This window comes from Phoca vitulina, unplaced genomic scaffold (genome assembly GCF_004348235.1).
Source record: "Phoca vitulina isolate PV1807 unplaced genomic scaffold, GSC_HSeal_1.0 scaffold27, whole genome shotgun sequence".
NCBI lineage: Eukaryota > Metazoa > Chordata > Mammalia > Carnivora > Phocidae > Phoca > Phoca vitulina.
Window position 1 is genome coordinate 25,214,139 of NW_022589730.1, and position 72,089 is coordinate 25,286,227.

A 72,089-nucleotide genomic window follows, 5' to 3' on the forward strand; every position below is an offset into this window, starting at 1 on the left:
CTAGAAGGCACTTCCCATGTGATACTGAATTTCTGCATCAATGCCCTCCATCTTTGTTTCTCTAGCTAAGAATAGAAGTTGGGGTTCCCCGACTGGGCCAGGGCAGGAAGAGAGGCTATTCTCCAAGCCCCAAAGAACCACTTCTGTTGCCCCGTGTCCCCATGACCTTCTGTGGCGTTTGGAGAAAGGCGGCTATGTGAGTGTCCCCATAATGGAGCCTTGAGGGCTGCCGGCTTTTGAAAACCCTCACCTCTCCATTCTCTCCCTGGGGAAGCCAGGGGATAATTGGGTATTATGTGCAGCCTCTAAGACACAGGGCCCTTTCACCATGGTTGTCCCCTGGGAGTGGCCGTATTTGTGTCCACTGCAATTTTCCCTGGGCAGGTTAAAGGAGCAATCAGGCCCAGTGCTGCCTTTTCCTGAGCTGGGAATCGTGCCTGGGTTTGGGGACTGTGGTAACATTCACAGCGATGCAAAGCTGGTAACTGTGGAGGCCGTGACAATGACCACAGAGTGTAATCTTAGCACGACGCTACTTTCTTCTTCCTTTGGGGGAGGCTATGCACAGAGCTAATGCGGCTGCCCGTTGGCATTACCCTCTCCTCTTGTGAAGTGGAGCGAACTTGACTGTGGCTTCCCCCCGTCAGCTACCTGGCTCCTCTCCTCCTTCCTCCAGACTTCCAGCTGCCTTGGTCTTTCACTCATCCCTCCTTTCTCAGAAGCTACGCTGGGGAAGAGTGTGGTCACCAGCATTTATAGCCACGGATAGAAGAAAGAGTTCTGAGAACGGATCAGGGGGCCGCGATTCTTACGCTGGCTTGGCTACCATCTGGCTTTGTGACCTTGGGCAAGTTACGTGCCCCCTCTCTGGTTCTGCCTCCTCGTGAATAAGGCCATGGGGCGAGCGCAGGGAGGGTCTAGATCCATGGTTCTCACCCTTGGTTATACACTGGGGCCATCTAGGGCTGCTTTTTTAAAATATCGGTGGCCAGGAGCCACCCCACATCAGTGTATTTTGGGGGCAGAGCCAAGGCATCCATGTATTTCAAAAGCTCCCGGGGCGGGGGGCGGGTCCCTAAAGTAAGGCCAGGCTGGAGAACCTCCGATTTGATGACTTCTAAGATTGTGATTATAAATGATTCTTATAGATCCCTGGATTAGCCTGATGAGTAATATTGGCATTTTATGTCTTATTCCTACTGGTGGAGTTAAATACTGATCTCCTTTGTATGCATAGAGAAAGGTAGTATCATTTTTGTGATATCCAAAAAGCGTGATGTTGCCAGAGTGGTTCTTTCAGCGTGGCTCTGACAACCATCTGCCTCAAAATTCCCAGTCGGCATCACGGGCGAGGAGAAAGGCATTCAGCATGTTCCCCAAGAGTCAGGGTTCTCCAGACATAGAAGTATGAAACCTAACCACAGGCACAGGGAGCCCTCGTACAGACATCTTCAGTCACCTGGTATTAATTAGCAGGTGATTCTCATACCATTTGACAAGAAAGAGAGCAGCTAGGTGTTGCTGGTGAATGTGGGGTGGTGGTGAATGTGGGTGAGGTTCAGGGTGTAATTCATTGTCCTGGGTCAGCTGGCCAGCTCTAAGCAGCTGGAAGGAAGGTCCTCATACCTCAAAACTGCAAAATCTAGAAGTTCATGGAAGGGGTATTAGGATGGCACCAAAGACACCTTCTGCTTATTTGTTTCTATAATGTCTGGCTCTGGGTCTAGGCTCCTATCAAGTAACCTCTGATTTGTTTTCTTGTTGTTTCTGAATTCAATAGACACCTAGGGAACTTGTACCCCAGCCTTGCATGATGAGTTATGAGGGGCATGCCGATAGGTACCCTGAGGTCTAAGTCACACGGTTTGACTCTCAGACTCCTATCGTCTCTGGTCCTTTGATTGTTTTCTGTGGATTTCTCTCTTTCCCCAGTGGGATTATCAGCTCTGTGAGGGCATGAATCTTATCTATTGCTTTGCATGTCCTGATCAGTGCCAAGTCCGGGAGTGGGCACACGGTGATGTTGGTTACATGCTTCTTTGTTTGACTTCACTATAGCTCCCAAATGGGAGTCCATGTTCTGGGCAGGATCATCTGAAGCTCCTAAGATGAACATTCATCCATTCTGAAAATATGTATTGAGTCCCTAATATGTATTGTGCACTTGCTATGGACTGAATGTCTGTGTCCCCCACCCCCCAGCCTCCCTGAATTCATATACTGAAGCCCTAACCTTTAACGTAATGTTATGTGGAGATGGGTCCTTTAAATAGGGTTAGATGAGGTCATGAGTGTGGGTCGCTCATGATGGGATTGGTGCCCTAGTAGGAAGAGATGCCAGAGAGCTAGCACCTTCTCTCTCTCTCTCTCTCTATCCTCCCCACCACCTCCCCGCAGCAAGTTCACGTAGAGGAGCTCATGTGAACACACAAACCAAGAGAAGAGGTCTCAGAATGAAACCTACTTTGCCGGCACCTTGGTCTTGGACTTCCAGCCCCCGGAACTGTAGGAATGTAGCTTTCTGTCGTTCAAGCCCTCAGCCTGTGGTATTTCTTTTGCTAAGGCAGCCAGAGCTGACGAAGAAGCCACCCTACAACCTTCAGAGAAAGGGATGGACTCTTGGTTGCTTCCTTCAGCCGAGCAGTCAGATAACCCAGTCTTCTCAGGCTCCGGGATTGTAGCGTGTAGTCCTTTGCTTCTTCTTGAAGCCTACTGTTGCTCCGGGTAGAAGAGGCAGGCCCTCAGTAAACATTTCTGAATGACTGGTGGAATAAATTTAAGTGTTTACCGAGAGCTTATTACTAAATCCTCAGTCTTGTGCCATGCGCCGTGAGACAGATAGGAACAAGAGCAGATGAGGTCCTTAGGGAATTTGACACCTCATGGGGGTTCCGGCAGGCCCTCCCAAGCACCGGAGGGGTCGCCGAGGCCTGGCTGCCCCCTACTCAAGCCATTGCTGTAGCGACTGGTTCTAAAGGGCTCTGACCAGCCTCCTATGGCACCAACTTAGCCGTGGGTCGCCTCAGTCACCTACCCACACCCAGTACCAGCCCTGGATCCAGGCAAGCGGGACCCACGCCTCTGACCCAAGCTTCAGGGTTTGCCTATCCCTGCTCACTCTTTCCATGAAGCTTTTGTAGTACTCCTAAACCTGGACTACAGCCCCGTGGGCCTGGGGTTTGATTTCTCCCCTGGTACATACGTGTACACACACACACACACAACACGCCCATCACACTCACATCTACACACACTGACACATAAATACACACACACACACTCACACACAGATAAACATACATACACATAAATACACACATCTACACACACATCTACACACATACAAGACAGTCATGTACACACACTCGCAAACACATCCTCATAATACTAATGCGCACACACTCACACATAAATACACACTCACACATAAATACACACATGTACACACTGCCACATGTACTCACATACGCACCCACATACACACATCCACACATTCACATCTATACACACCCACTCACACATTAAACACACACTCACACACTCATACACACTCACACATAAACGCGCTCACACACACATACACACACACCATGCAAGAGGTCAACTAACTATCCCAAGGCTCCAGGACTCAAGCCTATGGGCCCATCTCTGGCTGGTTCCAACCAGTCTTCTGGGATGACCCTTCCTATCTCCTCCAAAGGCTTTCCAGACCCTTGCTCTCCATGCCAATGGGCCCTTCTGATGAATGTGGTGACGTCATGCCCTCCCAGCTGAGGCCGAAGCCTTGCTGGATGAGGGATGGACATTCCTCGTGGAGGCTGTTCCACTCTCTTCAGTCTCCCCACAAGTTTCCCACCTTCCTCCCTTTGATGGCAGGGAATGGAGGGTCGACAAAGAGATTACCCTTTGGGATGCAGAGATTAGGGCCCTGGGAGTTCAGGGAGGGCATCGTTGGAAGACACGCTGTTCTATTTACATTATAAAAGTTAGAAGGACACATTGAACATGCATGTCCAGGAAATGAATTTACATTGACCTTTTCCTGTATACCCTGAGTAAGATGTAAATTTGTGGTCATCTCGATGAGGCACTTCAACAACCTTCGAGAGAGTCACTGTAAAGCCCGTATTCACGGGTGGCTCCATGTGTGAGGCATCATTATGAATAATGACGGAATCCGCATTAAATATATGGTATTAGGCCACAGCAGAGGCAAGAAGGTCTATATTGTTTCAATGCAAACAGGTTCCAAGAAGTCATGACATTATGAGTAATAACAGTGTTGCTACCTTTTCCCTACAATTATGATTAGGACTGAACAAGAAGAGACAGTTCATGGTCCTGAATAGGAAGGGCTGGTGCCTGGACACTACAAAAAATCTTCACACTTATGGATAGGACAATAAACAAACATGTAAGTACCCATTCTCTGCCCATTATTCTAAATTCTCATTAACAAATCACTATTTCTCTTAGGCCGGTAAAATTTGTAATAGATTTTTAAATCAAATTGTTTATATAGTTGGAGCCCTACAAAAAATATGTCCAAGGCATTGTATATCCTTAGGACAGCCCTGCTCATACCTCTCATTTCTTTTTTTTTTTTTAAAGACTTTATTTATTTATTTATTGAGAGAGAGAGCACTTGCACCCACGAGCTGGAGGGAAAGGGAGAGAGAATCTGAAGCAGACTCCATGCTGAGTGCAGAGCCTGATGGAGGGCTCGATCCCATGACTACGAGATGGGGACTTGAGCCGAAACCAAGAGGATGCTCAACCGACTGAGCCACCCAGGCGCCCCCATACGTCTCATTTCTTGTTCTAAGATTGCTCGGACATAGCCACATGGGGCTCATGGGAGTCCACTCAGTCATGCGTGCAGTGCATGCCCAGCTGGGAAGCGCAGGCAAGTTAGCGTCTACTCGATGGGACAGAAATGACCAATGGTAGCTGGGAACCAGTAAATAAATGCTTTCCTCTTTCTTTACCCAGAGAGATGATCCCAGACACGTTGCATGTGGCTTCCGAAATGCACTCGTGAGGCCAGGCAACTAATCACCCACAAAAGTGAGCAAATCCATAATGCAGCTTTATGTTGACTCTCTCTTGCTCTGCTTTTCTCCCTGGTCCCTCACTTTTACTTCCCGGGACCCCATTCTCTAATAAGATACTTGTATATAAGCCCTCTCTCAGGCTCTGCTTTCTGGGAATCCAGACTGAAACAGGCAGACTGAAATTTATGCACACAAACAAATAGAACAGAAGATAAAGAAGCATATCACAAGTGCTTAACTGTTTGTTTTAAACTGAATAACAATGATTTTCAACTTGGAGGTAGTAAATCAAACTCATCCAGGGCACCGTGGTGAAACACACTTTGCCCTCCCCCCACATGTGACTCAAGCCTCATAGGGACCAGGGACGTATCCTTGCTATGCGAGTGTGTGAGACAACACTTTCTGGGGCAGATTTCCAGTAGAACAGGGGTATTTTCCTTTTTTCTTTTTTTTTTTAAGATTCATTTATTTATTTTAGCAAGAGCACAAGTGGGGGGAGGGGTAGATGGAGAGAGAGAGAGAGAGAGTCAGGACCCTGAGACCATGACCTGAGCCGAAATCAAGAGTCCGCTGCTTAACCGAATGAGCCACCCAGGCGCCCCAGAATGAGGAGCATTTTTCTGATGTGGGGGAGTCAATTTTATGAAAGTGTGCCAGGAAAAAATTTAGGGACCACTACTATGTAATATGGGATTTTAGAAAACATAGAGATTTGTCATAATAATAACCACACATTGGGAGGTAAAAAATAAAGGTTTTATACAAGAGATAGTGTTTATATCAGTGCTCTAGAGCTGCCGTAGCAAAGGATCACAGACGAAATGGCTTAAACAACCGAAATTTATTTCCTTGCCGTTCTGGAGACTGGAAGTCCAAGGCCAAGGTGTCAGCAGGGTTGGTTTCTTCTGAGGCCTCTCCCTTTGGCTTGGAGATGGTCATCTTCTTCCTATGTCTTCCCTCTGTGGGTGTCTATGTCCTCATCTCCTTCCAAGGACACCAGTCAGATGGAGAGGATCCACCCCAATGGCCTCATTTTAGCTTAATCACCTCCTTAATGGCTCTTTCTCCAAATACAGTCACATTCCAAGGTCCTGGAGGGTTAGGACTTCAGCATATGAATGGGGCAGGGGAGAGGGGGACACATTACAGCCATAACAGGGTTTGAAAGGCCTTGAAAGGTGAGCTGCACTGTGGTGTTTTCAGGTGTCCTCCAGGAGAATAAACTTCTTTTTCTTTCTTCTTTGGTGAAAAAAGTGCAGAGAATCACCCTGATCGACCTTAGGAGAATGAGTCACTTCTGAGACAAGCAAAGTGCCCCGTGTCCCCAGTTAGATCTTTGTGTTGTGACCCATCTGGACCCCTTTTGAGGTATTCATACACTATTTCTCAAGTGTGGATAAACCATACTTTTACACGTAAGAATCCAGAGGAGAAGTTAGCGGTTGAGTGGCATGGTCCCCTGAAGACAATCCAGTGTGCCAGGGGATGTCATCACAACCTGACTCTACAAAGTTGAATTGCACTGTGGTCCTAGAATATGTAAAAGGAAGAAAGAATGATGGGTTGGAGGGCGCTCAAGACCAGGCCAGGAGAAGTATCTGGAATAGAAGATCCAGCCTGACATTTACCACTCCACCCAGGGTCGTGAGCTGAGCTGCCTCTTAGTAATCCCCTGGGAGCTCTGGGGTAGGCGGCTAGGGCTTGAGCACTGTTCTCTGGGCACCTGTTGGGGCATGCTGATATACCTAGGGCTACAGGGAAGAGGGAAGCCAGCACCCTGCTGCCAGGGCCAACACGGCCACATGTCCACATTCTCCCACCTTAACAGCAATGATTGCATCCTCACTGTGGCATATGCCCTCTGGCCCTCCTGCCCCCCCTCCTCCCTCCCCCTTGTCCCAGTCAACTTCCTCATTGTAGCCAAAGCCTGACACGTGACAGGACCAACATGCAGGAAGAATGGGGACATTTTCATCTGCGAGGGAGATGTTGTGCTTCTGCTATAAAGAAGCCCTGCCTCCCATCAGACCCAGCTCTGACAGCCTTTTGTCTGCCGCTTACACTTCTGCCAGCTTTTGCTGCGTCCTGCTGGGCCTGGTGAACAAATCTGGGCCCACTTTACTATTTCTGACCAATAGAGAACGAGCTGATTGCCAGCAAGGAGGGTGATGGCTCCTTGTCAATGGTGGGAGTGACAGAGGCAGAAAATTCTCCAGCTGGGCAGTTTGGACTGATGCACAGCATCACACTGGACGAGCGGCAGCTGCTCCAGATGGCCAGCCTGGAGTCCGTCTCCGTTGCCAGCTTCTGTTTATGTCCCACGGTCAGTACTATCCCCATCAGGGGCAGGCCGAGTGCTCAGGCTCTCCTGGAAACACTGCAGAAGGCTTCTTAATGGAGGTGGCATTTTAAGAAATGTTTCACGTAAAATGGAGATCAAATGAGACAACTTTATGGTGGGAAGTGTTGCAGGCCAAAGGGAATTAAATGATATAATGTCTATTGACAGCCTCTGAGTGTGTCAGTTAGGGACCCAATATTCTAGAAAGTAAGAATGCGTTTATAACAACAGGCCATCGGAAATGAAGACTCACCCAGAAAATCTAGATTGTGTAGAACTCTAGGAACTCCTAGAAATCACTATTTGGTTAAAATGTCGAGTGCCATGTGATTTCTTTACACGAAGTTCAAGGACAGGCAAAAGTAATTGAGGTGAGAAAAGTCAGAAATAGTGGTTACCTATGGGAGGGTTTGACCAGGAGGGGGTGGGAAGAAACCTTCAGAAACCCAACATCTTGGGCTCCTGGGTGGCTCAGTTGGTTAAGCAACTGCCTTCAGCTCAGGTCGTGATCCTGGAGTCCCAGGATCGAGTCCCACATCAGGCTCCCTGCTCAGCGGGGAGTCTGCTTCTCCCTCTGACCCTCTTCCCTTTCGTGCTCTCTGTCTCTCATTCTCTCTCTCTCAAATAAATAAATAAAATCTTTAAAAAAAAAAAAAAGAAACCCAATATCTTGATTTGGGTGGTAGTTACATATGCAAAAATTCTTTGATATATATATATTCTTGTATATATGTGTATATATATATATAATATGTATATATATGTACACACACACTTAAGGCTAGTGCCCTCATGTATGTGCACCTCATGTATGTGTGATAAACCTCAATACAAAAGTTAAAAATTTTTTCCAGGGCCTACTGGAATGCCGGGTCCTGTTCTAGGCGCTCAGGATACACGTGCTTGTAACAGACAGGTAACCAGGCAATTATAACATGGTGTACTAAGAGCGGTTGCTTATCCATATCCATTTTCTCCTTCAGGAGTAACAGAATCCTGAGGTTTAGCTGGAAACACCGCTATCTGGGATAGAAGTTACACTGCCCTGGCTTCTTTACCCATGTGCGGGCCCCAGATTGGCTTCTGGCCAATGTGACAGGAGCGGTGATGTGTGTGGGGTACCCGGGAAGACTGTTAAAGGGAAGGGGGCCCTTCTGGTACCTTGGCCCGTTCTGGTGTCTGCAGTGTGGACCCGAAGCCTGCATTTCCAGCTGCCATTTTGGACAGGTGGTGACCTCCAGGGTGAAAATCACGCAGGGAGGATGTTGGAGTAGAAAGAGGAGGAAAGGAATGCGTGATTTTGTGGAGTTGCCGTGCCAGCACAAGACGCCTGCCCTCAGACAGTTTTCTCTGTGAGTAAACTTGTGTGTGTTTAAGTCACTGTGTCTCAGGTCTCTGTGACTCACAACCCACCTAATCACAAGTTAAGATCAAGGTAAACCCAGGGTGCCATGGGAGAAATGGAAGGCTCTAGATGAGCAGGGACAGCAGGCTGTCATCGGAGACAATGTCTTGGACAAGGTGCCACTTGAGCAGAGTCTTGAAGGACGCGAAAACTTAGCTGAGAGGTATAATCAATCTTTGAAAATGCTTCCACGGGAGCCCCATCCGGGGAGGGAAACCTATCCAGGGTTGTTCAAATCCAGTTAAAGAGACATTCTCCTGCCTTCAAGGAGCTGGTACTCTGCTCTGCCTCTTGGAAAACTGGCAACTAGCGCTGTCTCATTTTTAGTGGTTATTTGGATATTTTCTGATACAACGAATAAGTGAAACTTTATTTTTTATTTGATTTGGAATATACCCCCAACTACAATGAAAGCTCTATTTTATGCTTGAAGGTCATTTCTCTCTCTTTTTTTTTTTGTAAACTCAAAACTTTATGGTGAAAGACATGCGAGACCTCTACTCTAGAAATTTTAAACCATTGCTGAGCTATATTAAAGGAAACCTAAATAAATGCATTGAGCTGCTCGTTGTTAAGACATCCATTTCCCTCAAATTGAGACCTTTCTTCATCTACTAATGTGACCATCTCATGCTATAATTTTCCTCTAAGTGGTACTATAGGCGCACTCCACAAATTGATAGGTTTTGTTTTCATTTTCATCCCACTTCTTTTTTTTTAAGATTTATTTATTTATTTTATATATAGAGAGAGAGCAGGAGGGGCAGAGGGAGAGGGTGAGAGAGGGACAATCCCACGTAGACTCTGCGCTGAGCATGGAGTCTGACATGGGGCTCGATCTCACGACCCTGAGATCATAACCTGAGCTGAAACCAAGAGTCAGATGCTTAACCAACTGAGCCACCCAGGTGCTCCTTCAATCACTCAAATTCTTTCCTAATTCTCATGTGATTTCTTTGACTCCTCGGTTACTTGAACATGGGGTGTGCAATATATAGATACTTGGGGCTTGTCCAGATATCTTTCTGTTGTCTATTTCCGATATAATCCCTTTATGGTCTAAGATCATACTTTCTGTGATTTTAATTCTTTTAAATTAGTTGAAGTTTGTTTTATGGAATATCTTGGTAAATATTCCACGTGTACTTTGTAAAGAATGTGCATTTGGATGTCATTGTTTGGAGTGCTCTAGAAACTCAATTAGGTCAAGATGGTTGATAGTGTTACACAGGTCCACTAAATCTTTACTGATTCTCTTCTTATGTGTTCTATTGATTAGCAACACCGTGTGCTAAGGGATGGGGCTGGGGTGCCAGAAAGACTTTTCTGTGTCTTTTCTCTACCCTCCGTTTTCCCGTGCGCCCACTCCACAGAGGAGCCTCTTCCTTCCCATTGTCTTGCCTCTCCCCCACTGCAGACTGCTGTTGCTTGTTCCGTGGTGCTTGCCAGCCTGGTGGTGGGTGTGGGAGGGTGGGACTGGGGTTCTCTGTTGTCTGGACTCAGCCCCAGCCTTGGGCAGGCACTGGTCTCGGTGTTGTGCAAGTGGGGCTTTCCCAGTAATCTTAACCTTCCCCCAATAACAGGGGACCCTAATGGTTAGGCCCAGGACTGCATCTTGTCCCTCCTCTGGGAGTGGAGACTTTGGTCTTTTCCTTTCCTCCAGTTGGGGTGTGTCTTCACTTATTCTCTAGAGGCCACAGGTCTGCTGCCCTTCCCCCAGTGGCTTAATGCCTGTCCTTGAGAGAAAGATAGGAGTGTGGTCTCATGCCCTTCCTAAAGCCATGTCCACTCCTATCTTCCAGCCCTCAGCCATGGAGGAAGGTTTTCTCTGGTCTCCTACCTTGCCCCAAATCTTTCCCGAGTGCCTGGTGGAGGTTTACAGAGAAGAGCTTCTGAGCGGTGTGGTAGCTTCCTGACGTCTGCAGCTCCAGGGGGAACCTGTGGTCTTGTGCTAGCCACACGTGGCCTTTGTGATTCTTCCACCATTTTAGCTGGATGCTCCTTCTTGACTTGTACGGTGGCCCGGGCTTCCTCCGGCGCTCTGTGCAGGTGAGCCAGTGCCCATGTCCTGTCTAGCCTCGGAGGAGCCTGTCTTGCCCTAGATTTCATGTTAATTATGTGGTATTGTGACATGGGTTTTTTTTTCGATGGGTTTAAGAAAAGTCATGATTTTGTAGATTTTCTGTGATTTTGTTTTTTTTCTTCCTTGTTGTTAAGGCAGAGGAGACACTCTTTTAGTTTTCTACATTCTAGGTGGAAGCCAGAAGTCAAAATATATTTTTAGATGATTCACTTCTATCCGATAGAATCACTTTGGGTTCTTTTCAAAAACCGTATTTATCCTTCATGGATGAAAACTTATTACCATCAAAATGATTCTCAAAATGTGCCTCAAGATCTGTGGGACATTCCCAAAGCACAATTCCAAACATGTGTTCAGTAATGAGCACCAGGTGATAACTGCATCGTTTCCCAAGATGAGTACTCCCAGCGAGGACACTCCTTTGAATGTTTCAGTTCTTCTTCTTCCTTTTTTTTTTTTTTAATTTATTCATTTAAGTAGTCTCTACACCCAGCGTGGGGCTCGAACTCACTACCCAGAGATCAAGGGTCACAAGCTCTTCTCAGTGAGCCAGCCAGGTGCCCTGAATGTTCCAGTTCCAATGGTTCTTTACAGCCTCATTACTGCCTGGTTATAGGAAACCTGAAACATCTCATCCCCTCGATCTCAGGAAAATTAATTAACTTCTCCAAACCTCAGTTTCCTCGTCTGTAAAAATGGGGATAATAATTGTTTCCATATCACAGGATTATAGTGAGTGTATAAAGAACTGAGCACAGTCTAATAAGACGTGCTGAGCAAATGTTACATTTATTGTTACGTGATGCTAAAAATAAGTATTTATCGTTTTACTTAAGAGAGAACAACCATACATTATGTTGTGCTCATAAAATCATTAATAACACCCCCTTTCCAAAGCGTCCTGGTTTGGACAATAAATTGAGTATCACCCTCCCGAGATCACACAGCTGGTGAGTTGGGATAGGATTTGAGCACGGGTCACTCTGAGTCAGGACTGTGGGAACCACAAGGTTAAAAGCGAGAAGACTCTCTAGGGCAGAAGCCAGGAATTCTCTTTTTTCTCCAGCCTTCTGCACAGGCTCCATTCCAGGATGTTCCCCAGACCAGGAATAAAGCATCCAGTATACTCCGCGTGCAGAAGGCCTCCCTCTCTCCTTATCGACTTCCTGTCTTACCCTGTGTTGTTTGGGTTTATTTCTCGTTCCTTGCGCTTTCTAATCTGCATAGCCCTTATTTTGATCCTTTTACAATATTCTCATTCTAGGATTTCACAGTTGGCATTTAAGGGCAATTTTGCTTCAGTTCAAAGAAGCTCCCTTGAACTTTATAACATTAACAACAACAACAACAAAAAAACCCAGTTAAGATCTGCATTTTAGCCTAGAAACTTCAGATCAATGTAGGGGCTCCAGGAAACCAGGTAGGGGTTCCTCTGCGGGAGTGACAAAAGGCGGGTGGTTGACCTCTCTGGTGTGGCTTTCTCAGTGTCCTCTCCCCTTTGTCTTGGGAACAGAGTGGGGATCTTACCCTGCAAAGGCACATCCCTCCTCCGTCAGGAATGGAGCTGTGACTCAGACCTGGTCCATCAGTGACTGTAGGACCTAGCCGAGGGCCTGGGGACACCACCTGAGCCAGTAGAATTCATTCCAGGGCTTTCCTTGAGGTGTTGGGATCGAGATGTTCTCTTTCATCCGGGGTGGTTAAGTGGCCCGTGGGGGTGGGGGGTGGGAGGGCAGGGAGTGGAAGCTTGGAGCTGTTGGTGTCCTCTTTGCTGCTTCATGGAGATTTGGAAGCCAGATGCCACCACAGAGGAAATGAGAGCCGAAGGGGGAGAGAGATTCCTGATGAGGTATGGTCCTGCCCCCTTGTCACTGGAAGAGTCCAGATTACTACAAGTCATTCTCTAGCAACCTTAGTGACAGTAGAGTAATGACAGGCATAACAATGTCTGATGGGCATCGTCAAAATAGATCTACTAGTAACACCACCTGCTGTTTATCGAATGCCTCTTGTGATAGACTGATTGCTCTGTTAATAACCTCCCTGCGTCTTGCCCTCTGAATGTGCCTTTTGCAGCACCTGCTTGCAATCTTTCCCCACTTCTTGAATCTGAGCTGGCTTATGACTTACTTTGTACAGAAGTAGGGGGCAGAAGGGACAGGGTGCCAGTTCCAAGCCTAAGTCACTGCCGTGGGAAAAAGCTGGACAATGAGAGACCACAGCCAGTCAACTCACGTGGGCAGAGCCACTAGCCACCACGCCACTGACCACAGATGCATGAGGGAGCCCGACAGAGACCCCGAAGAACCACACAACTGAGCCTCGCCTAAATGACAGGCCTGCAGAATTGTGGGCTAAATAAATGGTGGTTGTCTTAAGCTACTAACTTTTGGGGTGATCTGTTTCCTAGCAGATCTGTTTCCTGGCTTTGGAGACAGACAACTCTGATTTTGAGTCATGGCTGGATAGCCTCCCAGCTGTGTGACCTTGGGCAAGGTTTTTAACTGCCTTTGTTCAGATTTCTCATCTGTAAAATGGGTACAATAATAGTTACGGAATTTTGTTAAAGTAAATGGGATAATGCTTATGATGTATTTAGCACAGTGCCTCTGGTGCATGATAAATCCTTAAACTCATGATCTATCCTAGGAGCTAGCAGCTGTTATGCCCATTTTCCAGATGAGGAGGCAGAGGCTCAGAAGGCTAACCTGATGATAATAGTGACCAAATATGGAGGGTCCACTGTGGCCTGAGATGGCCGTAAGCTACATCTTCCAGAATTAGAGCCACAGGATCTGTAGGTGCAGCACAGCCCAGGTGATCCCAGGTGAACAGACAGTCTGGTTGGGGTCAGGGTGGGGAGAAGAGCCCACATTCTCACCTCCTGGAGAGGGCATGATGACTGGGCCTTCAGAGCTTCCAGTGTTCTCTCAGGGAGGAGCTAAGCATGAGAACCGGAGAGCAGGAGAAGGTCAAGAAGATTCCAGGGAGGTGCCACTTCATCTTCATCTCAGCTTTTAGGGAATGCTGACAGGGAAGGGGCTGTGACAGGTGCAATTCCCCAGTCACTTTTGCATTCTGCTTCCCACAATTGGGTCATCTGCTGCTGAGCCCCACGGGACACCTTGTCTAGACTCTCTCCCTGCCCCAGTCCAGACAAAGCCAGAAAATGAATCATAGAATAAATAGGCCTTGGACTCTATGTTCTTCCAAAAGCCAGAACAATTCCATCCCAATTCTGACCACCAAAATTATACTTACAATCATGTACTTATATGGGACTTCTACCTCCTATCCCATTTCCCCTTCCCTCCCCCTTCTCTCTCTGCACGCATTCCATCTCATTACACGTGCACACACATGTCCACATGTGCACACTGGCACGATCTTCTACCAGAGTAGTATTTAGATTTAGGGTTTTCATCATATATTTTATTTTTCTCTATATTATTTCTCACCGCCTGACATATTTTTTATTTGTTTATTATCTATCTTCTCGCACTATTATATAAGCTCCAAGAGGGATGTTTTGTTCCTGATATAGCCTCAGTGCCTAGAACAGTGCCCAACACAGGGTGGGTACTAAAAAAATACTTGTTGCATGAGTGAATGAATGAGTGAATGAATGAATGAATGAAGTAGGTGGGGTGTTTGAGCGGGATTCACAGTTTTGGGGAGGAGTGGCTGATGAGTGGAGAGTTAACAACATCTTGTGCTTTCAAAGCACCTTTAACTTTTCAAATCACTCTATGGATGGTAATCTCACGGGATGCTCACAACCTCTTAGGAAGCACTCAGACTGTGAAGTTGTTCCCACATGACAGATGAAGAAATTGAGACCCAGGCAGGCCGAGTGTCTAAGATTCTAGAATCGGTTAGTGGAAAGTGAAGACTAATTTCCATGTTCTCCTGGAGTGGAGATGAAGAGCCAGAGCATACAGATGGGAAGTGAAGGTGAAAACAGAAGCAGTTGATAAACGTACCACCATTTTTATTTTGTTGGTCATTTTTGTCCTGATCCCTCTCTTGCAGGCAAATACCAAGCCCCAAACTAACTTGCTCACAAACCAAAGGTGGACCCTGTTGTCCAAAATGGGTTTTTTTTGCACAAGACTTAAGAAGAGATTGTCTTCTGTCTGTGCTGTCATACAAATCAAGGTGATGTGTTTTGCTTTCTAATAAACTCTTGGAATAATGACAACACCAGATTTCTATTTAATTTTTCATATTTGAACAACTTTGAATGAAGTTTATTGACTTGAGCTATTTTTAGAAACACTATGAAGAATGTTCTTTCTGCCTTTCCTTGCCTTTGATGTTAAACCAAACTTCTTCCCTCCTCTACTTTTTTCATTAAGGATTAGTTTCAATCTCCACCTAAGTATTTATGGGAGCCTCAGCAGGGAGTGGGGAGTGGTGTTCTGACAATGTGGGGCCAGAGCATGGAGCTGACTGGGGCCTCTGCAAACTGGTCATGCGCCTAAGAACTTTTTAAAGAAAGCATACAGACCGACATACCGTGTTTCCTTCGGTTGACAATGTGCTGACACCTGTGGGTTCTTTAGGAACTGGGATATGGGAACTTTCTCTGTTTCCTTAGTGACATCCCACATCTATCTCTTTGATCCAAGGCTTAACTGTCTACCTGGAGAGCAGTGAGGTTTATCATGATGCTCGGATTATTTCGATTCAATTCAGTTCCTGTTGATGACCAAAACGTGAAGGAGCACTCTAATTTGGCCAAGGAATAAGTTAATTAGAACAGTTAAATAACAAAACAATGTGGTCTGTACCCCCCTTGCCCTCAGTAATAATTCTCAATGCTTAAAGTCCTGCCTGACTTATGTATGTTAGGGGTTTGATGAATTTTTGTGGAATGAATGAATGAAGGAAGGTGCTCAAGGCCAAGGGGCAGTACCCCATTTCAGGCCTTCTTAATGTGTCCCTGGGCCACCGCAATATTTTCCCAATGGCATCCCAACCTCTTACCCTCTCCCACCCCCATCTAGTCTCCGCCTTACTGCCGCTGTGATCTTTATGAATTGAAAGTGTGTTTGTGTCATGCCCAAGCCTAAAACAAGCCTTATAGCAAGTGTAAAATACTTTAGCATTCCTCCATGGCTCTTTAGTGCCATCAGGATAAAGTTTATTATGTCATTCACTTATTCACTGAACTGGAGGCCTCCCAAGGCTGTTTTATGAATTGTGCTTGAATATCTCTAGTGACGGGGATCTTACTATGCACTCATCACATATTTAGGCAATTCTGTGGATGAAAGAGCCAAGACTGGACACTAGAACTCCTGTGTATTAGAGTTCTCCAGAGAAACAGAACCAACAGGTACATAGATAGATAGATAGATAGATAGATAGATAGATAATATTTATTAAAGGAACTGGTCATGCAATATGGAGGCCAAGAAGTCCTACAATCTCCTGTAAGCCAGAGAGCCAGGAAAGTCAGTGGTATAACTCAGTCTGAGTATAAAGGCCAAAAACTGGAAGCACCACTGTCCACAGGCAGGAGGAGATGAATGTCTCCGCTCAGGCAGAGAAAACAAATTCCCTCTTCCGCTGCCTTTTTGTTCTATTCTGGCCCTCAGTGTATTGGATGATGCCCACTCATATGGAGGAGGGCCATCTGCTTTTTACTCAGTTCACCAACTCAAATGCAAATCTCTTCCAGAAACACCCTCACAGGCACACCCAGAAATAATGTTTCACCAGCTCTCTAGGCATCCCTGAGCCCAGTCAAGTCAACAACAAAATTAATTGCCATGTCCTGGATCTCTTTCCAGTACTATACCCATTCTATCAGGCTGCTGCTCAGTTCTTTTGAGGAACGCTAAGTTGCTGAAGAGTGAAAGGAACCTACTTCCCTGGGGAAAGAGGCTGGGAAAACTCAGGAGGAGGAGAGGGAAAATCTTCAGGCTCAGAATGGGAGCCCCTTGTAATCTCTGATTCAGCTGGGGCATGGTTTTCCTAAAGGAGGAGAGAGACAAGGGGAGGGAGGAAAAAGAAATTAGAACAGAAACCCCATGTAAATAATTCCTTTACTAATAGTGCTTTAGCATGTAAGGAAGGACATGGTCCTAGTACTGTCTTAGCAAACTGTTTTGGGTGGTACTTCTGAACTAGGCTGAGAGAGAAACCGCAAAGTCTGAGGTTCTCAGGAGGGAATATTGCAACTTTTTCTCCTATGGTTATTGGGGAAAAATCATCAAATGGACATTCATTGGGTGTCCAATGAACCCAGACTCTGTGCTAATTTAAATAAACATTCTCTCAGTGCATCTGCCTTAATTTTCACAATAACCATGTGATGTGGGGACAATGATACCCTCTTCATAGATGGAGAAACTGAGACTGAATCTAAGTACTTTCTTTGCTTAAGCTTTCACAGTAAGTGCTTGGAGAAGGAATAAGTCCAGACCCCAAGACTCAATGGAAGTTAAAGAGCTTTTCCTATTCAGAGCCTCATTTGTATGGATGCCTGCAGAAAACACAGACTTGGGCTCCCATGGTCTTTGTTATGGCATTCCTGGAGTCAACATGGGGTCTGGAGAACTGCTGGAAAGTCAAAAAATGGAGAGTCAACTTCTTAGAGAGGGGCTGGCTTTCAGAAGTAGCCATTATAATGGTGTAGAAACATGGGCTGAAAGGAAAATGCTTGTGAACTTAACAGCACTGGGGAGCTATGGAGAGGAGGAGGAGGAGGGAGGTTGCCAGAACCCTGAGGAGGAAACCTCTTACATTTTCTAGAGTGGGAGGATAGGGAAGGTCCTCAGGCACACCCCTCCATCATGGCCAGGGCTGGCTGGGGACATGGCTTTGTTTCCTGGTGGCTGAAGAGAGCCAGACCTTTGTTAACCTCGGAAGGAGGAGAAATCTGTTCTTGCCATGTATACTTTCATTTATTTACTTGCTTGTTCATTTAACAACTGTTTACTAAACATCTATTACGTGATATGTACTTGTCTATCCTCTTTAGCGCAGGGTAACTAGATGCTTTCCTTTATCATCCCAAAGCTGGTAGCACCCATTCTTTTCTGGGTCTCTGGACTCATACAGTAGAAGTTGGTTATCTCTTGGTGTAACAAGCTAGCCTAAAACTTAGTGACTTAAAACAAATGTTTATTGTTATCACCTCATGATCTTGTGAGTTGACTATGCTTAGCTGGGTCATTCTCATTTAAAGTCTCTTAGGAATTTGCAGTCAAATGGCAGCTGGGCGTGGAGTCATCTGAAGGCTTGAATGAGCTACCATCCAAGATGGCTCGCTTGCATGGCTAGCAGTAGATGCTGTGGGCTGGGAGCTCACATGAGGCTGTTGACTGTAGAGTCCACATGTGCCCTTTGTTTGTCTTGGACTTCTTACAGTATAGTGGTGGCAGGCTTCCCAGGGGAAGCATCCCAAGAGCAAGAATTAAAAGAATTCCAGGCGGAAGCTGAAAGTCTTCTTCTGACTTTGCTCAGAAGTCCCAGAATATCAGGTCTGCTGTAATCTCTTGTCAAGGATCACTAAAGATAGCCCATTTTCAAGGGGAGCGGACTAGACTCTGCCTCTTCCTGGGAGGCACAATATGATAGTAAAGGGAGGGCAGCATTGTCTGGGGCCATCATCCAAGACTAACTACCACAGTTTGCATTCAGGCTCCAACAATTCAGTCCTTGCCATATGTGTCGGTACTTTCCCTCCTTCTAATGACTCAAAAGTTTTATCCCATTCCAGCATTAGCTCCATTTCTTTTCTAAATCAGGCCCAGGTATAAATGAAGCTCCTCTGTTGTTATCAGAGCCTAAGTGACCTGGAGGAAGGGAGATACCTAACTCTGGCCTATTCCGGCCATCCTGTCTCACCTAAAGGGGGAGGAAAAAAAACCTGAGAGATGCTTGTGAAGCTCATAGTCCAGAGGCACAGACTCACTAAAAGATTGAAACCTAATTATAGGACTAGAGAATGCTTTCCTACCCCCCACCCCCACCACACCTCACCACAATGTTACTAAAGGCCTATTTATAGCAGTTCCTTTTATCCGGTACATCATGTCTGGCTATTAAGAAAAAATTGCAAGGCATACTAAAAAGCAAAAAACACAATTTGAAGAGACAGAGCAAGTATCAGAACAAGATATGACAGGGATGTTGGAATGCAAAACAGCTATGATGAATGTGCTAAGGTCGCTAATGGATCAAGTAGATAGCATGCAAGAACGATGGACAATGCAAGCAGAGAGATGGAGATCCTGAGAAAACCAAAAGAAACACCAGAGGTCAAAAACACTGTAATAGATGGGGCACCTGGCTGGTTCACTCAGAAGAGCATGTGACTCTTGATCTCAGCATTGTGAGTTCAAGCCCCACGTTGGGTATAGAGATTACTTAAGTAAATAAATAAACTTAAAAAAAAACCCCACTGTAATAGAAATGAAGAATACTTGATGAGCTTATTAATAGACTGGACATGACTGAGGAAAGAATCTTTGAGCATGAGGATATGTCAATAGAATTCCCAAAACTGAAAAGCAAAGAATACAAAGACAAAAAAAAAAAAAAAAGAACAGGATATCCAAGGGTTGTGGGACAATTGCAAAAGCATAAACATTCATGGGAATACCACAAGGAGAAGAAAGAGAGAAAGGAAGAGAAGAAATATTTGAAACAATAATGACTGGGAATTTTCCCAAGTTAATGTCAGATACCAAACCACAGATCCAGGAAACTCAGGGAACACCAAGCGGAGTAAATGCCATGAAACCACATCTAGGCATATCACTGTCAAACTACAGAAAGTCAAAGAAAAAATCCTGGAAGAAGTCAAAGGAAAAAAAAAAAACACCTTAATGACAATTACATCTGACCTCTCAGAAACAATGCAAATAAGAAGAGAAAGGAGTGAAATATTTAAAGTGGTGAGAGAAAAAAACCCACCAATCTAGAATTCTGTACCTTGCAAAATTTTTTTTCAAAAGTGAAGGATAAATACACTTTCTCATACAAACAAAAGTTGAGGGGATTTGTTGCCAATAGACCCTCCTTGCAAGAAATGTTAAAAGAAGTTCTTTAGAGAGAAGGAAAGTGATACAGGTTAGAAACTTGGATCTGCAAAAGAAAGGAAGAGCAAAGAAGGAATAGGGAAGGTAAAATAAAAACCAATTTTTCAGGCACCTGGGTGGCTCAGTTGGTTAAGCGTCTGCCTTTGGCTCAGGTTATGATCCCAGGGTCCTGGGATGGAGCCCAGCATCGGGCTCCCTGCTCAAAGGGGAGCCTGCTTCTCCCTCTTCTTTTGCCTGCCGCCCCTCATGCTTGTGGGCATGCATGCGTGCTCCCTCTTTCTCTCTCTCTGTCAAATAAATAAATAAAATTAAAGAAAAACTTTAATTTTTCTTATTCTTTTTTTTTTTTTTTTTTTAAAAATTTTATTTATTTATTTGACAGAGAGAGACACAGCGAGAGAGGGAACACAAGCAGGGGGAGTGGGAGAGGGAGAAGCAGGCTTCCCGCGGAGCAGGGAGCCCGATGCGGGGCTCGATCCCAGGACCCTGGGATCAGGACCTGAGCCGAAGGCAGACGCTTAACGACTGAGCCACCCAGGCGCCCCTAATTTTTCTTATTCTTAATTGACCTAACACATAACGGTTTGCTCAAAATAATAACAGTAGTAATGTATGTGATTATGTATGCTTTGTGTGTGTGTGTATATATGTATATATAAATATACAAAAGTGAATATATACAAATAAGTGTACACATGTGTGTATATATATATACACACTCACTTTTGTATACTTATTTGTAAGTGAAATGAATGACAGCAATAATACTAGGGATGAGAGGGAGGAATTAGAATTATTTTGTTATTATAAGGTAGATTTGAATTAGTCGTAAGTCGTGCTTTGAATTTGAAAGTAGATTTGAATTAGTTATAAATGTATATTGCAAACTCTAGGGCAACTACTAAAAAAAGTAAACACAAAAGCATAACTGATATGTTAAGAAATGATAGGAAATGAAATCATACAAATGGTCAATTCACACGTGAAAAAAATGAATTTAGACACAGACCTTATACCTGTCACAAAAATTAATTAAAAAGGATTCATAGACTGGAATGTAAAATGCAAAACTATACAATCTCTTGAAGAGAACACAGGAGAAAAGCTAGATGACCTTGGATTTGGCAATGATTCTTTAGATACAACACCAAATACAATCCATTACAAAAAGAACTGATAAACTGGACTTCATTGATATCAAAAACTTCTGCTCTGCAAAAGAGAGTGTCAAGAGAATGAGCATATAAGCCACAGACTGGGAGAAAGTATTTGCAAAAGACACGTGTGATCAAGGACTCTGATCCAAACTATACAAAGAACTCTTAAAACCACAATAAAAAAAACAACCTGATTGCAAAATGGGCCGAAGATCTTAACAGACACCTCACCAAAAAAGATACACAGATGGTAAACAAGCACATGAAAAGATGCTCCACATCATATGTCATCAGGGAAACGCAAATGAAAAAAATGAGTTCCCGCTACACACCTATGAGAACGGCCCAAATCCAGAACACTGAGAACACCAGATGCTGGCAAGGATGTGCAGCAAGGGAGACTCTCCTTTATTGCTGGTGAGGATGAAAAATGCTACAGTCACTATGGAAAACAGTCTGGCAGTTTCTTACAAAACTAAACCCACTCTTACCATACGATCCGGCCATCTTACTTCTTTCTGTTTACCCAAAGGAGTTGAAAAGTTATGTCTACACAAAACCTGTGCGACGGTGTTTATAGCAGCTTTATTCATAACTGCCCAAACTTGGAAGCAGCCAAGGTGTCCTCCAGTAGGTGACTGGATAAGTAATCTGTGGCACATCCACACGATGGAACGTTACTCAGTGCTGAAAAGAAGAGAGCTGTCAAGCCATGGAAAGATACAAGAAATCTTAAATGCACATTCCTGTGTAAGAGAACCCAATCCGAAAGGCTACAGACCATAGGATGCCAACTCTGCGACAGCTGGGAAAAGCAAAATTATAGGCATTAAAACAGGAAAAATCCCGGTGGTTGCCCAGAGTCGGGGGCAGGGGATGAATGCACGGAGCACAGAGGAATTTTAGGGCAGGGAAACTATTCTGTAGGATACTAGAAGGGTGGATACATGTCACAATACATTTGTTAAAACCCATAGCATGTACCTAGAGTGAACCCTCCTGTAAGGGATGGACTTGGGTGTTAATGACGTGTCCATGTAGGTTCATTATTATGACAAAGGTCCCACGCTGATGGGGGTGTTATCGCAGGGGAGGCTGTGCATATTGGGGGCAGGGATCCATGGGAACTCTCTGTACCTTCCACTCCATTTTGCTGTGAACCTAACACTGCTCTAAAAAATAAAGTCTTTAAAGAGAGAGAGAAATTTTTGTTTTTAAGTTTCTTTTTAGTTCATTTTTCTCTTTTCTCTCTCCGCAGATACCTTGTCAAAAGCTGGCACTTGCAACCCGCACTCAACAAACCTTCTTAGTCGAACCCAGCAGTGCATGAAGTATTTTTCTATGTAATATCACCGAAGGTCCCAGCGTCGCCGACTTCCCATTCCTGCCCGAGCGGTGGAAGAGCTCCTTCTCTGTGCTCTGCCCCCCTGTCTGTCAAGCCTTCACCCACAGATTCCTCTGAGCCTTTCCGGCTTCTGCCTCTTCCCTTGTCCCAAAGCCAATGTCAATTTGAGATTAAACTTTTAGATTAAAAAAAGAACACAGCAGCAGCCCACTTCCGGCACCAAGGTCTACTTATTTAACCACGGCAGCATAACAAACCTCTCCCCAAACGTGGTGGCTGAAGCAACTTCCTCTCGTGTCTCCTGACTCCCCTGGCCGACTGGCTCAGCTGGATGGTTCTCACTCGGGATTTCTCCTGTGCTTGCATTCTGATGGTGCCTGGGGCTGAAGGCTTCACGGGGCTGGAGGTTCAAGATGACTGACTCACATGGTGGCCAGTTGGCTTTGAGCTCAGCGGGGCTGGTGAGTAGACGGCCCACATGGCTTCTTATGGCTTGGGCTTCTGGGGCACAACAGCTGCTTTCTGAGGGGGAGGGTTCCAAAAGTGAGTGTCCCAAGAGACCGAGGCTTCTGAGAATCTGGCCTTGGCTGTCCCAGAATATCAATCCCACCTCACTCTATTGGCCAAGCAGGTTGCTAAAGTCGTCCTCCCGATTTAAGATCAGGAAAATTAGACTCCACCTTTTGATCTGAGGTAGAACATGTATGGATTAGAGGGCTGGAATTATTTGGGATCATCTTTGGAAATTAACCAATACAGATTTTTTTCTTCCTTCCTCCCCACTCCCCTCAGGGAAGCTCCAGTTTTCCCCAAGTCCTGGCTGTGTGCAAATTCACACTAAGGTGTTAATGGCTGGCTACTAGATTAATGTGCCCTGCTGGTGTATCAGTCAGGATGGACTAGATTGTACTATCATTACAAACCACACCAAAATCTTGGGGGCTAATACCACAAAGCTCTCCCTTCCTTCCTTCCTTCCTTCCTTCCTTCCTTCCTTCCTTCCTTCCTTCCTTCCTTCCTTTCTTTCTTTCTTTCTTTCTTTCTTTCCTTCTTAGAGAGGGAGAGAGGGCAGGGGGAGGGGCAGAGGGAGAGAGAGAGAGAATCTTAAGCAGACTCCATGCCCAGCGTGGAGCCCAGTACAGGGCTCAAACTCACAACCCTGCAATCATGACCTGAGCCTAAGTCAAGAGTTGGATACAGAACCAACTGAGCCACCCAGACGCCCTGCCACAGAGGTATTTCTCATGTGTCCACGGAGGCTGACATCTTTCCCCTGGGGACCTAGGCAGCTAGACTTGACCCTGTCTGGAGCAGTGCTGGTCACTGTGGTGGGTGGAAGGAGAGAGCGTCCAGGACTGCGCACGGCTGGCTGGGCTTCCCCCTGGAACAGACGCACAGCACGCCCACTCACATTTCATTGTCCACGGTGAGTCACAACTCCATGGGGTGTACCATCCTACCACAGGTCTGGGTGGGAATATATGGAGAACAGCCCTAAGACTCTGCTGCGCAGTCTTTGTATTTTAACAGAGGCCAATCCCTTAAACCAAATAAATCCATCTCTAAAGAGGAGATTTCAGGCAGCAATAAATAGCTGGGTAAGGGGAGCAATCTTGAGGCTCTCTGTAGATCCCCTCAGATCCCGCCTTACAGCATCCTCTGCTGGCCCTCCAAGAACCACCCCTCGAGGGCAATGCGCCCTCATCCTCCTGAGTGGAGGTGGGCAGATGCTCGTCTGTCCACACCCAGATGGGGTGTTTGCATGTAAGGTGAGAGACTCTGTCGCTCCTCGGTTTCCTTTGAAGCAAATCCTGAAATAGCTCAGAGCAGCTCAGCCTTGCCTAAGTGAAGGGTGGCTGCCCAGTCCTCGGTGCTGTCCACAGACCTGTGTAGGGGTCCCATGTAGTTAAGGACGTGGGACCCACCCTGTGAGCTAGTCTTCTCTCCCTCTCAGGGAGGACGCCAGGTCTTCTATTTTGTCCCGAGTCAAAGAGACCTAGATTTGAAATCAGCTTCTGCCACTGTTTAGCTGGGTAACGCTGGCTTCTTAATTTTTCGGAGCCTGGTCTCCTCACCTGTAAAATGGGGATGGCAACACCTACCTTACAGGGTTGCCGTGAGGATGAGATGATCCAAATGACCACGTCACACAATGAGCTGTGTGAACTTAGGTAAGTTACTTAACCTCTCTGTGCTTCTGGACTTACCTCCTGGGTTGTCTCATGAAGCTTTAGTGAGTGAATGTTTGTAAAGAGCACACAGCAGGGCCTTGGACACCCCGAGTACCCCTTACGTGTCGGCTATCACTACCACGGCGTGTGAACTGGCTGACACGCAGAAGGCCTCCAGTACGTGTGACTCCTCTGCTCTCCTCCGTCGAGCCCACAGCTTTGGCGAAAGGAGTCTGTTTTCTCTGAAAACCAGAGTTCCAGGCAGCCCACTTAACTAGTTTTGAGTAGTTGGAAGTGGCCTTGTTTCACCTTCAGGCACCAGAAAAATAAAGTGACAGAGACACCTAGTGGGAGCTGGTGGCAAAGGCTCAAGCAAGCTGGGGCCTAGTGGGGGGCGGCCGGCCGTGGGCCCTGCCCCACCGTGGGGACCACAGGGCGCGGGGGCCAGGCCGGTGCAGCCTTCAGCAGTTGGAAGGCCTGCCTCCCGCCCTGTGGCTGGCCTTGTCCCTGGGGTTCAGCTCCCCCGAACAACAGCGCCCTCTGTCGGCCACCAAGTGAGCTCCCTCTGTTGGCCCCAGTCTGGGGCGGGGGGGGGGGGGGGGGGGGGGAGGTGAGGGACCCCGGGAGGAAAGACTTCGGGGAGCTGGCAGAAAACAGACCGACTCAGCACCTTTCCACTGTGAGATCTTGAACGAGCCGTTTTTAAAAAATTTTATTTATTTATTGTAGAGAAAGAGAGAGAGAGGGAGAACGAGCAGGGGAGTGGCAGAAGGAGAAGCCGACATCCCCGCGGAGCAGGGAGCCTGATGCGGGGCTCGATCCCAGGACTCTCAGATGATGGCCTGAGCCGAAGGCAGACGCTTAACGACTGAGCCACCCAGGCGCCCCTTGAATGAGTCATTTAGCCTCTCCGAGCTCCAGGTTCCTGGCTTGCAAAATGGAGTTGGTAACGGCCTCTGTCAGGGTGATTTCAAACAATGGCTGTGGAAAGTCAAGCACCATGTTGGCACACAGCACGAGAAAGGGTTAGGTATTGTTCTTGCTGTCATTTTTTGGTAGATGAGGGTACATGAAGTAATTCGCCAATAAATCTACACAACATTGGAGCAGTTGGAAGCCACCATAGCTTGGAGCAGCCCAGAGAAGCTCTTTGGAGAGCCGTAATGGTTAGGGAGGCTTCGTGGGGGAGACAGAATCCCTTAGGAGCCTTTGGTGGCAGGAACAAGACCACCCCCCCTGAAACAACTCGGAGGCTTCATTGGCTCAAATAACTCAGAAAGACTTGATCCAGCAGCTTGATGATTTCACCAAGGACCAGGCTCTTTTTGTAAAAAAAAAAAATTATGGTGATATAAAACATACTAAAAGATCAAGAAAACAACATTTATCTTAGGAAATGAAATAATAAATATAGTTGAAGTTTCCTAGCCCTTTCCAATGATATTTCCCTTCACACTCTACCCCGCAAAGGGAACGAAGATCCTAAATTTAGTGTTTATCCTTCCCATGCATGCATTTTCATGATTACTATATACGTATGTATTCCTAAACAACATATGGTAGAATTGCATAGTTTAAAACTTTATATAAATATATCATCGAGTGCGTATCCTTCTGAGACTTGTGTTTTTTCACACGTAATGTTAGCTTTTTGAGATGTTCCTGCTGATATGTGTAGAACTACTGTATTTTCACGGCTGTATAATATTCCATCCCATGAATATACCGCAATGTATCCCTCCATTCTCCTCTTTAGAATTTCTTGTTATTATAAACAAAACATGCATGAATGTGTTTGAGATCTAGATGTAGCTATATGGTTTGTCTTTTTATCTTCATTTGATGTCTTTGTATACACAGGAGTTAAAAAAAAATTTTTTTTAGGTGGTTGGATGAACAAATATTTTTGTTTATGATTTATGTTTTCCAACTTTTGACCTTCTCTACCCCAAATTCGTAAAGATATTTGATATTTTATAAGTGAAAAGATGTAGGTCTTTAATTCAACTGGAATAGATTTCATGTATGATGTGAAGCTGGAATTCACTTTTATTTTTTTCATACCAATAAGGAATAAACTCAGCACCCTATATAGACTGGGTCAGCTTCCCTACAAGTTTATAATGCCATCTAGGTTGAAAAACAGGTTCTGTGCATGTCAGGATCTTTTATCTTCTATTCTTTTCCATTGTTTGGCTTTTTCTGTTATTGCATCAATACCACAGTGTTTTAATTAATTTACACTATATTTTGATAGCTTCTAGATCATACCTTATTCACCTTCAACATTGTCTCAGTTATTATTGCCTCTTTGCTCTTTTTAATGAATTCCTTAGAAATTTCAGTTTGTTGAGTTCCATGAAAAACTGTACTGAAATTTGAAGGGAATTACATTGAATTTATAGAACTGACACATCTGAGATATTCTACTCATGAAAATGGTATTTCTCTCCACTCATGCAAGTCTTCTTTAAAAATATTAAAACATTTTTATAACCTGCTCCCTAAAGTTGTTGCATGTCTCTTGTTAGTTTTATTCAGTTTTTTTCAAAAAGATAAATCATGTCTCTTTCTAATACTACATTTTAAAAAACATTTTGTTGCTAGCACATAAGAAAGCAATTGGTTTTGCATATTGGTGTTATATCAACAAAATTTCTTTTTTTTAAAAAAGATTTTATTTATTTATTTGAGAGAGAGAGACAGTGAGAGAGGGAACACAAGCAGGGGGAGTGGGAGAGGGAGAAGCAGGCTTCCCGCTGAGCAGGGAGCCCGATGTGGGGCTCGATCCCAGCACCCTGGGATCATGACCTGAGCCAAAGGCAGACGCTTAACGACTGAGCCACCCAGGTGTCCCTATATCAACAAAATTTCTGAGCTCTCAGTAATTCAATAATTAGTTTGTATATTCTATTGTTTGTTTGGGTTTTTTAAAGTGGGCTGCACACTGGGCCAATTTGGGTCTCAAGCTCATGACCCTGAGATCAAGACTGAGCTGAGATCAAGAGTCGAACGCTCAACTGACTAAGCCACCCAGGCACCCCTATTCTACTGGGTTTTCTATATCATTTGCAAATAATTATAGTTTTGTTTCTTCCCTTCCAGTACTTATACCTGTAGTCATTTGTTTTTTCTTTTTCGAGTGAATAAAAGTGGTACTAGTAGGATCCTTGTCTTGTTCCTGCTCCTGAAGGGAACCCTTCTAATGGTTTGCAATAAAAAATCTTTGGTGTAGCTTTTTGCTGGATACTTTTAAAAAAATCATGTTAAGGGAGTTTTCTTTTATACTGATCTTGTTATGAAATTTAAAATTTTTTTCTTGGTCAGAGGTCTGGATATGGCTTAGCTCGGTCCTCTGCTTAGGGTTTTTATAAGGCAGCAATTAAGGTGTCAGCAGGACCAGGCTCACCGAGTGAAGCATCCACTGCCCCGCTTGCGTGGTTGTGAGCGGCATTCAGTGCCTTGAACTATAGTTTGGCAGTTGGATTCTTCCAAGTCAGCAAGGAGAGAGAGAGTCTGCCAGCAAGATGGAGTCTTACGTAATGTAAGTGATCATAGGAATAACATCCCATCACTTTTGCCATCTTTAATTGGTTAGAACCAAGTTACGGATAGCACCCACACTCAAGGACGGGGAACCACACAAAGGTGTAAATACGAGGGACCTCTTCAGAGTATGTTTGCCATAGAGTCGCCAATGGTTCACGTTCCCCTCGTAGACAAAATATATTTACTCCTCACCAACGTCCTTCAGAGTCTTGTCCCAGTATAGCATAAGCTCCAAGTCCAAAATGTCATTATCCTAATCAGATCCATATGTGAATAAGGCTGGATGAAGGTCCTGGGGTGTAGTTTGGTAAGTACTTCTTTTGTGGACGTGTGAAACTGAAGAGACAAATTGCCTGCCCTCAACACACCCAGTATACACGGGTAGGACAGGCAAAGGGTAGTAACTATTGACATATTTATTCAAAAAGAACAAAAATGGAAGGTACAAAGGAATTACTAGTCTATAGTAGGTCTGAAATCCAGGTGCTTCATGATATGTGGTGATGTTATGACTCTGACAGACACTGGAATGTGTGCTTATGTATTCTTGTGTTTTCTAGACTATTCTAAGAAGGAGTGGGGTTTATGTAATGCATTTTTATTTTATTATATTTTTTAAAGATTTATTTATCTAGTTTAGAGAGAGAGTGTGTGTGTGCACATGAGTGGGGGGAGGAGTAGAGAGGGAGAATCTCTCAAGCAGACCCCTGCTGAGTGCAGAGCCTGACTCAGGGCCTGATCCCACAACCCATGAGATCATGACCTGAGTCAAAATCACGCGTCAGTCGCTTAACCGACTGAGCCACCCAGGCACCCCAGATAATGCATTTTTATCTATTAACTCTGTTCTCAGGAGTCGACTACTTTTATACCTACCTTTGGTTATACCTGCTATAATCCTGTGGTTTCATTATTGTATAATAAATTCTCATTTTGAAGCCTCAAAATTTTCTTCACATCTTACAGAAACACAAGAAGTAGGTAGCCTTTGTTGTTTTGCAATATGTTTAAACTTTTCTAGATTTTTTAAATGTTACACAACACAGTTCTTTATTTTATAAGTTAATTATATTTTCTTCTAAAATCAAAGACAATGTGCTTACAATATATTTTTCTATATTTGAGAATGGATCATTGGCTTAAAAACAGGGATTAGAAGACTTCCCTTTTTCTCTTTCTTTCTTTCTTTCTTTCTTTCAAAAACTTCCTTTTTTAATTCACAGCTGCACTGTCTACCTTGAAAGAAGCTGAAAAAGATGAAACTGATATCAGAGAATCCTCGGACTCATGGAAAAGGAATATACTCTGAAAAAAAACCAGATGAAGTTGTAAATAAAAAATGAAACTAGGAAAACTATTGTTCCTTGACTTTTGTCGATATTAATAATTTACTGTGTCTTATGCAACAGAACGTTTTGAATGCTGTTACAGCATCAGGTAAGTTGGGGCACGATTTCGAGACTTACCCGTCAGAGTTTAAGGAAGAAGGAACGGACTAATTTAAACGTAGACATGATAAGTTTCGAAAGGCCAAAATGTGTTTGTTACAGCTTTTCAAACTAGGGTTGAAAGAACCACTGAAGCATCTTGCAGGGTCAGTCATCACGTGGCGCTGGATGAAGAAACAGTAGATGAAAGGCTAATAAGCACTGAATTATTTATTTGGACAAGACAAAAACGTCCCCATATTGTTTCATTTTATACAGAGAGTAGAACATTTCAAATATATTAGTTTTTCTCTTTTTCAACAGAATTCATTTCAGTTTGGTGCCAGGAACTGTTCCTCATTCTAGGACTCACACTTGTGTAGCACGTATGCACCTAGGACAGCCCACGGAGCGCTGTTGAGCTCTGCAGAGTCACTCATTTTTATGGTGACCCCCCCAACGTGCTGCAAAACCCTCTGCCTCTTTTCTTCTTTCCAAGCCCATTCTGGCCCTGTTTGTACAAGCCTCTTTCGGCAGCTTCACTATTATCTCCTTGAGTCAGAAATCTGCTGTCTCCATCATCTTTTTTATGATCTTTGATTACTCTGGGAACTACTGGAATGACTTGTCCTTGGACTTTTTTTTTTTTTTTTTTTTAAGATTTTATTTATTTATTTGAGAGAGAGAATGAGACAGAGAGAGAGAGAGCATGAGAGGGGGGAGGATCAGAGGGAGAAGCAGACTCCCTGCTGAGCAGGGAGTCCGATGCGGGACTCGATCCCGGGACTCCAGGATCATGACCTGAGCCGAAGGCAGTCGCTTAACCAACTGAGCCACCCAGGCGCCCCATCCTTGGACTTTAAAAACAACAGTTTCACCAGCTCAAATGGGTTTTCCTGGAAATGTGTCAGGTTCTTTCTCCTGGGGCCACATCCAATATTAACTCACCTGAAACAGACTTGGTGCAGGCGGCTTATTTGGGGGAAGACCCCAGGGGTGGGAAGGAGGGATTTGGGATAGTGCGACAGGGAGGGAAAAAGGACCAAAGGAGGATGTGCCATCAAGATGTGGGCAATGCGGACTTGCTCCGCCAGGATCTCTGCCAGGGGACAGAGGGCTGAAGGACAAGGAGGCTGGCGTCTTCCTTTGCTTGAGGGTCGCCCCTGGGGGCGTCAGCTTCCCTGCACTTCTGGGCTGCGCTTACCTGTGAGCTGAGAGGTACTGGAAAGAGCCCCGGGGCAGAAAGCAGGAAGAGGCCAGGTGCCCTGTGGAGGAGGCCCTGCGGGGTGGGCTGGGTCTGGGCTCGCAGGGATCTGTCCTTTGTCCCTCGGACTGAAACCGGAGGTGGCCAAGGGCACAGGAAGCAAGCACTAAGGGCACTTGCTTGGCTCTGGTGTTGCTTGTTTCTGGTTAATCTTTCTGAAGGTAACTTAGGGTGGAGCTGGGCTGATTTGCCTTTTCCCTCAGGTTTAAAGCAGCTGCTTTCTCCAGGCCTGGGTTCTCCAGGAGGTTCAGCTGGGAGTGAGTAGGGGGTCTGGGAAGAGATGGGCTAGGGCATTTTTCCCACCTCAAGGCTCAGCTCAGCCCTGTCTCTGCAGCCACTTCTTGGTTGCTGAGCCACCAGTCTGGTGCCAGGAGATTTTCTGTTCCAGCCCCCACCCCCCTTCCCAGCAGGCTGCGCTTTCCAGCAAGCTCTCTGTTCCACCTGCTGCGTGCCCGTGTTTTCTGAGACCGGCTTCCTCTAGGCCCCTCCCGCCACCCAAGCTTTCTCTTTCACTTAGAGTGTTCCTGCCCTGCTCAGTTTGGTTTCTGTTTCCAGTAATTCCCCTCAAAGCCACGCTCCTTCCTGCTGGAATGAATTGTTTGCTGGCCTTTTCTGAGATTCACAAGGGCTTACACGCCCCGCCCCGCCCAGACCCTCACTTACTGTTGCTGTCCCCTCCAAGCGCCAGCCCGTGGGACGTCTCTTCCCCACACGGGATGCATGCAGATCTGCTGGCCCAGTTTCTGCTCAGGATGGCGTCTTCCTCTTGTGGGGGTGAGCATTTTGGGGGGAGGGAGCGGATTTTCATTTTTGTGGCCACCTCCTGTTGTGGCTGGTTTGATGAGTTTGTCCATATCCCAGAGTTTGATAATCTCCTGTCTCCTAGTTTGGTCAAAGAGGTTATATGTAGGCTTTTTGTTATTTGTTTGGTTCTGTTTAGGGAAAAGGAGAATAGTGGATTCCCTCAGGAGTTCACATTTTCTTAATTTATGGAAATTTCATGACTGTCGTAGAATCGATGAAGGGCCTCCATGAAGCCCCAAGTTCCCTGGAACAGTTTGGAAACCACGGATCTCTCTAAACTCCTCACTTTACAGATGAGGAAATGGAACCCAAAGGAAGGAAAGGGACCTACGCCAAAGCACACACAGAGTGGAAGATCTGAGGGGGAGCTCTCCTATCTTGGCACCTAGAATAGTACCTTTTTCTAGCACAAGGACCTGTCCTCTGGACCTTAACCAGAATGTGCTTACCAGTTGTTTAAGGAAGTGCTTCCCAAGTGCTTTCAAGATGCTCTTTGAAAAGTAGGTTATAGTGTTCAAGTCATTTTGGAAACACCAGCCTCTAATTCTCTCCAGCTGACTCTCATAGCATGTTAGTGTACTTAAGGCTCTGAGAAGTCCCTCAGTATAGAAAACTGCTTATCTTTGCTTAATCCAGGTTTTCCTAATTTTTAAAATCTACTGTTCCTAGATCTACTTACATTCTGCTCTGAAGCCCAGAAAAGGCTTCTCTCAAGGAATGAATCTCTACGGAGGGATGGGGAGTAGGGTGGAGAGGACTCAGGCATTATCCCAGCAGGTGCAAGACTTCAGGTGTCCTCACTGTAGCACTTCCTTCGCCGAGGAGGAGGTTGGCCAGCCTCTCTGGTCAGTGCAGGGATGAGGCATGAAGGAGACGGAAGAGGGGAAAGCAGCATGACGGAGGCGGATGGTGCAGACTTCAGACTGCCCAGTGGAATTCCGTGCCCTTTGTACTTCCTGGGGGCGGAGGAACCTGCGGTAGCCCGGCTGTGGCCCGTGGTCTGGAACCAGGAGAGACTTGCTTGCTTGTTCTCTCATCGTTTTGCCTCCTTCCTCTCATCTGAGTCCACTTCCAAATCCTGTGGTTTTCCCCGTTGATATGTTTGCTCCTCTCCACTCCTGCCGACCCCTCTCTTCACCTCCCTCATCTGCCTCTGGGCAGAGTTCCCCTGACACAGACTCTGCCCTTGGGCTGCACACACATCAACCTGGTCTTCCTTCCTTGTGTGCGTGCGCGTGCGCATGTGTGGGTGTGAGTGTGACTACCCAGATCTTTCACAGGAGGACTTCCAGTACTTCTACTTCCAGTACTTCATCTTCCCCCCCCTAACGTCTGGGAGTTGACAGACCCGATTACGCTCACAACCACCAGGGGGCGCAGCGATTCCGGAAGTTGAAAGAACACACTCCTGTGCGTGGCCGGCTCACACCGTCTTGGAAACAGGCAACATTTGAATCTAAGAAGTGCAGAGCGGAATATGGTAGCTTCGGTCACCGTTTGTGACCACTTCATCTCCTTTGTTCCAAATGCAGTCAAAGTCTGCTCTAACAAAACTCAGGGTCACATGATTTCGGTTATGCCTGGGCCTCATTCCAGCCCTTCAACTATGTGCAGGCAAATAGCATTTGGGAAAGGTTTTCAGAAATGGGCATTCTGGTGGGGTCTCCTTTATAATGACAAGATGGCCATTTGGCCACAGCACAAAGCAGGGTTGAGGAAAACGGGGTATGGGCTAGGGCTGTTCTGGGCGGGGCTCCTAAACATGGGGCTCTGCCCCTGGCTCCGATGTTATTTACCATGTGAATCCGTGACTTAGTAATAAAGAGAGTGGGTGTTCATGGAGCACCTACTATGCCAGCAAATTTGCCTGGCACGTGATAAATATTATCTCTCATCCTCGTGATAAACTTGCAAGACAGGTATTCTCATTTGACAGATATAAAAGTTGATGCACAGTGATGGTGAATGATGTGCCCAGAGTTACACAGCCTGCCAGGGGTGGAGCTACGAATCCATCTCCAGGTGTGCTGAACTACAAGCCGGGTGATTTTCCGTTACTTGTACTTTTCTCACCATTTGATGTTTCGGTCTCTGTCCATCTTTCATGATAAAATTCACACCAATCTTCCTGTTTTATTCAGGCTAGGCTACCTGTTGTAACAAATAGTCCCAAACCCTCAGTGGCTCAACAAGATAAAAATCTTTACTGCTCAGGTCCAAGTCCACTGCAAGTCAGACAGGGGCCTCTCTCCACACAGCTGGTCAGGGACCAGGCATCTCCCAACCGATGGAGCTGCTGTCTTCAGAATGCGGCCTCGGAGGTCTCCACAGGTCAGTCAAGCGATGGAGGGTCACACCAAGAGATCTGTGTGCACCAGATCTGGACGCAGCCCACGCCACTTTCCATTTGTCTGAATGAGATCAGTTGGTCCCAATCGAACTTCAGGGGGGCTGGGACATGCGGTTTAGTCCTGTGCCCGCGAAGAAGAGAAAATGGGTACTGTGAGCACTGTCTCTGACCTCCCCCTCTCTCACAAGACTGTACTGAGGATGAAATGAAACAAACTCTGTCAGGGTGCTTTACCCAGACGAGAGATTACGATGCCTTACAGCTGGAAGGAAGGGGCTGGGAGAGAGAGATTGCAGCTGGGGATGTATGTTCAGGAGTCTTCTGAACTCATGTAAGTCTTTTCACCCTCTGACTCACCTGTTTATTTCCAGCATTCATTCATTCATTCACTTGCTCATTCATTCATTCCCCAACAAATCGTTCGATGCCTTGAGTACTGTGCCACATGCTGGTGTATGTGATAGGTGTAATGTTTTAGCCTGAAGAAAATCCTCTTCTGGAGCTGGTGTCAGTGTTAGGAAGGATGAGTTGCCACCTGCTCCGAAGTGGAAGCGGTCTCATGTAATTGACCTGCCCCACGTGGCTTGCTGGTCTATATGATGAGGGTCGTTGCTTCAAGGATTGGTCAGCATTGGTCTTTTTGCTGGCAGGTTGGACCATCAGCAATCACAGCCTGGGAAAAGGGAGCCCCTGTTTTTGGACTTTTGTGTAACCCACATCCTTGTCACTTTGACCCCTCTGTTCACAGACACACTGAGCAAATGCTGCGGTATTTGAGGAGAGAGGTTGGGTGACAGGCTGAGGATGGGCCATCCTGTCCAGCTGCTGGCGGACAGCCCCAGGTGGGTAGATGCTCTTGGGCACTGATATGAGACCCAATGATGCATCCACAGGTTTGGGGACCCATGTCCACAGGTCCCTCCACATGTCTCTTCCCCAGATTGCCTTGTCTCTGATCCCCCACTCTGTTCCTTCCAGGCCCTTGACAACTGGCCAAGCCATCCAAATACTGCAAAGAAGGCAGTGCGCAGGTCTGCCTCAGGTCTCCCCTCCCTCCACCTGAAGAGGAGGGCCAAGTGCCCTGGTTCCAGCTGGGTTCACTGGAAGACTCACCTTTTACTACCACATTGAAGGGCCTCTCTTGATTTGGGCAACAGTGCAGCCGCCATCCTGTTCTGTGAACCAAGCCTGAGTTCAGGGAGGCGGGGGGCGCCCCCGCGGAGGCTATGGTGTGGATCAAGGGAGAGTCCGCAGTGCAACAGGAAGAAGCGAAGTGAGAGTCTGGGTAGCTCTTTTTATACTTTACTGGATCTTCCTGGATCTGCTAAAGGCTACATCCAAATATTCCACTTCCATTGCGTGATAGGCTGCTGGTGTGGAGGTCCAAATTTATGTCTTTGTAGGTTAGGTAACAACCCAGCTCGCACTGGGAAATCAGATTGCGGGGGAATGGGGTGTCCTGTGGTCGGCTGCTGAGTCCCAGTCAGAGTCCAATATTACGCCAGGAGCTGCTTTTCAAGCAGTATGGATCTCTACCATAGTGCATGGCCTTGTTCTAGAATCTGCCGGCTCTGTGCTGTGACCTTTCTATTGAGGACTGCACATTCTTATCCAGCGCAGATATACCTAAAGAACCTTTTGATCTGTTGGTCACATGGCCCAAGAAACAGAGTACTTGGAACCACGAGTTGGACTTGTTGCCTATTCAGAACTGGTGGTTTTCTGAGTCATCAGAGAAATGGGACTATGTTGCCTTCAAAACCCAAAGAAACTCCAGGCATTATGCCTCTATCCTAGTGATGTAAGATGCAAGGTGCAGCAATTTGTTCTTTGCCTTTGGGGGGATGTCCCCACATATCCCAGACAAGTGGAACTCTATAAAACTCACCAATCTGCTGTGCTTCTGGCGTCTTTGTGGAGCCCATCTCCCACTTTCTCCCATGCATGCGTCTCAGGGCACTTGGGATAGTTATCAGTTCCTGTTCAGTTCCAAACAGCATGATGTCACCAATACAGTGGATCAGTGTGATGTTCTGCTATGTCATGACAGAGAGCAAGAGAGTTAACATAGCCCCGAGGCAAGACAGTGAGTGTGTACTGCTGTCCTTTTTAATTAGGATAAACTTCCTCTGACTCCTGCAGCTGATAGGTTGGCAGGCACTGTGTTGATCCGCCCCAATAAAGATCCGTATTCAGACCAGCAACTAAAAATGGAGTTAATCTTAGTAGCTCACTGTTGCGGGTGAATTGGATGAGAATACAATACACTGTTCTCATCTTTCAAATCTTTGATGGTGGTGCTGATCCCTGAAATTCTTCCAGAAGTGTCATATTGCTTCTGATTCATCTTGAGGGCTGCTGTGGGAGATAGGGACATTTCAGGGCTTCCACTTGGCCCTTCCTACCATAGTGACCCTTACTCCACAAATCAGACCAATACTGTGAGGGGTCTACCAGTGCTAACCACATGCTAAGTGCATCTGTCCTAACTATATACTTGGAAACTGGACAGATAACCACAGAGTGGATTTGCAGATGCACTAGGTCCTCTATGAGGCTGACTTTGGTCATTGATCAGGACTCAGGGTCCTGGGATTCCCTTCCCAATGTGGTCTGTGTCTGTGAATTGGCCAAGAGGTGAGGGCCATCATTTTTCTTTCGGTGGTTAATGTCCTTCTATTTGTCGAATCTAGGTATTTTTCTTCGTGTATAAATACAACATTCTAATGGCTGTCCACCTATCTTGCCCCTAGGATAGATCCCTACGGACCAAGAAACCCTGACTGCCACTCCAACGTGCTGCCTATTAAGTAATTATGTTCATTGTGCCTCTGAAAGCCACTAACGAACTTCTCCAAGATGCTCATATCTTCCTCAGTAATATGATTTTTACTGCTGTAGTAAAGACTGTGTCCTCTGAGTGGTAGGTTCTGGGACCATACATGAGAGATCCATGTTTAATGTTCCCACTTTCCTAAGTCTTCCGATCTCTTCTTTAACATGATGCCAAGGTAATTCTGGCAACTCCTTTTGTTCCCTGTATCACCTTATGGAATCTAGGCTTCAAGTAGCTACCCCAGCAAGCTATGCAGGTGTTCTTGACACAAAGGAAAGCGTGAATCCTAAATGGGTTATTCCCTGTCAGTCAATTCCCCTCTATCCAGCTCTATATGCTGCCAACCCTGGGCTGGCATCCTTGATACTCACTTCCATTTATGTTCCCAAGTTCTCACTAGCTTTGTGATTTCTTACCTATCTAGACAATTTCTCCCTGAAACAGGGATTTTGCTCCTCCGTCTACTCTTGCTGAGACCCGACTTGGGCTGTTAGTCTGGAGACAATGAAGGTTGTGGGATGTTAGCTTGTCTTCAGGAGGATAAGCATCATCTTGTGAAGAAACTGCTTTAGGTGAAAGCACTGCATATCCTCCAGGCAAGAGAGGCTAGTCTTCTCTGGTGAAGGTGAAGGTGCCGCCTCTTTGGGAAGGACAGCAGAAGGGGATTCGGAGTTTTGAGGTGCTCAGGCTCCTGCACCTAAATGTCTCCATCCCAGTACTCAGAGTCCTCTACTTTCCCTATCAGGGCTCTGACTTGACATAGAATATTTGCTGAGGCTCTGCTTTTCATCTTCATGGCAGCTCTGGATGCCCAGAATCTAGAATCTAGGATCTAGAATCAGATTCTTGCCCTGATTTTCAGCACAGTCTTTCCTGAGGCTCCCCGAAATAAAGATTTCCTTTAATACTGCCTTAGAGGGCATCTGGATGTTAGATCATGCCTTACATTGGCTTCCCTGAGCTGTTATTTCTTTAAATATCTTTCATGCTGTAATAAGTATCTATCCTAACCCACAATCCACATAATTAGCATTGTTTCTATGTTGATTGAATGCCATGACCGCTTGTACTCCCAGGGCCTTGACCTCCCTCCATCTGCACTCTATCCCTATTAACTAGAATGAAAGTTGAAGAAATCATGAGTCTACCAAATGCCAAGGGGTTATTACTATTCCATGTACCTCTAGCAGGGGAGTACCTATGACTTTCAGACAGGCGGCCCATTCACCTCCCTAATTCCGTCTTGAAGATTGTTTTCTAGAACCACTCTTGGACAGGTGTTTTAACTGTGTCTTCTAAAGATTTTATTTATTTATTTAATTGACAGAGAGAGAGAGAGAGAGACAGTGAGAGAGGGAACACAAGCAGGAGGAGTGTGAGAGGAAGAAGCAGGCTCCCCGCGGAGCAGAGAGCCCAATGCGGAGCTCGATCCCAGGACCCTGGGATCATGACCTGAGCCGAAGGCAGATGCTTAACCGACTGAGCCATCCAGGTGCCTCTTAACTGTGTCTTCTAGAAAGCAGAGTTTTAGCTGAGGATTCAAGTGCCGATGTGATATTTGCAAATTGCAAGACCTTTGAGATGAGGGTGAAGAAGAATGGAAAGTGAGTCAAAGGAACACGTGAAGCTACGCAGCACGTTACTGTGCTGGCCATTGCTCCGCAACAAGCCCCAAAAAGCCACGCAACTCAATTGGCGGGCATGCTCATGCTGCACATTGGATTTTCTCTGAAAGAATTTCAAGGAGAAACGAGTCCTCAGAGTAGTCCACAGAAGGGGGAAATGAGGAGAAATTTGTCGTGCGGCTCCCTGTCACCTTCCATTTCCTAGTGGATGCTCAGCCCCCTGTGTCACCTGATCTGCCTCCACGGCAGTGGCTCAGAGGGCCAGCTGCCATGCTCTGACCGTGGCGTGTTATCCAAGTCTAGACCTCAGTATGGTACACAGTACCAGTTGGCCACGTGGCCTGGGGCCTAGCCGGGGTTCCTGCCCCCTTGGGGAGGTTGTTAAAAGCAGTGGCAGGATCATGGTTCAGGAGACAAGCAGAACCTTGGGCAGGAAGCCAGAAAGGCAATCCAGAGAGGCAGCAGGTCAGGGTCAGCTACACTGTGTTTCAGGAAAAGGGGGACAAATCAGGTGCACGTCACTCAAGAATTCTTACCTTGGAGATAATTTCATCAGATACAGTTTTGTTACTTTCAAGGGCTCTACACATTATAAAGGAAAGCTTAAGTGTGTGAACGTCGTCCATGAAAGCATCCAGGTGTGCCGAGTTTCATGCCATAGCCCTGCTCCTGACAGAAAGGAAGAACTCCGTGTTTCAGGGAGCCTGGTGGGTAACTCTTTTGTAAGGCATGAATTCCTTTGTGGACGTGAACGATCATGTTCTAATTAGCAGTGGGAAGAGTTCAGTTTCAGCAAAAGAGGTTTTCGTAAAGGTTCACATTGTCCAGTATTGTATCTTGAACTAAAAAACCTAATTTATTGTTTACTCAGGCCAGATGGACTTTTTACTCACTGAAGATAAAGCCAGTGGCTTCCAGATATTGTATGTTCTCAAGTGAAGTTGAAGGGCTTGCGTTTTTCTCACGAGATGGCTCCTGGCTGGCAGCTGTGGACTGGGCTTTAGGGAGCCGGGACAGTGAAGGAAAACCAGACTGAAGCTGTCACCGATTTCTGATGACCTCAGGACATGCCAATGACAAGATGGTGATGAATTAAGCTGATTTTGCTCAACAGTGCCAAACTTTTAGGGTTAATGGGGTAAGATAATCATTGTAGTGACAGGTTCATATTTCCGCAGTAGAAAAATAATACTTTTCAATGTGCAAATATTGAGGTGCTTTCTCTCCCTTCCTTAGATTCATTTCTTCACAGAGGGAGTTACACCTTGAGATTTGATTGACAACCACCGGTGAACAGTGTGATGTTAACCTGAAATACTCTCAGAGCCGTGCTACTTTAATAAGAGTCACGTATAGCTCCCTGAGCACCTGCTAGCACACTGAGGTCTATTTCAGACTTGAAGCCCAATTCTACCTATAACTGAAGGTATGCAAGGAGCCCTATTTTCTGCCCTGGCTGTGCCTTATCAATGAGGCTTCTGTCTTCCCTGTGTTGACTCTTTGCCTGGATTTATGGCTTCTTGACTCTCACCTGCTAGATCTGGGAATCTGTCTCAATGGCTCTCAAACTCAACTGTGAATCAAAACAATCCCAGGAAGTTTAAAAAATATAGGTACCTAGGATTATATCCTCACTGGTTCAGAATCTCTAGGGATGGAGCCTGTGGATCATCTGTAATTTTGAGAACTCCTTATGTAATTCTAATGCTGCAGTGCCATCATTAGGCTATGGTTAGGAATGGCCTATTTTTACCTGGGCTGATCCTTTTCATTTACTTTCTGGATTCAGTTTTTGAGGCCACTTCTGGATCCCTCCTTGGTAAATGTGGAATCCTCATGGGTTTAATAGAGAAAGGAACATTTATCCATACATTCAGCTATGTATGTATGTATGTATTTATGTATCTATCCATCCTTCCATCTACTGAAATAATATTTATTTATTTTTGGTGCCTGCTACAGGGATCACTGTTAGTAGAAACCCAGAGGGCTACTTGAGCCTTAACTTGTGGGATGCTGTATCAGTTACTGAGTCTCTATTAGTCTGTGATTTCCTTGGAGGTAGGGACCACATCTCTTCACATGGTTATGTCTTAACTAACTATTTAGTGCCAGAATTGTGGAAAGTGCTTGACATTTTTTGTTATTGAAATGGAATGAAAATAGAGTTACAAACTCATGGTCTCTATCTGTTCCAGCATACAAACAACACAGAAGTACCGGACATCTTCCAAAGGCCCATTTCTTATAGGCCTTCAATAAGCTTTAATCTGTTGATGTGAAGTCGGAAAGTCAGGGTAAGTCACAGTGGATTCTTGGGAGACACTAGAATGGTAGATGTTAATGGGAGGAACAGTTGGGAGTGGAAACTTTAATTGAGGTAGACTGGAATATATTTTAACCTAGAAGGACAGGCTTTCCTCTCTTATAGCAGTTATGCTCTGCCTTAATGCTGCAGAATTTTGGAATGATGAACACCTGAGCAGCCCTTCTGTGCTGCATGGGCTTGGTCTGGCTTTCTGATTGAGGATGGAGTGTAGAGGACAGGGTGCAGTCTGATTTGGAGGGTGTGGAAGAGGGCTCTACAGAAATGCAAGATGCTCTACATCTGTGTACTTTATCTGTTAGAGCTCTTAGCATATTAATCAGAGTTATTTTAAATTACTGGTTTGATAATTCCAACATCCCTGCCATATCTGAGTCTGGTCAGTGTAAGCAGAAAGATGGAAATTCTAAGAAAGAATAAAAAATAAATGCTAGAGATCAAAACTACTGTAACAGAAATGAAAAATGCCTTTGATGGCATCATTAGTAGGCTGGACATGGCCAAGGAAAGAATCTATGAGCTTGAGGATATGTCAATAGCAACTTCCAAAACAGAAAAACAAGCAGAAAAAAGACTGAAAAAAAGGGGGCACCTGGGTGAGACAGTAGGTTAAGCATCCGACTTTTGGTTTTGGCTCAGGTTGTGATCTCAGGGTCATGAGTAATGCTTCATGCTCAGCATGGAGTCTGCCCCTCCCCCCTCTCTAAAATAAATAAAAGTAAATCTAAAAAAAAAAAGGCTGAAAAAAAAAAAAAAAGAATATCCCAGAACTGTGGGATAACTATAAAAGGTATAACATACATGTAATAGGATTACCAGAAGGAGAAGAATGAGAGAAAGGGACAGAAGCAATATTTGAAGCAATAATGAGCAAGAATTTCCCCCAAATCAATGTTGGACACCAAATCACACGTCCAGGAAGCTTAGAGAACACCAACAGTATAAATGCCAAAAGCAAAACAAAACAAACTACACCTATACCTAGGCATATAATATTCAGACTGTTGAAAATCAAAGAGAAAGAAAGAAATCCTGAAAGAAAGAAGCCAAGGGGGACGGGGAATACCCTACCTATAAAGGAGCAAAGATAAAAATTAATTAAACTTCTCAGAGACCATGCAAGCAAGAAGAGAGTGGAATGGCATATTTAATGTATTGAGAGGAAAAAAGCTACCTATTTAGAATTCTGTACCCTGCAAAATTGTCTTTCAAAAGTGAAGAAGAAATAAAGACTTTGGACAAAAAAAAATATGAGGGAATTTGTTGCTAGTAGACCTGCCTTGCAAGAAATGTTAAAAGAAGTTCCACAGAAAGAAGGAAAATTATAGGTCAGAAACTCAGATGTACATTAAGAAAGGAAAATCATCGGAAAAGGTATAAATGAACATAAACATTTTAATTTTTCCTATTCTTTTTTTTTTTAAGATTTTATTTATTTATTTGACAGAGAGAGACACAGCGAGAGAGGGAACACAAGCAGGGGGAGTGGGAGAGGGAGAAGCAGGCCTCCCGCGGAGCAGGGAGCCCGATATCGGGGCTCGATCCCAGGACCCTGGGATCATGACCTGAGCCTAAGGCAGACGCTTAATGACTGAGCCACCCAGGCGCCCCTAATTTTTCCTATTCTTAATTGCTCTAAGAGATTCAGCTAACAGCTATTCAAAATAATAGTAGCAACAAAACAATGCATTTGATTATATATGTAGGCTTCTATACAAGTGAAATTAATGACAACAATGATGCAAGGGTAAAGAGGAAGGAATTAGGATTATCTTGTTATTATAAGGTACTTGCACTGCCTGTGAAACAGTTTAGTGTTATTTGAAAATGGACCTTGATTGTTTGTAAATGTATACTGCATACTCTAGGGCAACCACTTAAAAAAGTTAAAAAAAGAAGTATAACATGTATATTAATGAAGGAAAGAAAATGGAATCATATAAAATGTTCAGTTAAAACCACAAAAGACAGAAAAAGAGAGGAAGACAAAAAAGGAATTAAAGACAACCAATAGAAAACAGTAAAAAATACAATAGACATTCATCTAACTATATAAATAATCACTTTAAACATCAATGGTTTACATGCACCAATTAAAAGACAGAGACTGTCAAAGTGGATTAAAAAATAAGACTCAACCATACGTTGTCCACATGAAACACACTTTAAAGATAAATATGCACAAAAGCAAAGGGATGGAGAAAGATACACCATACAAACACTAATCAGGAATTACTAGAGGCATTACGTAATGATAAAAAAGTCAATTCCCCGAGGAGACATAGCACTCTTTAATGTTTGTGAGCCTAACAATAGAGTGTCAAAGTATGGGAGGCAAAACTGGTAGGCTGCAAGGAGAAATCCAGAAGCTCAGAAAACACTAGCAGGACAAATGCCAAAAAAAAAAAAAAAAAGATGAATCCACTATTATTACTGGAGACTTTAACAACTTTCTATCAGAAATGGACAGATCCAGTAAGCAGAAAATCGGTAAGGACATAGTTGAAATCACCAGCACCACCAATCAACTGAATATAATTGACATCTATTGACTATTTCATCTAACAACAGCAGAATACACATAACTCTCAAGCTCACATGAAACATTCACCAGGATAGATCACATTCTGGGCCAGAAAACAGAATTTAACACATTTAAAAGAATAGAAATCATATGTCTGCTCTCAGACCACAGTGGAATTAAACTCGAAATCAATAACAGAAAGATAGCTGGGGAGTTCCAAAATAATAGCGATTAAACAACAGATGGGTCAAGGAAGAAATCTCAAAAGAAATTTATGAATATTTTGAACTAAGTGAAAATGCAAATACAACTTAGCAAATTTGTGGGATACAGTGAAAGAAGTGTTTACTGGGAAATTTTAGGAATACTATAATATACTATAGTATTTATGGTACTGAATAAAGATCTAAAATGAATAATCTAAGCTTTCGCTTTAGGAAACCAGAAAAAGAAGAGCAAATGAAATCCAAAGTAAACAGAAGAATAGAAATAATAAGAATTAGACCAGACATCATGAAATTGAAAACAAGGAATCAATAGAGAAAATCAATGAAACCAAAGGTGTTTCTTTGAAAAGATCAATAAAACTGATACTGCTAGCTAGACTAAGAAAAAAAGAGAAGACACAAAAACTGGTATCAGAAATAAAAGAGGGGGCATCACTACAGATCTCAAGGACATTAAAAAGATAATAAAGGAATACTGTGAATAACTCCATGTTCACAGACTTGATAGCCTAGTTGAAACGGACTAATTCCTTGAAAGACACAACCTGCTAAAACTCACACAAGATGAAACAGACAATATATCTGAATCAACAATTAACTGATAAAAAATTGAGTCAATAATTAATAAGCTTCCAAAAAAGAATGCACAACGCCCAGATGGGTTCATTGGTGAATTCTTCCAAAGCCTAAGGAAGAAATTATACCAACATTCTATAATCTTTTCCAGAAGATAGAAGCAGAGGGAATACTCCCTAACTCATTCTATGAGGTCAGCATTACCTTAATACCAAAAGCAGATGAAGATGTTACAAGAAAAAAAAAAAATCTATAAACCAATATATCTCAGGAACATAGATGCAAAAATTCTCAAAAATATTAGCAGAAATCTAACAATTTATAAAAACAATTATACACCATGACCAACTGGGATTTATCACAGGGATGTTTCACAATCATGAAAGAAGTGGTTGATAAGCTGGACTTCATTAATAGTAAATTCTCTGGCTCTGTGAGAGATACTGTCAGAAGAATGAGGAGACAAGTCACAGACTGGGAGAAAATACTTGCAAAGACATATCTGATAAAGGATCCTAATATACCAAGAAACTTAAAACTCAACAATAAGAAACCCAAATTAATTAATCCAAGCCCAGTTAAGAAATAGGCAATAGACCTTACCAGACACATCACCAAAGAAGATATACTGATGGCAAATAAGCATATGAAAAGATGGCCATTTAGGAAGACCCTCTGGTAGTTTGTCACAAAACTAAACATACTCTTACCATATGATCCAGCAATAGCACTCCTTGGTATTTACCCAAAGGAGTTGACAACTATGTCCACACAAACACTTGCACACAGGTGTTTAGGGCAATTTTATTCATAACTGCCAAAACTCAGAAGCAACCAAGATGTCCTTCAGTAGGTGGATGGAAAAATAAACTGTGGTACATCCAGATAATGGAATATTATTCAGCACTAAAAATAAACGAGCTTGTCAAATCATGAAAAGATACAAAGGACCCTGAAATACATATTACTGATGGTCACATACTGTATGATTCCGATTATAGGACATTTTGGAAAATCTAAAATTATGGAAACAGTTAAAATATCAGTTGCCAGGGGTTGGGGGGAGAGAGGGATGAATAGGTGGAACATGGGGGATTTTTAGGGCAGTAAAACTATTGTGTATGATACCATAATGGTGGGTACATGCCATTATACATTTATCAAAACCCATAGAATGTACAGCACCAAGAGTGAACCCTAATGTAAGCTATGGACTTTGGGTGATAGTGACGTGTTGATGTAGGTTCATCAATTGTGACAAATGTTCCCCTGTGGTGGGGGAGGTTGATCCTGGGGGAGGCTGTGCATATGTGGGGACAGCAGGTATATGGAACTCTCTAGTTTCTGTTCGGTTTTGCTGTGAACCTAAAACTACTCTAAAAAAATAAAATATTTTAAAAAGAAAAGAAATCTGGAATTTTCACATCCTCCATGATCCTCAGCAACTGTAAAAAAAAAAACAACAAAAAAGCTTCATGCTTCAGGCTTGGACCCCTCACTGCCAGGTCTTGGTGAGCCCCAATTGAGTGACACCTTCATTACATGGTAATTGTCATTTTATTGCCTTGATCTGTATAACATTTAAAGTAGGTGTAGCAGATTGCATCTAGGGAAGTTCTCTGAAAGTTCTGACCCTGAGGCATTGAAATATAAAGCTCCCATTCTCTGCCCTCTTACTGCCCTTCACTTCTTGAACTTAGCACACATAGTAGGAGAAAAAGAAAGAAAGAAAGAAAAGAAAGAAAGAAAGAAAGAAAGAAAGAAAGAAAGAAAGAAAGAAAGAAAGAAAGAAAAGAAAGAAAGGAAAGAAAGAAAGAAAGAAAGAAAGAAAGAAAGAAAGAAAGAAAGAAAGAAAGAGAAAGAAAAGAAAGAAAGAAAGAAAGAAGGGGAGGGAGGGAAGGAAGGAAGGAAGGAAGAAATCAAATTGCACCTGTCACAGCACAAGGCATAGGCATGAAGCATGGTGTAGAACCTTCTTTTATTAAACTTTGCCTCCTAAACCCCCTCTGACCAGCCCTTCTTCTCACTAGTGAGGCACTTACAACACTATCATGGTACATCCCACTGGACCATTTACAAAACACAATCATATATACATTATCTCATTTAAACTTCAAAACTAAGAGAAACAGTAGTATCATTACCCCAACATCCTAAAGAAGAAATGGATTCATTCATTTCCAAGGGGCCATCCACCGGGTTGGTGGAGGGAGGCCTCCAGCCAGCCTTCCTGTTCCACCTGCCTCCTCTCCAAGGCTGCACGTTCTCCTCTGTGCTCATGCTCAGCACAGGCTGACTTTGGAAGGCTCGCCTTGTCTTTGGGAAAAACTATTTTAAAACATTTCCCCCCAAAGTTTTATCTTGAAAAAAAAAAAACAACCCACAAAGCTACAGAGAAGGGGCAAGAAATATACAGTGAGTCCTTGTGAACCCCTTCCCTGGATGATTCATTGGTTTACATGGTGCACCATTTTCTTTCTGCCTCTATTTCTGTCTCTGTCTCTGTCTCTTTATCTCGGCCTCTCTGCAGACATACCTTTATGCATGTCTTTATTTATTTCTACCCTCTGCTGGACTATTTACAGCCATATTAGTGGCAGACGTCATGACACTTTAGCCTTAATACTTCAGCATGAAGTATGTCCTAAGAACAAAGACTTTCTCTAACACACATTCAGTTCTCACATTTGGGGAAATTTTACTTCGGGACAACACTCTTATGCAATATCCGGTCGATACTCTAATTTCCCAAGCTGTCCCAACCCCCAAAATGTTCTTTTGGGTCTTTTTTCTCTTCCAGGGTCCAGTCAAGGATGACAGCTGTCGTGTCTTTTTAGACCCCCCTGCATTTTGTCTTTTACGAGCCGGACGCTGTGGCATCCTCCTTGCCGGCGTGACTGTCCGAGTTGCGTCTGACAGCTCGCGGGGAGGGCCGTGCTGTTGCTGTCACCTCCAGCCCGGAGCTCAGGCCTTGGGAATGCTCCCTGACTCAGAGCCTGACTCGCTTCTGTGTGGGGGCCCAGGGTTTAGACAAGTCAGGGAGGGGGCACTTGGGGCTGCAGAAGTCCATGAGCAATGCTCCTGGGACGAGAAGGAGGGGCACAGAGGGGACAGTGTAGCCCCGGGGTCCACTCCCATCCCCCTCCTGTCTCTGTCTACCGAATTCTCACTCACTTGCGGCACCTGTTCACTGCGTAGACACGACCAGGCCTCTGCCAGGCATCGCTTCTCCTCCCTCACATCTGGGCTCAGGCTTCTTCTGCCTCCTTTCACACCTAACTTTCCTACCTCCCCATGGGATAAGAAATAGGATCAGTCTCTTTTCTTGTGTCCCAAGATTGGCCAGGGTACCAGAGGGTGCTTTGTGTCTGGCTACAAAACACCAGGTTTGAGGATTGCCTTATGGATTTATCTCTGCTCTACGAACATCTTTGCTCCTCCCTAAAACAGATTCTTTGCCAGCAAAGCTCCTCTGACCCATATTAGTCCCAGGAAATACAGACCAGGTCTCCCTGGTGGTGGCAAGGCTCTGGGGGACTTGGCAATGATACTGTTTCAGCAAGATCTTGGGATGTTTCTGTACTCAGACCTTCTAGCCCATTTATTCATTCCTTCTTTCATTGCTTCAGCACATTTTTCGGTCTGCTGGGTACCAGACAGGCAGAGATGGTCTCTGAACCTCCTCCAGTCTCTCCCTGTGTGTGACTATGAGCTTGGCCACGTGTTTGCCTGGGTGACCTTGTGAAAGTTCCCTAACCTCTCTGGGTCTCAGCTGACTCTTTGTTTTGTTTCATGGAATAAGTAAGGAAATGCATGTAAAGTGCTCATCAAAATGCTGGGTGCATGGCATTGTCCAGGACCCCTTCCCTGGCTTGCATTTATCAGTAAACTCAGGACAGGTCTTGGTGGTAAGAGCCATGACCTACCGAGCATCTGCTCTGTGCCAGGCCATGGTGCTCTGTGTGTAGAGCAGAGCCCCTTTTCAGCTTCGTGGTGACCACCAAGCTAAGTGTTTTTATGGGTATTTCAGAGAGCATGAGTGACAGGCTCCAAATCACTGGGCTTTGGGACTCCAGAGTTCTCTTTCTGTGCTGCTCTATGGGGTCTTAAATCCCCTCCAAGGCCCCCGTAGGCTTTAGCAAGCTCTGTGAAGAGGGAAGGCACAAGGCTGCTGGGAGCAGGGTGAGGGGTATGGGCTCCCCTGGTGGAGCTGATGGTAGCTCTGGGATTATCCTCATGCAGACATTTAAAAGAGGTTTCCAGCAGCAATGGTGAAAGCCAATGGGGTTTCCAATATCCAGAAAATACAATTTATCAGATAATTCCAACCCCTGGACATTGTAATTATAGTAGTAGGGGTTTTGTTCAAAGGCTGCTTTGCATAGTGGGGGGTCTGACTTGTCAGGATTGTCACCCTGGCCAGAGCCCAGTCCTTCTATCTCAGAAGGCTGAGGGTCTGGGTGGGCCTGATTCCTTTTGCCTCCCTCCAGGTCAGGAAGCCAGGGCATCCATCTCCCTGGGGAGTGAATATCAGTTTCTGCAAGTGTGTGTGCACACTGGGGGTAGGGAGTTGGCAGCTCAAGGAAGGGAATGGGCTGCAGGATCTGTGCCTTGGGGAGTCACCCGAACTCTCTGCCTCAGTCTCCTCTTCTGTAAAATGGCAGTAGTCACAGGACCTATTTCATAGACTTGCAGGGATTCAGTGAATGAATAGAGAACATTTAGAAGAGTGCCAGGAGGATAAGTGCCCTATAAACTAATGTTTACATGTTGCTAAGCCCAAGAAGTAGGAAGAAAGATTCCTCCCCTAAAAAGGGTCTAGAATCTTGTGAAGTTGGAGCTGTAAGTGACCTGGTCCTAGCCTGAGTCAGTGAGTGACTGCACCAGAATTAAGCCCCATCACAGGGCTTTCTCTATGGAGACTTCATCTTCTGAAACCCAAATCCAGAGCTCATACAGGGTCACATTCTCCCTAAAACTTCCCTGGTACAGCATTGCATCTGGCAGCTGCCCTCTCAGAGAAAGAAGAGCTCCTGTGTGAGTCATGCCTGTGAGGCTCTTTGGGTAGACCAGAAGCCGGAGCCCAGGGAGGGCTCCCACAGGTGAGTGGAGATGGCCCCTCCTGCTTCCTGCCTCTCCGCTGGGCAGGGCGCCCTCAATAGACTCTTTGTTCTCAGGCCTTGCCGCAGCCCCGCGCAGTGTTTAACTGTCCCACCATCTGGGCTCGGAGCTTTACTGGAACCACCAAGCCCTTGCATCAAACCACAAGAAGAAAACCACATGCCTTTTGAATTGGGCTGTTTTCTCTTGTTTTGTTTTGTCCTTCCTTTCTTCTTGCCTCCCTCTTCCCTTCCTTCCCCACCCCACCCCAACACACACACACACACACACACACACCCTTTTTCTCCACAGCAACTTTCCCATCAAGAAGATGTTTCCTGGTGTCACGAAACAAGGCTGCTCAAGTTGTGGTCCAGGAACGTGTAAGCAAAGGGGTGCCCATAGCCCTTAGGACACCCAGGGAACCAGCTAGCCCCTGTCTCAGACCTGGAAGCCTCGCCTCTGCTGCTTTTGGCACTGTCTTAAGGCAGGACAGAGCTGGGAAGGGAGCTGCCTTGGGTCCGTGCTCCTGGGGCCAAGTGGCAGTGATCCAGTCTTGTGCCCAGAGGCCTTGGGCAATGCCAGGCCTGTGGCCTACAGGGTCCAGCGAGGACTGTGGGATTAGTGCTGACGGACTGGCTCCCCTTGGAGCTGCCCACAGTCAGTGGAATTCTGGCCTGGGGAACACAGGCTGGCCTGTCTAGTCTGTAGAGTCCTTTGCAGGGTGGGTAGGGAGAGAGACAAGGTTGGTGGAACAGGGGAAGGGGGAGTCCCATCCGTTCAGCCGGCTCCTTGGTCTCAATTCTCACTACAGGTGAGACCGTCGCAAAGTACCTTCTGAGGAAAAGAAGGCAAAGTGCCTTCAACACAGAAAGGTGTCAAGACACCAGCCTAAAGTCAGAGCAGAATGACATGGGCTTTACCAGGGCTCGTAGATTCAGTGCTTGCTGGGGCTAGGCAGGTAATTAAATATGGAAAGAACCAGACGTAAGGCATAGGATACATGGCAGGTTAGATATGTAATTTAAATTTTTTTTAAATTAAAAAAAAAACTTTTTAGGCAAATAAAACGTATTTCCTGACCAGATACATTCCTCAGGCTATGAGTTTCTTATATACAATCTGCACTTCCACTATTCTGACCAAGACGTTGTAAGGAAAAGTATCAGAGTCCCGTGACGGCTTCTCCTTCCTTTTTTTTTTAAAGATATATTTATTTATTTTAAGGGGGGGCTACAGAGGGAGAGAGAGAGAGAAACCCAAGCAGGCTCTGTGCTGAGCACGGAGCCCAACGCCAGGCTTGAACTCACAGCCGGGAGATCGTGACCTGAGCCAAAATCAAGAGTCAGACGCCTACCTGACTGCGCCACCCAGGTGCCACCACCCCCCTCCCAGGGAGGGCTTCTTAAAACACAGCACTGGGTTGGGCACTGCTCGAGGCAGTGGTTAAAAACACGGGCTTTGGTGTCCAGCTCAGACGAACATCCCTCACTTGCTTCATGGTAGCTGTATGATCACTGGATAGGTTACTACACTGGGCTGAGTCTCAGTTTCCTCATCTGTCAAGTGGGGATAATGGAAGCACCTATCCCCTAGCATGATGGGCCGCCTCCCATGGTGGGTGTGGCTCAATCAGTGATTGCTGAGCCATCCCGCACCCAGGGCTGCTAAACCCACACAAGGAGCTGAATGCCTTCTGCTGAGAAGCAGTAGTCTGGCGGACTGAGGGTTAATGTTTTCTGTGGTTCTGGTCCACAGCAAGAGGGGTGAGAGTCAGGCAAGGTCAGATCTGCACAGACCATTTCCCTGTGAGCACAGAACAAATAGTCTCTTTGCAGCTGGGCTGTGAATTTTAAATTCAGCAAAGGACGGCTGGTTGGGGCAGTTTTGCCCTGGGGTCTTGGAATTTCTCACAGACCTCTCCTGCTCACTTCCAGCTCACTTCCAGCTGGGGGTACCCTGCCCATCTTAGTAGTAGTGGCCCATTTGCCCTTGATCTTAGCAGAAGAAACGGGTCTGCCTAACTCCATGGGGTCTGGGGTTGGTGGAGGAACCCAACCTTCTGAGTGCCCTGGAGATACTTGACGGAGGGGCTGAGCGCGGCTTCCCTCCCCCACGGGACTGTGCACTTGCTCCTGTTACTAGCAAACTCCCTGAGGGTAGAAACCACCTGATCTGCCCCAATTGTCAGAACTCCTAATAGCATCCTGGATAAAGAACAGGCTTAGTACACAGGGAAGTAACTACACCACCGACTGGGAAGCAGGAAAACGGAGACAGATTCTTCACTTTTCTAAAAGGAATTTTCCATTTTACAAAACATTTCTCTCAAAGAGTACTTCATTTTATTTATTTTTTTAAAAGATTTTATTGATTTATTTGACAGAGAGAGACACAGCGAGAGAGGGAACACAAGCAGGGGGAGTGGGAGAGGGAGAAGGAGAAGCAGGCTTCCCGCGGAGCAGGGAGCCCGCGGGGCTCGATCCCAGGACCCCGGGATCATGACCTGAGCCCAAGGCAGACGCTTAACCGACTGAGCCACCCAGGTGCCCCACAAGGGTACTTTAAATAGAAACTGCTTTGGTTATTTAACAGGAGATTTTGAGGACCTCAACCCTAACCGCTGGGCAAGTGGATGGGCGCTGGCCTCCCGCGCCTTCTCTTTCCCCGCCGCCTCCGCAGGTCCCCGTCCCGCGGTCCTTAATCACAGCGAGCTCACGGTGGCCGGCTGCCTGCTCCGCGCTGTGCATGTCACCACATGACACGCCATCACAGCTGCTTCATGGCCAGCTGTTCTAACCCCCATCTTACAGCGGAGAAGATGCAGCAGTACGAGTCCAAGATTGCTCGTAGCAGGGGCGGAGCCAAGACCCACCACCCAGCCCACGGGCTGAGCCACTGCTCAGTACCAGCTCTTAGGACGCATGCCAACTCCACCGCAAAGGCCTTCCTGACCCTCAACAGAAGGGAATGTCCCATTTCTCTGGCTCCCAGCAATCTCCTGTCCTCCCACCTCCCACTGCGCCCTGGGGGACAGCCACCCCCACCCCCACCCCAGCGTTCACGCGGGCCTGGAATCACCTAGACAGCGGGGAAGCTCGTCCCACTCCTGCATGCAGTCCCAGCAGCACCAGAATCCATGCCAGCCCCTAGGGGCCTCACCAAGTATTGAGTTCGCAGCCTTGTCTCCTGCCCCTCAAGATGGTGCTGATGCTCTCTAAGGGGGAGTCTAGCAGAAACCCAGAGGCAACAGGCCTCTGAGGACCTGGGAATTTTCGGGGTGGGGGGAGCTCATGCTATTCCGACTTAGCCCAGGCAGCACCCTGAGGTGTCCTCTGGGGCTTCTCTAATCCTGACATGATCTGGGAACAAGCAGGAGGCTCCACATGGCCTCATGGTCCCACAGCCACCTGCCTAGGCCCCTGAGAGGCCCCCACCAGCCCTGTGGTGCATCCTGAGTTTTGGCTCTTCTCCTCTCTTAGCCAGTGCTGGACTCATGCGTGCAGGCCTGCTGAAAGAGGGCGAACAGGTCCCAGCCCGGCTTCACCCTGATCACCGCCATGTCCTCTTACCCCTTCCTTCGTCAGTGGAGCAGAGGTAATAGTAATGAATTAAGCTGGAGCCCTTGGTGGTTCATGCTGGACCTCGCACCCCACATCTCCTTGGCTCACATGGGCAGTCCCTGGACAGTCAGCAGAGGTCATTATTATCATTCTCATTGTACATGCAAAGGAACTGAAGCTCAGACTAGTTAAGGAAAGAGGCAGGGATGCAGCCTGGACACCCATCAGAGACAGGGGCCTTGCGGCTGGGGAGAGCTTGCCTGGGCTGAGAGCCAGCAGCGTCTTGTCCCTGGGCCAGCAGGGGTGGGGCTTTGCAGCAAATCTTGGCAGCCCTTGGAGCATTCCTGGAAGGGACAGAGTCGTAGGACTGGGATGAAGGTGGCCCCACCTGATTGCCCACCCCAGACCCTGCCCAGGGACTCCACAATTATGTGGGGGGCACAGGAGGTGAGTGGTTTGCTTGACTATGCTCCAGAACAGTTGTCAGCGGCTCCCCAGGCCACATGAACTTGGCAGCCAGTTCCCAGAATGGGTCTCATGCCAACAGCACCTACATCACCTGGTGAACCAAAAGGAACTTTCCTGCAGTGCCCACTGGAGGATGGGCAGGCAGAAATCTAACTGCTGTCCTCTCTCTCTCTCTCTTTCTCAATCTTTCTGTCTCTTCTCATTTTACTGGGGAAGGGGTGTGGGCAGGAGGGAAGGGTAACATTATGTCTCCCTTTGCAATCTCTGCCTTGCATTTGGAATATTCCAGCTCAAATTATCCAGGGGTCAGATTCTCTGGGAGAAATGAGATTTTACAATTCTGGGTACCAGGGTGACCCACCGTTCACCAAGATGGATGAGCCTTGTGGGGCCTCCAGACACCTCCTCCCATGCTCTGAATTATGTGCCTCTGTTCCTTTGGACACTGTCTCCCTGCCAGGCGCCACTCTCTCCATCCATCCTTGCTTGGGTCATGTGTCAACCATGAGGGGCTGGATGGGGCTCCTCGTGTCTCAGCAGCATGGGGACAACTCTGGCCTCTAGATCTGGGGTATGACAGGACTTCAGAACAAATATTATAGCTTGTACTAGACAAGGCTTGGTGCCTATCTGAGATTTAGAATCCTTTTATTTTTGTAGAATCTTAGGTTATAGAATCTTGCCCAGCAGATGGGGAGCTTGGGTTTCCACCTCTGCACATTTGTGCCCTAAATCCAGAGTTTTGGATATCCCACTTTTATCCCACTCTATCCCAAGCTGTGGGATACTTAATGGGTTGGAGATATTCGATCCCATTCAACACATATTTATGAGGAGTCTACCCTGTGCCAGGCACTGTGCTGGGCCCTAAGGATATAAGGCAAGCCCTGGGTATGTATACGGCTGATGCCAGACCCAGAATCAAGGTGGCAAGCATCTTTTGTCTTTTACACTTCTGGATGGCTTTTCTCATTGTTAACCAGATCTAATATGAGAGACCCCATCAGGGGAGTTGGGCCACAGTTGGGCCACAGTTGGGAGGCTGATGGGACCTTAACCATGGCCACTCTTCTTGGGACTTTCTGGATTGCTTCACCCTTGAAGGTCCAGTTCAAGTCCTACCTCTGTTGTGAAGTTTGCCATTCATTCATTCATTCGTTCATTCATCCATTCTTTCAGCCAGAAAATAGAGTGCCAACTGTGTGATAAGAACAGGTAGAAATACAAAGATTCTAGTAGGGCATTCTAGTAGGGCAGATTCCTCCATTCAACAAATATTGACTGAGGGTCCATCAGGGTCTGGGCACCACATTTGGCTCAGGGCGTAATAGGGCCAGGAACTCGACAGATGCGGGTCCTTCCCTTCCAGTGCATTGAACCTGGTGAGGGACACAGACACTTAACTAGCCAATCCCACGACACTGTGCTCAGGGGCACAGTGGAGGGAAGTTCAGGGAGCAACGGAGCACACAGATAGGCTTCCGCCTCCAGGCCAGAGGTGGGGACTCACCTTGTACCTAAGTAATCACAAGAGGAGGTGGTGATGGCTCGACCCCTCCCACCCTGCCCCCAGAAGTGCTGACTAGGATTAGAGCTCCTCCAGGTGTGGAGAGGGCTTCCTTGAGAGGTGAGCTTTGAGTTTGGCCTTAAAGCTTCCAGAACAACTCCAGCCCACCCTAGACTTTCTCCAGAAGCACTCCCAGGCTGTGTCATAAAGTTACCTCAATTTTTAATGCTGTGATTTGATTGCACAATTATTCTCTGTCTTGCTTTGTCCTGTTTCACGTGTGTGTCCTCTGCCCACCCCTTATATCATCAACCCCTGCAAGCCTCTGGGGATCATGGCTTTTCTTGGGTCCCCCCCAGACCAGCTTGGTGCTGGGGACTGGACAAAGTGCACACGTGTGTGAGCCTGGATGGGGGGGCAGCCGCTCCTCGCTGCCCCTTGATGCTCTTCCGGGGACACACAGTGCCCGAGGGAAATCAGTGCAGTGCCTGGAGCTGGGGACTTTTAAGTAGGTTCAGGGGAGGCTGAGCCTAGGCTCTGCCCAGGAAGGGTCTGTAAATAGAGCAGAGGAACATTGTCATCACAGCCTGCGAGAGCATTCGCTTAGGCTTTAGATTATTCATGTATATTGGGAACTTTAACTGAATTAAGCTTTGAATAAAAAGGACTCTATTTTCAGAACAGCTGTGAGGACAATTAAAGGACAGCATTCCCCCCCCACCCCCCGAGATCTGCCATCAGAAAAACGGGCCTTCGTTTTGGAAGCCACCACATGTTCAAGTCATGCGGTGCAGAAGCAAGAAGTGAAAGAAGGGTCCTGCCCCCCTCAGGGGAGCGCAGGTGGCCGCGGCTCCCCAGGTGCCCGGAGGCATACTGGGGGGCCGCGGTGGGGGTGGCAGGCCTCAATGCCGGCTCCTTTGTCAAGGCCTTTGGGACAGGACAAGCCAGGAGGCCTAAACTCAGGCTTGAGTCCTGTGGGGAGACGGGGGACTGAGCTAAATGGTTTTCCAAGCCCTCTTGCTCTGAACTTTACCAGTGGGGGGTATTGCCCCAGGGTCCTGGTCTGAAGACCTTGGCAAAGAATGTTCCTATTGCTCCTAAAATATCTTCCCACCCATCTGCTTCTATGCTTGACATCACCTATAAAAGAGGTTCATTCTTTTAGGTGAGGATGTGTTTTTCCTGGAAGTTCTTTGCAATAACACAACTCCCTCTGGCAGGCAGCGGGCCTCCTTCGTCGTTCGATGCACACCTACTATGTGCCCAGCATGGGTGTAAGAGCTGGGGACAGACCAAACCAAGCCCCCGCTTTCTCGGAGCTTCCCTTGCAGAAGGGAAGACAGACCGTAAACTAATATATAGTCAGGGAGGTTGGGCTGGTGAGAAACGTACAGCAGGGAGATGGGGCAGCATGCTATTGCATGTAGGGTGGTGAGGGAAGGTCTCTCTCTTAGCTCAAAGCTTTCGGCATGACTGCAGCCCACCCTGGTCCCACCTTCTCTCTCCGGCTGTAGAGGCGCCCTGGTTGTCTCCTAGAGTTAACTCAATTGTTTCGGCTGTGATCACATACTTCGTCTCCATTTTGCTGAGTCCTATTTCATGTATGTGTCCCTTGCCTGTGCCTTATGTCATCAGCCCCTTTACTTTATTATTTATTATTTATTACAGTGTCTCTGGATGCTTGAACAGAGACCCGAGGAAGGTGAGCCTGAGCCAGTTGACTGTCTGAGTGAAGCTTCCAGGCAGAGGAACTAGCCAGTGTCGAGGCCCTGAGGCAGGGGATGTGGCATCTTGGGAACAGCCAAGAAGCCAGAAAGCTGGGTGCAGGCAGGGGTGGAAAGGGGCAGTGGTAGGTGCTGAGGTCAGATCGTGGGGCCACGCAGGCTGTGCAAAGGGCCTTTGGGTTTACTCTAGTGGCACAAGAAGCCATAGGAAGCCTCTGAGCAGAGGAGGGACCCATAATTACAGACACTCATTCGCCATGACCACCTTGGGTGTTGTGTGAATCTTGGCTAGAGAGAAGGGTGGCAGGGCCTGGGGGGCACCAAGGGCATTTCAGGCCAAGTGAGGGACCTGGGACTTTTTCATGAGGTCAGTAGGGATCCATGGAGGATTTTAGAGTAAGGGAATTAGTCCTACCCCTCATCTTGGAATAGAGTGTGCTAGGCACAGAGAAGGGAGGTCACCTATCCCAGAACACACAACTGGGTAACAGTGAAACTGGGATGAAAAGCCAGGTCTTCACATTCCCATTCCACTACAGTGTGAGGTTTTTCCTGACTAAGGAGAGGAGACATTTATTGTGCATTATACTAAGTACCACACGCTGCTCAGGTGCCAAGCCATTTGATTTCTAAAACAACCCTAACAGGCGGACACTATTAGTATCCCCATTTTACAGACAAGAAAATGAGGCACAGGGTGGTTAAGTAACTTGTCTGAAATTACACAGCTCATAAGCGGTAGAGCTGGGATTTGAACCCAGGGAGCTGGATCCAGAGTTCATGCAGTTAGTCAATGTGCTTACAGGGCCTTGCTAAGGCTTTTGGAAATGTGGGGATGTGAAGGTGGGGGCGGGGACCCAGGACCAGTTAACATGGTGTTTCCAGGGCTCCAGACTTGTCTGGCCTCAGGTCCTGTGCTTTTGTGCTAAGCCCTAGCATTGGTTAGAGGACCGACCGGCTGTGAAACATGGTGTTGGCTCTTGCGACATCATCCTAGATCCGATGGGGGCCATGCTGCTGTTCCAGAGGCCGGAAAGGGCTCTGAGACTTTATAAAGAGACATTTCCTTGATTACTTCAACCCTTGCTGTCCTGAGCTTTTCTCTTGGCTCCAGATGGCCTTCCACATGTATTTCCCGGATCCAGGGCTGACAGCACAGCAGGGCATAGTAGGGACAGTGCCCGGGGGCTCTCAGAAACTTCCCCTTTCCCTGCCCACCCCAACCTCTGACCCACCTGCTGGATGGAGGCCCCCGGAAGAGCTCAACCTGACTGCGCAGGAGAACTATCTAGAGAGTTCATAGAAAGTCCTAGTGGCGGGGTTCTGCCCCCAACCAGATGCATCCAAGTCTCCGGGGTTGGCCTCAGGCAACAAAGGGTAACTTATAAAAAGCCTGCTGGGTGATTCTAATCTGCAGTCGAGTTGAGAATCACTGGCTTAGACCAGTCTCCTTATTATATACAGAAAAAGTGGCTTGTCCACAGTCACATGGCCATCAGTGGTAGGACGGGAATGGAAATCCAGATCTTTGACTCCTAGAACCAAGTCCTTTTCCAAAAGAAACATAGGTTGGAAAAGGCAAGTCACCCTGGGAGAGGCACTTGAACATCAGTGCCCATAGAATTTTGGAGGGTGGGGAGTGCGGTATGAGGCTGGAAAAGTGGGCTCATGGGAGGGGAACAGCCTTGAAAAAAGCCCAGGGGGCCTGGGACAAAAGCTGAGTTTTCCCAACATCCCGGCCCAGCCAAGGATGGGCACGGGCAGAGTTGCAGACAACAGCAGTGTAGCTTGGAGGAACGGGCCACAGATCCTGCCCTCTGGTCGAGAAGGAAAGCATGTGGACAGCTTCCATGGAGGGTCGGGAGCAGGCAAACTTCAGCCAGAAGTTCAGCAACTATTCAGTTGAGACAGGCACGTTCACCAGAAATGGCTTTCCTCGTGCATTTCACACATAGAAGGAGACTGTCCTTTCCCACTGAAGAGGGATGACGGTCCTTTCCCTTTGAGGCCCCAGCTGTGGGAGACAGTGAAGGAACAGGAGGGGGTGGGAGGTGGGTAGATGCAAAGGAGAGATGGCCCCCACAAGGAAAACTTGCAGCTGCTTTTTTATCCATGGGGTCCGCAGTGCCTTTAGAAGATCTTGGGTGCCCTCTCTGTCATAAACAGTCCAGAATGCCACATCTCTTGGGCAGTTTGATGATATGAATTACCCTAATTAGAAGAACGAAGGGGATCAGATTCGGGATGAGAATGATTCCTTCCTCAAGCTCTGGATGCACGCCAAAATCCCTAGGGGGAGGTTTGAGTTTGCGTTGGCAAAGGAGGAGCCTGGTAGAAATCTCTGCCCCGGATTCTCATACCTTCCCCCTTCCTGCCTGCCCGTTTTCCTTGTGTTAACAGGTGCCAAGACTTTCCAGGGACAGGCCACCAGAGGGCACCCGTAGACAGAGCCAGGGAGGACGCTCGCGGTGGTTGGCACGGCAGAGGGAAAAGCCTGCACACAAGCTGAAATACACTGAGCAGGCCTGGGAAATGGGAATGTGGCATCAGAAGCCACACCCAGCCCCTGGCCTTTTCCGTACAATGGCCATGACCACCCACCCTTCCTGGTGGATACCTCTGTGGCTTATGTACCAAAACAATACCTGTAGGATCTGGCTCCGTGACAAGCTGGGATTATGTTTGTCCTTGCTTCCAACATTAATTGGAAAAAGTCAAGTCCTCTGTACCTGTGCAAAGATCATGGCTGGAAGGAACTACAGATACCACTTCATTACCCCACCATGAAGGCCCACTGACCCAGGCCCCAAATTAAGGATCTGAATCCTGGTGACAATGGCCAATGATGGTTTTAGCTCAAACTTACATATATATGTATATATATATATATATACACACATTTTTCTTGTACTTATCATACCGAATGAGAATTACCTGCTTATTTACACGTCTCCAGAACTCAACAGGGTTGAACCAAGGCCGTATTTTATGAGTCTCTGTTCCCAGTTGACCCAAAGTCCTTGTCACACATATATAGACCATTTGGTCCATTTCTCCCGTGAGGCGTGGAGGACACCAGCAGCACGATGCCTGATTGGATCTCGAATGGAGAAAGCTTTTCTATTCCATGGCCTGGAATTTCCAAATGGGCTGGTCCATGAGTCTAGGACAGAGGTCAGCAAACCACAGTCCTTGAGCCAGATCTGGGTCATTGCCTATTTTTGTAAATAAAGTTTTATTGGAACCCAGCTATGCCCATCGTTTAGGTATTGTCTGTGACTGTTTTGTGCTACTGCAGCCGGGTTAAGTAGTTGTGGGAGAGACCATGTTGCCCACCAAACCTAAAAATATTTACTATTGGGCCCTTTATAGAAAACATCTGCTGAACCTGATTCTAGGAGAACAAAATGGCACCTGAGGATCTGGCTGGCAGGGGGGCTCCTCCCCCTGCACTCTGAAGCACAGGGAAGAAGGTGGTGCTCCCGAAGCCACTCAGAGCCATGCCCCAGGTGTGCCCAATCTGCTCTGGGGCTCAGAGCCTTGCTGAGGAATGGAGGGTCTTGCATGTTCCTGGCGTTTGGCTACAATGCTGGATTCTCCTAGCTCGGCACAGGAAGGGACTGGCCCTCTTAGGGCAACTCTGTTGTCTCTCTCTAAAAAATTCACCCATTTAAAGGTGCAATTTAATCCATTGGCTCTTTACCTCCTTGGCCTACAGCTTTTTTCCTCCCCACTTCCTGAGGCTACACCTGTATTCACTCGTTCTCTGTAACTAATTCAGTGAATTCATTCACACTTGGGTGTAAGTGAGTGATAACAGTACGATCACCTGACTCATCCCATGTTGTATCCTTTTGTCTCAGGTAGGGTTTTCCAGAAGGGGAGGCTGATATGGAGTTTGAGGGGCAGAGGAAGATGTTGAACAGTGATGTGGACCCAGCAAAGCCTCGGGCAACCTAGCCCTGAAGTGAGCAGACCCAGTTACACCCCCGCCTCTTCTTGTCTAAGCCCCAGGGGAGGAGGCTCCCTGGAGCTGAGGCCGACCCAGAAGAGCTGACCTGGAGGCCGTCTGCAGCCCACACTGCACACACCTGGGCAGCGGGTCCTTCCTCAGAGGGACCTAGGAGCCACATCTCCGTGTGCACCTCACTCTGTCACAGGATGCCATTGCCCAGTGACCAGCTGGCTCCTGCCTCTACTCTCCCAGGATCAAGGCTCTCACTTCCCACTGAGGCAGCCCACCGCCATTTCACAAGGTTCTACGTTCTCCTCTCCTGGGCCCAAAGCTAAAACAGGTGAGCACTTGTCTGGGTCCTGCCCTCTAGGGCTACACAAATAAAAAAAAAAAATCATCCCTGTGACAACTGGGAGTATCCTCCACCCTACCGTCTACTCTGGTCTCTCTACCCAACCTGTGTGAGATGCCCATCCATGAGCTCTGTTTATGCTGTGGCCTGTTAGACCAAGTCCCACTGAGATGTGGTTCCACCTCTGAGTGCAGCTTTCTAGGGGACCTGCCCAGGGTTGGGACCCACAGAACTGTGTCCTTCTTATTCTGGAGGACACAGTCGAATCATGCTGTTGACTTGATTAAGGTTGACCAAAGTCCTCTGCTGTTCTCACCAGCTACTGCTCATCTAACAGCCGGAGCCATTTTGCTGGGACTGGCTTCCCAAACCCAAATATAGAACCTTATCCTTGTCTTACTTTGTCCCAACTTTCAGGCTCTTCCCAAGGGAATGGGCATTTTAACAGAAAAGAACGAATATCTGATGAGGGAGTTCTGGTTGGATAAAAAGACAAATTTTTAGCCCTGGAAGCTCTGGTGTCCGTGAAAACGCTTGAAGATAGGTATTTCAGCTCGAACAACTTCAGCATGAAATGCTTTGCCGGAGGGTCACTTTGTTCTAAGACGGGGGGATGAAAATTTCTATTGTAAAGAACCTAGTGATAATATAGAAAAGAATGCAAAATTTACATGAAATTTTAAGGGAAGTAAGAGACTTCAGAGTCATTTCACACCTCCTTTGGGTAGCCCTTGGTCCACCCCAGGCCTCCCTGGAGCAAGCTTGTAGTCAATCTCCAGTCAGGGGGTACTTAATGCAGGAAATTGTCCACTCCAGGTATAGATGGCCACGCAGGGCCAAGACACACAGACAAGAAAACCCACCAAGCGATAACCAAACCAACACACCACCTGCCATTCTAGTCTCTCAGAGATCAGTTAGTGGATTCCTTTGTTTTGCAAACAGTGAGAGGAAATCACTTGCTCGAGGTCACTGATGGGACCAAAGTCATGGTGCCCTGATTCTGGGTTGCACTCACGGTGTTTAATATGGGTATTGCCAGGGAGGGGCTATGAGGCTGGAATGTGAAGGTGGGAAGGAGCTTCTCATGTTCTGTTCCAGATGATTATGAGGTAACAGGCCTAGGCACAGATGGAAGCTTCCAGAATGGGAGCTGCATGATACAGAGATAGGTAGAAGCTCCCTGAAAGATCTGGCAGCAGCCATAAAGACATGAACTGGTCATAGGGAGCCTAAGTCATTTGGTTACAACCCTGCAGCTGATTGGCAGGAACTACCATGGGCCATACATTTCATCTCTCTACCTAGAAAATGGTCCATTCTCATTTTTCCAGCTTGGGTTATGTGCTCTTCTTTTGTTTGGATATTCAGGTTTATTAGTGTGAACAGCATGTTAGTTATGTGTCTAACACTGTTTTATGGTGTACAAAAGAACCGTAAACTATCCATGCCTATAGCGGGGCTTGTAGTCTGGGTGAGACATGATATACATGCGAACTAGCTAATGAACACAGTATCTAACTGTGGAACAGAAAAAAGAGAACTCTCCCTATGGGTTGTGTTAGCCTGGGTCAGCTGCCCCGGGCTTCACCCCAGATCCATTCTCTATGTGTGAAGCTCACAGCACAGCCACCTTCCATGACTTGAAGAGGAGGCTAAACTTCTTTACCAAGTCATTTCAGACGGTGGAATTTCTTTCCCCTGATCAGTTCTTACAAAAAACAAGGAAGGTTTCCCCCACGTCCCAAATGACTGTTTTCTTTGATCCTATCCCTGGGGTGGAGATCATGACCGTGTCATTTGGCAAACAATGAGGAAATCCAGTGGGATTGGGGTTTCCAAAGGCTAGCGCATAATCTCTGCCTTGGAGAAGCAGCTAGTAATCTAGCTGAGAGAAGGCTACCATGAACTTGAGAACAGTAAAGAATGAGGCTGTGGCTCAGACTGGGGTCGGGAAAATAGTTCTTAGATGGGAAGGATGATGGCAACTGAGGAATTAGGGAATCCTTCCGAAGTGGGGTCATTTGTGCCCGGGTCTTGGGGCACCAGGACAAGAGTACCAGGCTTGGAGTTTGGGGTGCATGTTTAAATGGGGGTCACTCAAATTAATTTTGCAAAGGGACCAGCTCCTCTGCCCTCCCAATTCCCCGCCTGTGGTGTCTCCAATGCCTAATAGTTGTATTACTCCCTAAAGTCAGGAAAAGTCTACCCTACCAGCATGCCTTTCCCCAGACTGGCCCCACTTTGCGGCCTTTACTGGCTCTTTCCCTACAGTTGTGAGTCTCTGTAGCTTCCCTGGGCCTCAGTTTTTCCACGTATAGAACAGACAGGAGGTTTATTCCCCTGCTCCTTTCTAAGAAGATTGGGAAGATAAATGGCATAATAAAGCAGACCAATCCGACATAGGCCTGGTGAAATATTATGCAGGAAAACTTCATTCAAGCTCTTCCTCGTCTGTCAAGCATGGCCATAAAGACTGCTAGAAAAACAATTTCAGACAAGCTTTTTTTTTTTTTTTCATTCATTCCACAAAAATGAACATTTTTGAGTCCAAAGAACAGAGGAAGGACAGTACGAGGCAAGTCTACAAGCGACCGTCCCTGTCACCTTTCCTGAGTGGAGGATCCCTCAGGGGAGCGGTCGGCGGAGGACGTGGCACTTGGAGTTGGCTCGGCTGCTAGGCCAGACCACAACCAAACCAGTAAATGCTTTTTCCAGACACTGCAAACCAGGCTTTCTGGGTTGGAGAGTGCAAGACGAGCTGGAGGAGGGTCAGGAACCATCTGAAGACTGATGTCCCCTTTCCAAAGAAGAGGCCAGAACACTTTCAGGACGAGAGCCTGGGAGGAGCCAGGCTTTGGAAAAGTTGGCATGAGATCTACCTCTTGCCCCCGGGCCTGGATCTGAGCAGGGTCCTAGAGTCTTGGCAGGAGACAGTGTTTTGATTGGCACTCGCTGGCGTGAAGGAGGAGGCCGAGCGGGGCTGGACATCCTGTGCCAGCTTGGGAAGGCTGGGGGCGCCTTGCAGAGGAGTCCCGAACCCTGAGCACACACAATCCCATCGCTTTTATTCAGCACAAAAGTGCTGGCTCTCAGGTGAGCACCAGATGTGGCTTTTAAAGAACACGCAAAAGGAACATGAGACTTCGACAAACAGAATCCCGTGCGGCATTGGGCTTGGGTGGAGTGGCCGTCATCGGCCATCCTCTGCAGGTCTGAATTCATTTCAGCCACCTTCCTGTTAGAGAAATCAGCCACTGGGTCTGCGCACTGCCTCCCAGAGCTGGATTTGGAGGGCAGATGGGGCTGATTGTCCCTTGTTTCCCTGAGCCTAGAGGGGGCCAAACAGGGTACAGTTGTGACAAGGTCTCTGGATTGGGAGTTGGGGGTTCTGGAATAAAGTCCTTTCTAGGCCACTAAATGGAATATGGCTACAGGCAATCGATTCCTTCCCTGGCTGGCTAATTCTAAGTTTCCTTTTGACTTCAAAATTCTAAACAGGGATGTTCCAAGTGCAAATGAAGATTATATTTTTATTTTTATTTATTTATTTTAAAGATTTTATTTATTTGAGAGAGAGTGAGAGTGAGAGAGATCACAGAGGGAGACGGAAAGGGAGAGGGAGAAGCAGACTCACTGCTAAGCAGGGAGCTCAATGCGAGGCTCGATCCCAGGACCCTGAGATCATGACCTGAGCCAAAGGCAGACGCTTAACTGACTGAGCCACCCAGGCGCCCCGAAGATTATATTTTTAATATGAGCAGGGGGTTGTCAACAATCTCCAGTAAAGGGAAAGATTTTCTCAAATCTGTAGACATTTGATGTCCCTTAAACTTGTTATCTGTATAATAGATATAAAGACCTTTCTAGTTGGAGCTGGGTAGACAGAAATCCACTCAAACTAGTTCAAGAGTAAAGGAGGTTTATGGGATCCCACCTAAGGTCAGGGCAGGTCTTGCAGAGGCTGGAGTTTGACACTGGAAAGTTACTTGGGTTGCAGACTGCCTCCCGCTCTCTCTACTGTAAGTTTCTTCTGCTGACCCAGAGGCCCTTCTCCCTCATAAATGTCTTTGATGGCTTTGGCTCATCAAGGTGCTGACTTCACCCTCCATTTTCCCTTGAAACCTCTCCCCTGCCCACTGCCACCGCCCAATGGACAGACACAGCTGTGGGTCAGGCGTCCATCTTTGGTCTCATCGGCCTCCATGGGGAGGGAGAGTAATGTGGCTCCTGGACTATGGACTGGGAAACTCCTCTAGAAAGAACTGGGATGGGGAGCACAGAAAACCTATCCAGGATAGGAACCTCTTGGCCGCTTGGCCCCACTCCACACTAGACATCATCTCTCCATTTGGCTCCTGGGAATGCACATCTTGTGGTTCTTCTCTTTCTCTAGGGGTTACTTTGATGGATCCTTTGATGGACTTCTCTTGCTGCCTGTCTTAGAGGTTTTGGAGCTCCCCAAGGTTCTGTCCTTGATCATTCTCTTTGCTAGGTCCTCAATAAAGGACCTAGTATGTGCCAGCCACTGGGATACAGTGGAAAACAAGACACAGCCTCCACCTACCCAGGATTCACAGCCCAGCGAGGAAAGAGGAAGTGGCTGCAGTCCATGACAACAAGTCTGTGATGGGAAGGGAGGAGAGGGTAACAGCGACACGTAGCAGGGGTCTGAACACCATCCACCAAGGCCTTTTTCAATCTGTTTCCAGCTCCCCTTCTCTCTTGAACTACAGATCTGCATTTACCACTGCTTACTAGCCAACTCCACCTATGAATTCTCGAGTTCTTTTTATTTTGGGTTGGGGGGGTGGGGAGGGGGAGAGGGAGAGAGAAGAGAGAGAATCTTAAGCAGACTCCACATCCAGTGCGGAGCCTGAAGCGGGGCTCAATCCCAGGACCCTGAGATCATGACCTGAGCAGAAATCAAGAGTCAGATGCTTAACTTAATGAGCCACCCAAGTGCCCCATCCACCTGCAAATTCTGTGGCAGCCTTAGATTTAAACATATCCACAGTGGAAATAATTGTATCCTACCTAGAGCTGTTGTTAATCCAGTATGACTTATTAGCTGCTAATATTGGCATATCCTTCCCATTTGCAGGCTACGTACCTGGGGGTCCTTTGACTCTTCTCTCTTGTCACCGCATTTGGTCAGTCACTAGATCTTAGCAAGTATCCCTTAGAGATGTCTGCAGGACACAGGCCCTCTCTCTAGCATCCCCCTCCTTTTATTTAAACGCACATTGTCTCTTCTCCTCACCAGTGCGATGGCCTCCAATGGGTGTTCCCAGCTGGATTCTCCCCATGTCCCGCAGTCTGTCAACCACATGCCTCCCAGAGTGAGGTTTTGTTCGCTCTTCTGTTTTTACCTAGCTCTCATTCAGCATATAAAAACTTAAATCTTAATGTTTTTCTATTTTTCTAGACTTTTCCCTTAAAAAAATCAACATTATATTCAATATCAATTTTTCAATGTAGATAACCAATCATCCCAACCGCATTTATTTATGGCATATGACAGATATATCCAATGTTTGTCACATGTTAGGGTTCCATTTGTGTATTGATATATCTCTGGGCCCTCTAGTTGTTTCTATTGGTTTATTTCTTTGGTGCCAATAGCACACCTAATTAATACCGTTTTGGGTAAAATCTTCATATCTGGCAAAGGAAGTCTCCCTGCTGGTTTGTTATTCAGTTGTTTGGTTGCCTTGGCTGTTCTTAGATCATCCTGTGTGTGTGTGTGTGTGTGTGTGTGTGTGTGTGTGCGCATGCACACGCACGCGCATGCGTGCACATAGCATGAATGTTTCCTCGATTTTGGAACAAGTTATGCTAAATAAGCACAAACAATTCAGAAGACTGAGCATATATGACAGAGCGGTGACATTTCGAAATATCAACCAGATTATAAATACTGACCTGTGTTCTTGTTCCTGCGTCTCATTAGCTGGGAAATACCTTTTCCTTGTGTGGCACTTTCCCATTTTTCAACCTGATAGAATGGTCAGGGCCGGCATTATTTCTACCATTTTATCTTTTAAATTTTATTCTAATCAAAGTTATACATAGGCATAATCAAACTGTTTTACGTGCTCGGCTATGAAACATAGCAGCCCCCCATCCTTTCGCTCCACGTCTCCCTCCCTAGGGACGATCATTTTCAGCTCTGATTATTTGGGTATTTATTTCCACGTCTCTAAATAATGTCTAAACTTCTCTTGCTACCTCATAATTTTTTTTTCAATTTTAATCATTACGTTTTAGCCATGAATCTATGGGGGATGTCTGTGCTCCTTCTCTTTCCCAGCCCCTCGGCATGGGGTGTGGTTGTGGCCTCATTTTGACTAGATTGGCATTGGGATTAACCTGAATTGGACTGTGTGAAAATCCGGTAGTAAGTCGTGAGGACTTTTCTATCCACACAACTTCTTGTTTCTCCTGGAGGTAAAAATGATCCTGAGGTTTTGTTTGCATGGCTTTCTATTTTCATGTATGAATGCGATTGCTAAAGTTTCAACGGTTGTCTGATCTCCGCTTCATAAACATCAGATATTCAATCAATTTCTTCTTTTGAGATGTCTTTCCTGGAGATTTCTGGAGTGCTCCAATGCAGCCTGGCATTCGCTGTGTCTGGTAAACAGCCGTCGGTCGTTCCGGGCCCGTCCTTGACCAGAATAATTTGTCTTTCATGGTGGATCTCCCGCATCCCATTTTTTCTTTAATTCCTGGTTTGTTTCCTGTTTTGGGGGCATGTGTCCTCTAGTAGCTTCTTGGAGAGGGGTAGATGGGAGGTAAATGTCTTGAGATCTGCCACATCTGAAAATCTCTCTCTTCTCCCAATCTCTCAATCTCCAGTTGATTCATACTTTGTATGGTGACCTAGTCCTAGGTCTGTAGTACTTACATTCAGAATTTTGAAGGCGTTCGCCGTTATCTTCAAGCTTTCGGTAATGCTGTGGAAAACTCCAAAGCCATTCTGATCTTTGTAAACTTGTAGGATTTTTTCCCTAAGATTTATTTATTTATTTATTTGAGAGAGAGAGAGAGAGAGAGAGAGTGCAGGAAAGGGAGAGCACGAGTGGGGGGAGGGGCAGAGGGAGAGGGAGAAACAGACTCCCCGCTGAGCAGGGAGCCTGATGTGGGACTCGATCCTAGGACCCCCAGATCACGACCCCAGCTGAAGGCAGACACCTAACTGACTGAGCCACCCAGGTGCCCTGTTTTTTTGTTTTTGTTTTTGTTTTGTCTGTTTGCAGACAGTGTTCTAAAATTTTCCAATGATGTTTCATTCATTGGGCTGGATACTTGGTAGGTCCTTGAATTCTGTAAACTCAAGTCCTTCAATTTTGGGAAATTCCTTTCTTTCATCCCTCCTCTCCCCTCCTCTCCTCTGTCTCCTCTCCACTCCACTCCACTCTGCTCCTCCCCTCTCTCCCTCCCTTCCTTCCTTCTTTCCTTCCTTCTTTTTCTCCTTCCTCCCTCCCTCGTTTCCTCCCTCCCTCCTTCCTTCCTCTTCCCTTTAGATGATTCCTCTCTCTGTCTCTTCTGTCTGTCTGCCTCTCTCTCTCTCTCATTGAGAGAGAGTCACAATACAGACACAATACACTGTATTGTGACTCCCGGACTCATTCTCTAATTTTCCTCCCTCTTCTGTTCTCCGTCCTTTCTCTTGCCCTCTCTTCTCCACTTTGCCTTCTATTCTTCTACAGGATTTTTCATTTCCATTCTGATGTTTTTAAGTTCTTAAGAGCACTTGTTTTGTTTTCTGAATGCTCCTTTTCCTAAGGCCCTCTCATTGTCCTATGGCTTCAATATCTTCTCTTCTATCTCTGAGGGTATTCATTGTGACATTGTAAGTGCTTTTCTCCCCAAGTCAACTTTGCTTCTTCTAAGTTGCTTTTTTCCATGTTTACCTGGCCTTTCTCTTTCCTCTTGGTGGCTTTTATGGGTTTGGAGATCTTTGTACACTTAGGGAGACAAAAAGGCCCGTTGGAAGCTCTGGGTATGTGAATGCAGATTGTCCCGAGACAATCAGGCTAGATGAGATCTCCTCTTGGAGATTTTCAGTATCAGTATCTTTAGGTCATCACCAAATTGTTTCTTGTCTTGAAGGTGGATGCCTGGCCTCCATGGTTTCTGGGGAGGCACAGGAGGGCTGTGAGTCTCGGCCTCCTGTGCCTGCAAACTCGCTGATGCTCTGGCTTTCAGTACGAGACTCCCACCCTCAACCTGCCCATTCAGGGAGCCTCCTGTTTGATCCTTTCTGGAGAATAAACTTGCATGCCTACTGCCAGGATGGGCAGACAGTGTTTGGCCGTGAACAGCTGGGAGAGAGCCTGGGAATCTGTGTCCCCTACAGACTTTCAACTATTTATTTTAACCCTATTTTCATCTTGATTTCCCGCGATAACTGGTTATACCCCTTCCTGGGCCTTTGGATAGTTCTAAAATTTAATCACATTGCTTTTTGGTTTTTCCCACTGTTGGCCTAGAACTCTGTTTTCTCAGATCTACTGAGTTGCTAGGTTATTTATTACTCTCTCATCTGCTTTTAGCTTCCAAAATTTTATAGGTAGGATTCTGTCCCATTCTCTCATTCTTTCTTTTTACTTTATTGTCACTTGGGAGAGTGGGATTTCGAGAGGGGGTAAAAGTGGAAGCATTGGATCAATCCACTGTCTTTACCTTTAATCCTCGTTTTCTTCTCTGATTTTTCCTTAATACATTTTCTTTTTTTTTTTTTTTAAGATTATTTATTCATTTATTTGATAGAGAGAGACACAGCGAGAGAGGGAACACAAGCAGGGGGAGTGGGAGAGGGAGAAGCAGGCTTCCTGAAGAGCAGGGAGCCCGATGCGGGGCTCGATCCCAGGACCCTGGGATCATGACCTGAGCTGAAGGCAGATGCTTAACAACTGAGCCACCCAGGCGCCCCCTTAATACATTTTCTATCTTACACGGTATACTACTGTTAGGTGTCTTCTTGATAATTTATCTTATTCCTTCACTTGTTCCTGTGCATTTTAGGATCAGGTCATTAAGTCGCATACAACAACTACAATAAAATGAAAAAGAACCTTGGAATTTTTATGGCAATTTAAAAAATTTATATAGTACTTTGGGGAGAATTGGTATTTTTTTATAATTTTATATCTTCGCATCTATTTGAATAAGGTACCGTTCTCTATTTCTCTAAAAAAGAGAGAGAGAGAATGAGAGTCTGTGAGCAGGGAGGGGCAGAGGAAGAGGAGAATCCTAAGCAGGTTCCATGCTCCGTGCGGAGCCAGAAGCAGGGCTCAGTCTCACGACCCTGAGATCGTGACCCGAGCTGAAATCAAGAGTCGGATGCTTAACCAATTGAGCCACCCAGGGACCCCTCAATTCATCTCTAATAATCAACAGGAATTTGTGTGGCCAATTGCTGGCAAAGGTGGTGTGTGGCTGCAGAAAGGTGGCCGAGTGAACCCCAGTGGCAATGACCCGGTGAGTGAGGGAGGCACCTTACAGCACGCCGCCCGTGGAGACCCAGCTGACTGCAGCTGCAGCAGCGGCCCCGAGTACGGGCAGCAAAAGTACTGGCCTGGCTAAGCCTTGAGCAGATTGTGGACCTGTAGAATCATGAGCAAAGAGAATGGGGGTTGTTTTAGGCTCCACGGCTTAGGATGGTTTGCTCCACAGTGATGGGTCACCGCTGAGATTTGTGAACTTCTTTGTGAAGATCTTACACTTTTTTGTTCTTCTGCCAAATGTAGTCCTATGTTCCTTCTACATTTTATTGCACTAATGCATGAGCTCTCTTTCTCTACTACATTTTCTAAGTAGCTCTAACTGATTTATGGAATTGCATTAACTTTTATATGTTGTTTTTATATGTAACACGTTTCCCGAACTTTCTTATTTTAATAATATGATAGATTCTAATTTGTCCCGTTAACGAAGTTTTCTCCAATTCCTAGTTTGCCAAGACTTCAGTCTTTATCATAAATGGCCATTGATGTATATTTAATAGATATTTTTAATGGTTTTCAACATTAACATGAACATATCAATTTCTCCTGCAGTTAATTCATATAGCGTAATACATAGAAAGATTTTCTGATGTTAAACCATCCTTATATTCCTAGATTAAATCCTACCTGGTTATGATATATTTTTCTTTATACACTGATATATTCAACTTGTTAATTAGTTCATTTAGGACAATTGTACCAAGTTCATCTGTGAACCTGATCTTCCCTTTCATTATTTGTACTGTCCTTGTTTGCTTTTGTAACGAGGGTCATATTAACTTCATATGATGAATTAGTTAGTCTTCTTTTTCTATGCTCTGAATAAGTTTGTATACCACAGGAATTATCTGTTCTTCCAAGTTTTGATATAATTTATGTAAAACTATCTAGGCTTGTCATTGTGTCCTCTTCCTTCTTCTCCTTTCTTTATTTGGAAATCTTTTTAGACTAAGAAAAATTGCAAAATAAGACAGAGAGCCTCTGATACACCCTTCACCCAAGCTGAACCAGACTTTTTTTTTTTCCCCTGGAGAACTACAGTCAGTCCAATGACACTGCCTGAGGGGGGGGGGTCCAGCGAGTTTCTTTAAGGAGCTCATTCCTCCATCCTCAGGGTCTTCAGATCCTCCTCAGCCCCTCTCAGCTCTTACAGAGACTTGGATTCTGTGGCTGCCGGGGTATAAGGTGCAGGTAACTGGTAAGAAGCCCGGCACATGACCGAGTATTCCCCAAGCACCTTCCATGGCACCAACACTGTGGGGCTCTGAGTGGGCTGCCAAAAGTGTCTGACCCAGTCTCCCTCTTCACGGAAACTGCCCTCTCCCTGGGAGGAAGATCTGGGCTCAAAGCATGTTGATACAAGGTGGAGTTCAAGCTAGGCTACCTGGAGGTAACTGATTCGTGTTAATGAGATAAGGGGTGACAGATCAGCAGCCGTTGGACAGCTGGATCGTGGAGCAGGAGGTGGTGGTGGGAGATGGGGTCAGGAGGCAGGGGGCTAGGGAAAGCCAAGTTTCCCTCAGGGGCAGGCAAGTGGGCTCCCACATGGAAGAGTGGGGCATGTCAGAGGACAGAGTGCAGGGGTGAGAGGTGGGGGGGGTGTGTGTTGGGGAGGGAAAGATGATGACATAGAGGGAATGACAACAATGAAAACAAACTTTCCCACTGCACAGTTGTGCCCAGGGCCAGCCCAGGGCCTGTGAGCCATCTGGTAGGACCTGCAATTTCCCTCACATGAAATTGTCTCCTTTCCCTTCCCTTCCTTCTTGCCCTTACTCCCGC

The 72,089-nt window shown here is 46.3% G+C and overlaps 1 long non-coding RNA gene across 1 annotated transcript; it reads left to right on the forward strand.

Annotated features, from left to right (window-relative positions):
- Positions 1-39,012: 39,012 nt before the first annotated feature.
- Positions 39,013-41,004, forward strand: LOC116643786. Its single transcript, XR_004301619.1, has 4 exons — positions 39,013-39,177; positions 39,342-39,608; positions 39,707-39,896; positions 40,669-41,004. It is a non-coding gene; the product is annotated as an uncharacterized LOC116643786 (long non-coding RNA).
- The last annotated feature ends 31,085 nt before the right edge of the window (positions 41,005-72,089 follow it).